We start from the raw sequence: 70,152 nt of genomic DNA on the forward strand, positions 1-70,152 counted from the left end.
CTGAGCCATGCCTGTCGCTAGAGGAAGATTCAATGGAAATTCCCCTTGAGGAACCTAAAATGTTTTCACTTACACAAATCTTAAGTATCAGCTGTACAGGTGAATAAACTGCCTGTTCCTGAAATCATACATGTGTTTATGGGTTCAATTAAATCTGGCCTCAGTGGGTTTCATTTTAGTGTGACTAACATTTCTACATTTACACATCCTTCTCCTATCTTTTCTCCAAAATATCTTCTCCCTCTTTGGCCAGATGCTGCTGAAACTTTCAACACTGAGGTGTAGACTATATACTTTCTCCACTGAAGTTTTAGACTTAGACATATAATAAAGTGGCATTGGCTTAACAAAATTCTATGCATCTGCCAGAATGGTTGCTCACATATTAACAGCTGCCTATCCACACACATGCTCACAGCCTTCTCTAGACACAAGATTATGTGAGATGGCTCAACAGTGCACAACATTGCCTTAGGAGGGGTTACTGGGGTCCAGTACATCTTCAGTGCCTTTAAATGCAATAATTTTTCTTATTCAAAATCATGGCTGTGGAAGGTTTGTATGAACTGCCTCTGTGCACAGACAGCAGGTACACAAAGACAAACTTGAGAGGTGAAGGAAGATGAAGTCGAGAGGCAGATTTGTCAAAGGTCTGCAGAGGCAGAATTTGTCTCTGCAGTAACTATTTGCACAGCAACACACAGCTGCAGAGAGGTACAGGCAGGGCAGCAGGGTCTCCAGCTGTGTTTTTTGTCTTCTCTAGCTGTGGAACCGTTCAGGGAAGTAATAAGGCTGTATACTGGCCCAAATGTTTGTGGTCAAGAATTCGTGTCCTCAAAAAGAAGCAGTGCATAGCCCTGTTTTATGACCATGAGAATGAACAGCGTAATTCATCCAAATTCATTCCCAAAGTAGTTCTGCTGCAGCCTGCAGAGAACTACTCTGGATGTATTTAGCCCATAATCTTCCTCCATCAAGATATGACTATACCCTCCAGTGGGCAATAAAGTGCTTTGGGGCATCTAATTGAAAGTGTGACAGTTTTACACTGTTGGGAAGCAGCAGTTGTGGGTGGCATGTGCTCCACTGGCATCTGAGGGTAAATACAGCAGGATATGTGGCGGTCTACAACTGGGAGCTACATTATGCATGTGCTGGGAACAGCAAGCCAGTGCCACAATGCAATTATAGCTTTAAACCGTGCCCAGTGTGTCTGTTCGGCAGCAGTAGACAGACAGCTCCAAATCATTATTTTTTTTCTGCTTACTTAGCTTCTGGTGATTAGGTTCCTGTTTTGCAATTGTGGTGACTAAACCAATTAAGGTGCAATTTAAAGAAGGAACTCATAAATACTGTACAAAGGTAGTATTGACATAACTAAACTTTATAAAAAAAAAAGAAAGGGGGGGCTGGAGGGAAGAGAGGAGGCTAGGTTTCCAAACTGAGCAATCCATTTTAGAAAACTCTGCTACATGCAGTAACTTCTGCAGTATGAATAAATATGCATAATCAAAAAGGGAGCACAGCTCGCTTCTCTCTATTGCTCATTTGATATACCTCTTCATGTCATATCCACTTTCACATAAACAACACAATAATAAAACATCTGCATTGCTAAATAACACTACTGTGTTCTAATTCCTCTGGAATGACATGAATAAGAACATCCTACTCCTGTTTATTAGAATTTATTGATGACATGAGTGTGTAAAACCAGCAGAAGGCATAATTAATCCTGGTACAGCCCCAAGTTACATGTCCAAACTTGACAAGTTTCACTCTTGACTTGCATTACTTTCCCTTGACGCATGATAACATCAAGGGCTTTGACAAGGTACAGATGTCCTGCTACAGGAGTGGCAGGAAGGCAGTTTTCTCCTTCGTTCCAGCTCCTGCAGACGCAAAGGATGGGTTATGGCTCAGTGAGGAATGATGGGGGAATACGGAGCACTTGGTAAAAAAGAAAATAAGAAAATAAGCATCCCTTTGCTCGAGTTAGCAAACAGCCCACTAATGAAGCTTACAGATGATGTTCAATTGGGAGGACTAGCGAGCCACGTCAGGGCAGAGCAATAATATTGGCAGATTTAGAGAAATTAGAAATAAGAGAAGAAAATAACAAAATTAGATCAATCTTTAGAAAGACAATTTGAAACACAAAGGCAGCTGGAAGGAAAAGCTGAAAGCAAGCTGTAACGTTGAAATAAGTCTAGAGGGAATAATGGATGTGAAAATAAACATTTTTTGCAATGTGATGTGGCTATGAAAACAATGGCATATGTAGAAACCTAGCCACCAGTTCAGTTCACCTTATCTATCCCCAGGGAATTGGTGGAGCCACCATCCTTGGAAGTGTTAAAAAAACAAGTAGATATGGCACTTCATTGTGTGGTTTAGTGGGCATGGTGCTATTCAGCCAAAGGTTGGACTTGATCTTGGAGGTCTTTTCCATCCTTAATGTTTCTATGATTCCATTCCTTTCCCAAGACACAGAATATATGAAACTCTAACAGCTCTGAGCCACACAGTTTGCGATTTGAGGTACATCTTTAAGAGCTGGAGCCTGTGATTTTGGATCCCTGTGACTTCTTTCATGACCTTTGAGGCACTGGCAGGTAACCAGACCTTTAAGGGTGCAGTCCTTGGGCCCTCAAACAAACAAGCTGCTCTCAAAAAGCCCATAATCCCTCATATTCTCTCTCTGTATAATTTTATACACCTTAGTTTTCACTGTGCCCATGGGGACAGAGGGAGGCAGAGGCATGACTGACAGGAGCATGAACAAATCAGCACTGCATGTGTGTGTCTCAGAGTGATGACTACAGTGTTCACTAGAGAAGAGAGGGACAACATCGATTTCTTTGCCTGATGGGCTTGAACCCATAGCACTTAGAAGAGAACCTTACTTACTACAGACAAATGTTCTAGAAGGGAAACTTTACAATTTACCTCCTTTGCTTTTTGTACAAATTGCATCAAATTCTGAACATTGCCATCCCAGAAAGCAAACAACCGTTGGCCAGCTTGGGCGTTTTCTTTTCACCCTTCCTCCATCCTATTCTCCAAAACATTTCTTCTTCCATCCAGGCTTGGAAAGACCAAACCAAGGCTAGTCCTACAGAGCACTTTCCTCTTTGAGGCACCTGGAAACTGCTTTCAAGAGGAAGGAATATGTTAACTCCTAAGCTATTGTGCAATCGAAGTGCCTCTTTGCTGCTCCAATGCTGTGGACTTCACTCAGCACCTTTTTAAAATGCTGCAAGGCTGAACATAGTGGTACTGAGCCATAATTTGGTAAAAGTTATAAAAGCTTATGTTGCTAGTTCTGAGACCTCCTGACTCAAAACTTTGCCATGAATAAGACAGAAATTGTTGCACAGAAATAATGCCAGGAAGTATAAATTTGTATCTTCTTTATGTATATATACAAGTCAGGAGGCCAACCACAACTGAGACTGTGGGTTTGCTCTTGGGCAAGGACTGTCCAAAAGATTTTGGATAACTAGAGGCAATTCAGAGAAAAGCAGAGAGCTGGAGGAGCTGAATTATGAATAAAAATCTTAAAGTACATATCTTCTAAAAACTGTGTTTTTAGAAGGGAAAAATCCCACATGTATATCCCCAGGAGATCTGTCGAAGCACCTATTTTTCCTTTTTTTCTTTTTTTTTTTTTAATGTGTGTACATTCTTTTCCCTCACCTTCTGCAAACAGGTGCAGAGAACAACTTTGAGCATCTTCAATCAAAAGTGAATTTATTTCAGAAGCTTGTGTGATGATTCATATCTGTCTGCCCACAAGCCACTTTATTCATATGGGATTCATATGGGAGATTTCATAAATTTAACAAGGGTGCTTCTCAGAATCTTCCTGTCTCTTATGAAACATTATTTTAATATTTTCCTTTCCAGAGAACTCATCTGCTAAAACTGCAGCACCTATCTTTCCTGCCCTAGACAAAATGTTAGCAAGATTTTGAAGCACACAATTAGAAATGTGAGGATATACTCCTGATAGATATATACACTCCTGATATATATGTTTATATGTATGCCTTAGCAGTTGCCAAGCTCCAGTGACAGCAGGAATGTCTCATCAGAGATCATGCCCCCTCCCCAGGCACTCTGGCCCAGAGGGTGGGAGGCGCTGCCAGTAGAACCAAACAACAAAAAGGATGATGGCTCATCCAGCATGGAGGTGTCACTGAGGTTAATCAGGCCCATGTCCTGCACCAAAAGCACTCCTTAAAGAAAAACAGATGGGTCACTGTCATAGGAGATCCCTTCTGAAGGGAACAGAAGGCCCAGTGTGCAGACCAGGCCCATTCCTTAGGAAGCTGCTGCCTCCCTTGGACCTGGTTAGTGACGTAAAGAGCAAGCCCTGCTTTGGTAGGGCCCTCAGGCCATTATTTATTATGGATTTTCCACATGGGTAGCAATGAAGTTATAACAAGACCAGTGGCAATCGGGAGAGACCTGAGGGGCCTTGGGATGACAACTTAAGGGATCAAGAGCACAAGTAGTATTCTCAAGATCAGTACCTGGCACCAAGCCTGGTGTCACTAGCAGAATTTGGGGTCGGTTAACACAGAACCAGACCTGCTGGTGACAGACAGAGTATGCCTCTCTCAAAGAGGAAAAAGGATCTTTGCACAAGGGTGATAAGGGTTCATTGGAAGAGCTGTAAACTAGATGTGAAGAAAAGGTGGTGAAATGGCCCTGTATATTATGGAGTGTTTTGCTTGTCCAGAGCTTAATGATGGTGATGATAGTATCAACTGTTTGTGGGTAAGAATCAGGAGGAGGGCAAACAAAGCAGATCTCCTGGTGGGAGCTTGTTATAGACCACCCAACCAGGATGAAGACAGACAAAATATTCTATAAGCAGCTGGGAAGAGTCTCACAAACACTACATTACATCACAGCAGAGAGGAATAATCTAGGAAGTGCCTGGAGTGTGTGGAGGAGACCTTCCTGGCATCCTGACAGCCAGGGGAGGACCCACACTGGAACTGTTGTTGGTGAAGAGAGAAGGGCTGGTGGGAGATGTGGTGGGTGAAGGCTGTCCTGGGCTCAGCAACCAAGAAATGAAAGATTTTTCCATTCTCAGAGAAGGAGAGAGGTCAGCACAGCTGTTCCTTAGACTTCTGAAGGACTCAGTTTGGCTGGCTCAGGAACCTGGTTGAGGGAGTCCTTTGGGAGGCAGTCCTGATGGGCAAAGGAGTCCTGGAAGACTGGATAATCTTTAAGAAGAATATCCTAAAGGTAGAGGAGCAGGCCATCCCCGTGTGCCAAAATATAGGCAGGAAAGGAGACTGGCTGAACAGAGCTTTGGCTGGAGCTCAGGAAAATAACAGGAGAGTTTAGGACCATTGGAAGAAGGGGCAGGCAACTCAGGAGGACGACAAAGATGTTAGGTTGTGCAGGGAGAAAATCAGAATGGCCAAACCCAGCTAGAATTTAATCTGTCTACTGCTGTAAAAGATAACAAAAATCTTTTTATAAATACATCAGCAACCAAAGGAGGGCCAAGAAGACTCTCCATATTTTATTGGAGATTGTCCCTCCCTGGCTGGGATGGTTTGACCTTCTGCCCCGCAACAGCCAGCACAGAGACACAATGGGGGTTGACCTGCAAAGGGAGCAGTTAGAGTTACACACCTGAAGACAGCCCTGACATAGAACCACAGAATCACAGAATGGTTTGGGATGGAAGGGACCTTCAAAACCATCTTGTTCCAAACCCTGTGCCATGTACATGTACAAAAGGATGACATGACTGGTTGAAAGTATAGTATAATGTGTCTTTGCTTGGGAAGATTCCCAGAGCAGCAGCACAACAGGATGGACCAGGAGTATTTAGACCCTTAGAAACAGAGTTTCAGTGCAACCTCTATTACTGTCATCAGCAAACTCCTTTCCTGGCAAATTCACTGGTGAAACCTCAATTTTTCTAAATTCTGTAGTTCGCAAGGTTGTGGCAAAAAACCTCTTGTGTTTTTTTGTGATATCTACCATTGCAGTATCTACGTTTTACCAGATAGTCTGCAAAGCCTTTGTGGATTCTCCTGGTTTAATCAGAAGCAGAAATGCATTATGCCTTCACACATCCTATGCACCTGGAATCTATCAGAAAGTGTTTTAGATTCCACACTTCCTGGACTATCCCTAAAGTTCATAAAAATTTTGGCATTTTGGGGGTTGCAAAATACTCACATTTAGCTTCTTAGCCCCTTTTAGCCCCTTCTTAGCCCCTTTTCAGGCAATTTCTGAAATGGAGGAGGACTCGGTAGATTGATATTTTTTTTCACAATTGGTTTCAAGTTCTACATCACTCTTCCATATGTTTTATTTTCAACAAAGAGCTGTTGGTAGGTGTGAGTTAAGTTCCTAGCCCTTGTATAGACTTTTGCAGCAAAGTGAAGACTGATCCAGGAAAAGGATGAACAAATTACCAGACAGTTTCTGTAGAATCTGTAGAATCTATGTCCCTGTCTCCGAGTATCTTTCCAACAGCTCAGTATCCAAGAACCTGCAAGCACCTCTGTTTTCCTCAGAAAAGTACCACACAACCTTGACAGAAGACACTTGAGACTCACCACCTGAGATCCACAATGGCTAAGCAACAACCTCAGGCTTTGCCCTCTCTGACCTGTGATTTTTGCATTGCACCCACACAGCAGTTCAGTCTCAATGGCAAAACCCATCTTTGAGACGCAAAAGAGATGGACACAGATCACCATGGGACTGTGGTGCAGTGATCAGCCTTTCAAAGTGTTTTTCCCAAGTCACAGAAGACCCAAATCTTCAGTCATCCCTTCTTTAGATTTTTCTCTGCTTATCAAGTCATTTACTGTAAAATCAGTCCATTCAGAGTAGAGCTCAGATTTGCCCAATAAAGGCCTTTAATGCCTTTTCTGGACTTGTTCAGATAAAGATCTCTTGGCATCCCTCACTACAAAACGGATTTTACTGCTTCCTTGGTCCCATTCATTGTCTAACTCATTTAAAATAGGAGCTTTCATGGAAAGGGAATCGTTTTTATTTTATGTTTGATTTCGAGCCTAGGAAAACTCATCTTTGCTTGAATCTCTGGCTCTGGTCTTTCGTGATACTAAAGAATTATAAGAAAAAGAAAGGCAAATGTCTTTTTAAGAAAAAATTTCCTGCTCCTCCTGATTCTGAAATCCATAGATCTCACTTTGCATAGCATTTTCATAAACAGAGAAAACTCTCTATAGCAATGAAATAAAATTAAGATACAGTAGTGCCCCTCAGAACACCCATCATACTTTCAAAATAGACCATTCACTTACTGCAAAGGTTATTTCAAGCTAAGAATCCATTTATTTGAATGTATTTCCATTTTAATCAATATCCTTTAGAAATGGTCTCTTTCTTAGTCATGTAAGGTGAATTGATATCATTTTAAGGACATGTATTTCTTTTCTAAATGTTCTTATATGGCAAGGACATAAGTGAGATTGGATTTTCACCTCTGGTAGATATGAGTCAACAGCATTTTCTTTACCTTAGTGCAACAAGAAGATGAGTGCCAGAGGCAAGACTTTCAGAAGAGGAGACATTCCTACAACACCTAAACACTGTGGTGACAATCCCTTATTTCTAGTCCCAAAAGATCTCCTAGCAGTGCCACAAAATCTTCCTTTCCCCCTGAAAGCCTGGGATACCTTTCACCAGAAACAACTGAAAGACTTCCATTAAGTTCAACACACTTTCAGTCAAGGTCTTATCCAAGATGAGTGCTTTCTTTTAATGTGTGATTAGAAGGTAATTACCTTTCATTACATCAAATGTAGCAGAAGATGGGCAAGTAGTTTTTTCTGCTTGGGCTTGTACATTTTTGTAACATTTGTAAAATGCTGACTTATGCACACAGTTACACTCGAAACACAATTACTCATATATAAATCTGCATTTGTGTTTAAATGTCACTGGTAACAAGAACGCTTCTGGTAACAAATTTGTTTATCAAATATACATCAGAAAATGGCACATTAAATAAGAAAATGTTCAATAAAAGATATGCTCAGCATTTTTACAGACAGTCTGGGCCTTGTCCAACAAACCCTGATGGAAAAAGAAACGCTATCATTAATGTCTAAGGATCTGGATTAAACCCATAATGGGAAATTCTCAAATTTTTGCTTTCTTTACACTTTTCAAGTGCAGCTTTTCACTCCAGGATCTGACTGTATGCCTCTATGTACTGAGCTCATAGATTGAAGCCAAGAAAAGGACTCGTGTGCATTTCAAGGGACTAAGAGGAGTCTTCTGTTCAAAAAGTGGTAGCACTGCTGATTTTTTTTTTTTTTTTTACCTGAGAGGCGTCTGTTGTGTTTAGATTTCAGGAGAATTATTGGTTTGATGGCAAGGAATGCTCAAGGATGATCAAATTTATGAAACAACTCATACTAGAGAACAGCAAAGAAGACTGGGGCTCAGCCTGAGGAAAAAGAAAAAAGAGGGGATGTTTTCTACTGGTCTTAAAACCAGGGATGATGACCTGGCAAAGGTAAGCAGAGAAAGATTTAATTTTTCTTTCCAAGGCTAGAATTGAGAAGTAGCAGGTGAGGCTAGCAGATGTCAGGCAGAAAGTAAACAGTAGGAGGAGAGGGTAAACCAGCCTTGGAGATGCTTCTGTCCCCTGAGTGAAAAGGGAACCCAAAGTCTGAGCGTAGTTACTAAAGAAAGGTAATAACATTTGAGAAGCACTGGGACATCCATACGGAATCATCCACACAAAACCTATAGAAGAGCAGTATCTCTCTGAAGTGTCAGTGGGTGGTGGATGAAGATCCTGGAGCATTTCCGCTGGTGTTGGAATTGGGCCCAAAGCACTGTACTTTGAAACTTATCATTTTGTGCTGTAGTTTCTCTGGGTCTGGTTGAAAACCCAGGTGTGAATTCCGGCTTTGCACTCTTTCCCATTTCTGGGTGGCAAATCACTGTCCTTCGGGTTTATTGAGGTATCCATGAAGCCATTCTTTAATACTGGTAACAAAAATAGGAAACAACAGGTGGGTGCAGGGAATTTGGCAGCATGCAAAATCAGCATGACAGGGAGATGATTTTTACCTCTGTTTATAGCACTGGTGAGATTGATATCAGAACACATTTGAAAAGATACTGAAATATTGTCAAGGATGCAGTGAAGAGCCAGCAAAAAATATTAGAGAGTTTAGAGAAATGCCTTGCAGTGAGAGATTTAAGCAGCTCATTCTGTCTAGCATATCAAAGATGTATTTTAGTGTAACCTGAAAGTCAAAACTGAATGATTCAAAATGGTAAAGTCAAAAAGCAGCAGCTTTGTTAGAAGGCCTAACCCTCTGTCTGATGTGACAATGCATCTTAACACAATTACAGTGATTTATTTGTAGCTGGGACAAAGTTACATGGCCCTTTCTTAAATTTGAAGAAGTGTATATATATATATATTTATACATATGTGATGCTTAAGGAATTATAAATATGTAGTATTAGGTTTAAAGGAATCATTATTATTTTATTAAATGTTCAATTTAATGAATTGATGGGGTTGTTGTTTAACCCTAGCCAAAAACTAAGCACCACACAGCTGCTTACTTCCTTCCCTGTGTCCCCAGGAGGATGTGGAGGAGAATCAGAAAACAGTAGAACTCATGGATTGAGATAAGAACAGTCTAATGCTTGACATAAAATAAAATATAATAATAATAATCATCATCATCATAACAACACTAATAATAACAAGAAGAAGAAGAAGAATGAATAAGAAGAAAAGTGGGGAGAGGGTAAGAGAGGAATAAAACCTGAAACAAACAAGTGATGCCCAAGAAAATTCCTCACCACTTGCTGACCGATGCCCAGATCAGCAGTGATCAGCCCCTCCTGGTCAACTTCCCCCAATTTATATACTGGGCATGAGGTCTGTGATATGGAACATCCCTTTGTCCAGCTCTCCTGGCCATGCTGACCCTTGTACCTGTTCATAGGCAGAGTACTGGACATTGAAAAGTCTCCTTGACTGGAGTGAGTACTGCTGAGCAGCAGCTAAACGTCAGTGTGTTATCAACCTTATTCTCAGACTAGATCCAAAACACAGCACTCTACCAGAAACTAAGGAGAAAATTAACTCTATCCCATCCAAATCTAGAATAAGGGGATTTAACATAAAATCAAAAGCAATTTCTGTTTCTTCACAGAAAAAGAAAAAATATCACGTCACATTTGTTAACGGATGTTAGTAAATTATTTTTCATACGATCTTGTAGACAGATAATGTATAGAATTTGGTTTCCAAGACCACAGGAACTGACTGAGCTTTCTTCTCTCACCTGTATCTGTCCTCAGTAAATTCACAAGGATAACAACTGTAAAATTTCTTGAAAAGCTCTATCAATATTATTTAAAGGGATTCAAGACATTCAAAAGCTTTAATGTAACAGTAAGGAAAACATGGCTAATTGTCCTTCTCCATTACTCTCTGAGCCTTGGTCCTCCACAGCACCCCTGTGGTAGTTTGGTGTCTCTCTGGCTCCTCATCATCATCTGCTCATTATTCATTAATCAGCTGCATCTCCACAGGTGGGGACCAGCAGCAAAAGCAGTGCCCTAGTATGAATGGCTCCCACAAAATGAGAATCCTGCTCTCCTCACTGTGAGACAGTGCTGATGACAGAGGGAGCTTCCAGCCACTTTGCTACCATGAATTCACATTGCAGCTTTTTTCTTTTTGGTAGAAAATGAAATGAAAATTAAGCCCACTGACATTCTTCAAACGGCCTGACACAAACCAAGCCAGATAGACAAGTGGTACAGCCATGACAGAGACAGTCTTTCCCAGTCCATGAGCTCCAACCAGATAATAGATCTCAGTTCCACGTGAAACACCATCTTCCCAGCTTAGTGAAATGAGCCCGTGTCTTCTTGCACCTGGATACATAAATATATTTGCTTATTTGAAAGTGTGTTGTATTTAAATGCAAGCTTCAAATAACAGACACATTATGTAGCTGGTTTATAAATAGGAAGGTGGTTTGCACACAAATATAGCAGGACTATTAGAGGTGATCATTAGTTACTAATATAAGCTATTATTTGAACATTAGCATACTGTTATTCATAGCAGAATTCATGATGCATTTAATAAGTAAGTAATAGCTTCCTTAATAAACTTAGGAGCATAAAATTCCCTGTTCTGTAGACTGTCAAAGATGGACAATGACATTAGTGGTTATTAAGATCTGAAATTTTCTAAGAGTTATCCATATTTAGATTAAAAAAAAGAGAGACATGCAGGTATTTTGATCTATTTTAAATAGATTTTCCACTCATATTAAAAACTGTTGAAATTAAATAGACAGAAAAGAAAATTAAAAGAATGGAAGAAAGTGTTAAAACTCTAAAGAAATGCTAAATACGTCCTCCCAAAGAGCAAAAGTAATTAATTCCCGATTACATGTGCCTTAAAGGATTATATATTCATAAACTGACAATTCAGAAAGGACTATCCCATCAAGCTGGCAAACCAATCAGCTATGACAGAAACTCATATTTAAATCCCCCCTTACCCAAATCTACGTGTATCGCTCCACCAGTGAAACTGGGCAGGGGGAGACTGTGAACCTTTCTGATTGCAGCCAGCCACAAAGCCTACTTCCATCTTTCCAATGTCATGATGTCTTCCTGCTCTGTACTTTCTCATCTCTGATTTTGTCAGCATTTACAAAAAAGAGCAAGGAGATGAGGTGGCTTGACAAAGCAGCCAGAAAAAAATACTTTCTCCCCTGATGTTCCTTCCAGGACAAGACCAAGGCCAGTTTTGCTCTTCAATCATAGCTCTCTGTGATTCATATCATTGTGACTTAACTAGGGTTAAATCCACCAGTTAGACCCTTCCAGGGATAGAGGTGTGGGAACACTAAGTTAAACATGGATCACTAAAGCCATGTGAGATGCTGAAATAAGTCCAGGTCAAACTGGAGGCTCTCCGGGGGAGAGAAATCTTTAGAGGTAATTTGGAGATACGTAAACACATGGTATGTTCAACCATAGCCATAGCCCAAGCCACTGACTTCATGGGCATTAGGAAATGTCAGCAAAGTTCATTTGAGACTTTTTTTAAAAAACTCTCCTATGTGACTGTAAATTTTGCAATTTAATTTATTTTCAGTGTTTCCAATTAGATTCCAAATGATTTCAAGTGCAGCAGCTAAAAAGAAAACAAACTCGTTTGGGTTAATGATGACAAATAATGAAATTTAATTGTGATTTAAGATTCCTAATGTTCATTGATTAGTTCATTCAAAACACTCCTTGAATAATCTCTTTTAAAATATAGAGTTTAAATAGTTTTCTTTAGTTTTCTAGGACTGCACTCTAGGTCACTCACCTCCATTAATTTCTATCGGTTTCTGTTTTTCTTTAGATACCCTTTTATAAGACTCTTGCTCATCTATAAGTTATCTTGGTTACACAAAATCCACTGAAACCATGCTGATTTGGAGGGTAAGACTCACTGATGGCAGAGTAGAAAAGAACACCCCTAGGAGTTCACACGGTGTCGTCTCCTGGAACAGCTGGGCAGGGAGGATCACCAAAGAGGCCAGAAAGTCTTGATTGTGCAGGAAAGTGAATTCAGGTAAAACATGAAGCTGGAGGTCAGTTGTGACTTCTGAGTAGCTTCCTATCTTCTGAAATAAATGGATCTATTTGATTCTATTAAAAAAACAAACAAACCATCAGTAAAAAAAAAACAACCAAGAAAAAAATCTTCCCCAGCATACATACACAAAGGGAAATACTTGCAAAGTGAAAATTTGGTTAGTTGCGTGTTCTGTAGGGTTTTGGCTTTTGTTTTGTTTTGGTTTGGTTTATAATTTTTATTTATTTATTTAGCCTCTCATTATTTTTCCTTAGATAAAAATTCAATTCTCATTATGAATTCCAGATTTCCAGTAATTCTTCTGCATTCCTTCCTTGCAGCTTTCACAAGACATATCAAAGGACACCATATATGGAACACAGGGAAAATCAAGCCTGAACAGGCTTTGAAGGAACAAGTTTGGGGCCCACCATCTTTTGTTACTTTAAACTCTGTGCTTTCCAAATCCTGAAGACAAGATTACTTGGCACTCCACAGCTCTTTCCTACTGCATTGCTAAAATGAAATGTTTCAATATTCTTGAAATGAAACATTCTGACGTTATCAAAATGCAAGGGGAAGATTGAAATTATTCATTTGGACTTACTCCCATAAAAAATGTCACTGAAATCAGCACATTTTCACAACAAGTTTTGATTTGGGCAAAGTTGCGTATACTTGGGTTTTTTTCCCTTGGAATATGATTTCATTAAAAACAAATGACCAGCTTTAATTACAACTCACTGAGCTTCTGCTCCAAAAGTCAAAGCTATTAAAACAGCACTTAGTCTGTGTGTACTAGGCAACAGATTGTTACAAGTTGCTATGAAAAACATCTTACTCCCCCTCAGAAGGGTTGGTATTTGATGTCCCTAGGACTGCAAGCCTTTAAGTGGTGTCCACAATTTGTAAGAAAAATTCAAGAATTTAATAAACAATTCAAAGGAAAAAGGTAAAGGGTGAATCTCAACCCTTTGAAGAAAATTACCATTGACTTTTGAGTTTAGTTCTGGAAATGGAAAGCAGACGCTACAAAGCTCTGTCTGCACGGCCCTGGAGCCTGAGCGGAGATCAGAGACAGGACCAATTGAGCCATCCTCCAAACCAGAGTCAATACGGCCACGCCAGAGCAGCCCTCTGTCCAAACTGATTAGGCTGCTGAAAAGCTGGATTTTGTGACTTTGTCCATGCTATTAAATTAAATTTGCCTTAACCCACAGTGTGACACTGAGGCCAGCTGGCATGCAACAGCTCACATCAGTATTGAACCCTCCGCCCCCCTGCAGTGGGTGGCTACATCCCGACTGCCCCTTGGGAGGGACCCCTGGCCCAAAACTAACACCCAAAAAGAGTTCAGAGGTGGTTTGTGGGAGTGCCTGCTTTCCTGAGAGGAAAACGCACCTGCAGTTTATTGGTGCAATTAATCCATAAAGTGGCATTGCCCAACACTGCTTTATTTAGTAATACAAATATGGAAAATTAATCTACCCACCCCAGCCTGTGAGGGGTTTATATTGCTTTTAAAATAGGTTTTTACTACATCACAGTTGTTTTGTGTTTGGCCCTTCAGAGAACTCCCTTTCCCTGGCAAGCTTTGGTGGTGTTCATAGTTGACAAGGACCATGAGTTATAGTCACAGAATCTTTAAGGTTGGAAAAGTCCTCTAAGAGCACAGATTCCAACCATTAACTGCCATATTCACCATTAAACCATGTCTCTGAGCACCACAAATACAGTTTTTTTGAACACTTCCATAAGTGGCGGTTTCACCACTTTCCTGTGCAGCCTGTTCCAATGTTTGACAACATGTTTCCATTAAGAAATTTTTCCTAATATCCAATTTAAACCTCCCCTAGAACAACTTGATGCCATTTCCTCTTCTTCCTTGTTACCTGGGAGAAAAGACAAACCCCTGCACCTGTCTACAAACTCATTAAAGGAAACTATAGAGAGAAATAGTGAACCCAAATCTGGAACAGGATTCTCAAGGAAAAATAGGATCCCCTTTACCTGCCCTCCATGGCGCTGCCTATTGCTGTCAGGGCAAAACCAGCTAAAACCTCCTAAGTTTTGGGGCAACCTCTGAGTCAGAGTTAGGGAGGATGTTAGGCTTAAGTGGTCTCTGCTTGGCTCATGCTATCTCTCTCCTTCCCTGTATCCTTCCCAGTGTGGCAGGTGCAGCCAGGGAGAGCAGGCACCAGTCACCTCACAAGCTCCAGGGATGCACACTTGTAAATCAGTAATATTGTGTCACGGAGCAGAGCTTTGAATAAGGCCCTAATTGTAGCATTTCTGTGGAAGAACCACTAAATGAGTAGCTGGGATGTCAAATAAAGAAGAGGTGATGAACATCAGGAAGTGCCTCTGGAGAAGTGGGTTGAGGAGCATGGCTGGGTGGGTGAAAGGGAAAGAGCTGGGAAAGCAGTTGATAAAAGGAATCTTTGTATGATGCTAAGGAAAATTCTGTGAGAAATTAAAGCCCGCACAAGAATAAAGATTAGTAAAGAGCTCCAGACACTCAGCAGTGCTTCAGTTGGGTGTCTGGAGTCCTTGACAGAAGACGTGATTCATCAGCTCCCACACACACCTTTTTTTAAATATGCATGCTCATTTCAACAAATGTGAAATTTCCAGGAAAAGCAAGAGCACAGCACACCCACACAGCCCTGAACAGCGTGGCGTGGGCACACTGATGCTGTGACGGGGATGCCAGCCAAGCATGATACAACCACTGTGCCATCTTCTGTCCTCCTCCCAAGGGGTGGCCAAGAGAGAACATATCCCCCTTCTTCCTCTCCCTTCCACTGCTTCCCTTGGGAAAGGTCTGTGTTCTCTCTTCTGTGGACTGGGTGATGCATCCCTTGCACATATATAAGGGAAAAGAATAAATATATATATATATCTATCTCCTGCGGGACAGTTAAGATCTGAGGTTTGGTGGATAGATCAGCATGTCTGGACATCCAGAAGGCCTTTGAATAACTATCTAGGAGGGGCTGAGAGCCTGCCACATGCTGCAATGTTGTTCTCTGCTATCCACAGTTTGTTTTTATTAAAAAAAACAAACAAACAAAAAAAAAACAAAAAAAAACAAAAAAAAACCCAAACACAGAAAATGCTTCAGAGCTCATAACCACGGGGGAAGAAAGAGTCACACAAAATCCTGATATGAAAAACATGTGAGATCAGATGTAGTAACACCTGCCTGAATCTTCAACAATCTCATACATCAGCTTCAGCAGGTGAGAACTGGGCACATCCATGATGACAGATAGCTCAAAAAGCTAGTAACAGCAGAAATATAAGTGTTAAAGTTTTTCTCTTTCAGAGTATTTGACCAACACAGATATGACCCCTGAACCCTCTCCTCCCTGTCACACCACTCAAAGTGCCACAATCCCTTAGAAAAAGCCAACTTCTCCATCTTTGTCCCTCATAATCCAGACATAGGAACAGTAATTTAAATAAAATAAAACAAACAAACCAACCCTCTTATACTTAAATAGATAAGTAAATATAGTTAAATGCTCAGCCCCTTTTATACTACCTTATTCATGTTTGTATAAATAATTTAATAAAAACCGCTATCAGAAATAACTGAAGCTGCTCCAGACTTTTCATCTTCTTGAATCTCATGCTGCAAAACTTAGGGATCTTTGACTCAGAATTTATGTCTGACTTGCCACTGAGTACCATCACCTCTGTTGGTAAGAACAGCCTGAGTTATTGCTCTGGCTATGAACTGGACTAGATGACCTCATAGGTCTTTTCCATCCATGCTTCCTGAAACTCTATTAAAGGCCACTGTCAAAACCCCACCTCAGTGTACACTGCCAGGAAGGGAGGGGGCATTTCGGTTTGCAGTCAAAGTACATAACTGGGACATGTAAAATTAAACTTCTATCCTTCCTCCTATCCCAGCTGATATGGGTATGGGTATAGATCAAGAGGAAAAAGTAACATTCCTCAAAATGCTCAAAATAACTTGGTGACTTAGACCCATTTTCCAAATAAAATGAGATACTGAGAAAAGTCAGAGGTATTATTTTCTTTCTCTTGCCAACCTGGTGCACACCAAAAAACTGATAGCTGGATTATTATGTGGGACAAATATTTTCTTTCAATAATAAAAAGAGATAAATTAGAAGAAATAATTGGTTTACACATCTGTGTTGTAAACTCAATATACTCACTGTGTACGAATTGTGTTGAGTGTGGCTGAAAGCTATGGAGTAAGCCCACCCTAATTGCCTCCTTCCTGGATGGGGCACAAAGTCAATACTGCCTTTTTATAAATCTGAGAGGATTAAATACCCTAAATACCTACCTACAGTTAGTCCAATGCAGGGTAATATTGTCATTATAATATAGTATAATACAGGCAGTTATTTTTTCACAGAATGACAGAATCATAGAATGGTTTGGTTTGGAAGGGACCTTAGAGAACATCCAGTTCCAAAGCCCCTGCCATGGGCAGGGACACCTTCTACTAGAGAATCTTCCACCAGGGAACCTTCCAAATTTTTTGTCCAAAATGTATTTGCTGCAACAAATAGGCTTCATGCTCCTGGACCTGAATTTCTCTTTCATACCTTTATGAATAAATTTGGAGAAAGGTCACTTACAGCTTTCTCTACAAGGATAATTTACCAAATCAACTGGGATGTCCAGCTCCCACAGTGAGCGATTCCGTGGACAAAGCTGACCTCTGTCATATGCCAAAAGTGGACATCACTTACCACAGAAGTTGAGGGCAATTCTGGGACTCGACAGTTTTCATGTCAGGATTTCGTAGGCTTGAATTATGGGATTATATAGGTCCTCAAGTCTACTACACTGGGAAACTGAAATTTCTTATAATGAGACAGGTGGATGAGTTAAAAGAAAATAAATTTGGGGGAGAAAAGAAAATTTTTTATCCTTTCTCTCTATGTTTCAAGGGCTTACGCAGAGTTCAGATGTCTCCAGATTATAGCAGGGGCCAGGTGGAAGTTGGGATTTCCATCCTGGAATGCAAGTGTCATCTAGACTTTTTGGTTACAATTCATGTAGATTTATACAGCACACCACTCACTGACACACCATAGATTTCTGAATTCAGGTATAGGCACAGACACTCAAACCCTCACTTAGGCTGAATCCCATCCTTAGGGACCTCTAAGGGGAGATTGCAGGAGAGGCAGGAGGGAGGGAGGAAAGGGAGGAAGGAAGGAAGGGAGGAAAGGGAGGAAAGGGAGGAAAGGGAGGAAAGGGAGGAAGGGAGGGAGGAAGGAAGGAAGGAAGGAAGAGTGGTGGATTTTGCCTTCATGGCGCTTAAATTTTCCTCAAATGTACTTCCTGTGCTTTTTTAGAATCAGAACTTTAAACATACTTTAAAAAATTGGGCAGGTGTTCCCTTATGCCTTAGAGACATCTGATGATTTACATCTGGAAACCTGCAACAAGGCAGCAGCCAGTGTGCACCCATATTTTTGGGGGTTTTACCTATCAAAGCTATACAAGAGTTAAACATTGTTGTGTATTATTTTTAGTTGCCTTGAGAAATGCACAGGAAAAATACCAAAATATAGGACAAGGTGTTGCAAAAATAAACACTTTAAAAAGAACTAAATGAAACTGAAAAACAACCCCGTGCATATGATTACCATTTCAAACAGGGAAAGACTGACCCATTGGATACTCCTGAGAATGTTCCCCCATGGAAAGGTATTCATATTCATATATATCAGCATTTGTAAGATCCAGCACAACATTGGGGTCATTTTGTTTAAAATATACTGTGAACTCAGCAGGATACATCTGCTTTATATTAGTCTTGTGGAAATACTATAAAGGGCTTTGGGGGTTTTTATGGTTTTTTCTGTTTTTACTTGGTGGATAATTGGGATAAAACTGAACTTGTGTAAAAAAGAAAGCAACTCATAGTAGAAATATCTTAGTATCCTAAGATGCCAAAAAGGAAACGGAAGTCTGAAAATTAATTAGGTACTTTTAAGGAAATATTTACTTAAGTACCTCACGATATTTCAATGCTCCCTTTATCATTTTATTGCAGTACGGTGTTGTTGTTTCTATTCTGGCAACATGAAAATTTATATTTTGACACTTAATACAACCACAGCTCAGGTTCCAGATCAACTGATTGTTTTTTGGGACTGAGTCAAGTCTGTTCACCTTGTACTGTCATTAAAGCACGTGCAAAGCCAGGAACCGGTTTAAACTGATCTGATTTGTGGCATCTTTCCTGCAATTTGTCATTCTCCTTGCACAGATGCAAATGGCAAAGGAAGGGAGAATCAGGCCCTCTGTGCTGACAAAGGGCTCTTATCTTCACAATGTTTTGCTAGCTGATCATACTGTTTCCTTGTCCTTTCATTTAAGGGTCATCAAGATAAAAGTGTTTGTTTGAATTCTTTTTTTCTCTTTCTTGTTCCTAAGCCCTGTTATACATAATGTTCCTACTAAGGTCATACTGTGGTTCCCTAAATATGCTTCTTCACAGTTTCATGGGCTGATCTGCTTTTATGGTTTTGCTTAGTTACATAAAGAAATAATGTTAGGTCTTCCAATAGGAAATAGAGGAGTATGACAGCGATCTTAAACATCATTCTCTCTTAACTTCCCCTTCACAGTCTTTCAAGCCAACATAATTTGGGGGGCTGCCCTCCTCTTCTATGCCCTGTCCTCAGGTCCCCAGCCCCAGCTCTGCTTTGAGACAGAGCAGAAAGGATTTATCTGAACAGGGTCTTACAGCCTCAGCATCAGCATCTTGTACAGTCTGACATCAGGAGTTGCTACAGTCATCTGTTTACTTTCTTCTCAACTTAAATAAAACAAGAGGGGGAAAATGTTCGAGTGAGATAGCTCCTGCTTATGAGAGTGATTCATGGGGAATAAAAATAAAAATCTATTTACCTTCAACCACTTGCAATGAATTATAAATACAGAGGTGTCACCCATTTGCATAGAGCACGTACACACAGCTCATTCTTGCTTAATCCTTTTGCTTGAGCTTTTTATTATTTCTTATTATTATGAATTCAAGAACAGGAGGCAATTTCAGCACCTGAACTATTTAGAGAGGAGACTGATTATGTTATTATGGAGAAAACTGGTTTTTATCAATTGATTTGGCAAATTCAGGCTCAGACACTCTCCAGTTCCCTGGTTTCCCATCTTGATTACTGTGACATCCCACTAAGCTTACTTTGATTCATATTTCTGTGGTATCAGCCATTCAAAGCTCAAGCAGCAAAGCACAGAAATGAGCAACCATTAGTTTATCGGCAACATTTCAGTTTCTGGTCCTTGCTTCTTTTATTCCTCGTCTACCACAACTTCTCCAAAGTTTCAGCTTCTTTAAAACTGCTTCTGTTTGTACCCCGGACAACATCGATGCTGAGGAAAAGCTGGGTTCAATTGAATGAAGCGCAAAGTATGATTCTCCTTCTGAGGGCAGAGATTATTTGAAGAGTGTCTCAAGCTAAGAAGGTGAACAAAAAGGCAGTACTGAGGTCCCAGGGCTTCTTTGTAGTAAAATTGAAGACTGCATCTTTGCATGTTTAGAAAGGAGTAGGCTGGGAGTGACCTCTCTGTTTGATCAGCCCTGGTTCACTGGATTCATGACCTGAACATTAGCTGGATGCTGTTGCCTTTGACTGCAGTGATGGCAGACACATGCAACACTAGGATACAGAAGAGAGAAGAGTTTAAAAATAAAAGCAACAACAACAAAACTGCCAAAAACATCATATATGAAAAAATGAGGGAAAAAATGGGAGCAGAAGAAATACAGATGGAGAGTGGCCTGGAAGGTAGAGGGGAACAGCAAAAGGCAGGGACAGTGGGAGTTGTCATTTGACTGAGGCCAAGAGGAGAGATGAGGATATGAAAAGAGACTGCAAGATGCCAATCTGTAAGCAGAGGAATTAGGTGCAAGAGCCATGAAAAGTACCCATTGATCTACAATGAGAGTCATCCACATCAGTAAAGTGGAAGCAGAAGAGGACTAAGTAGATGAAGAGAGAAAGATAGATCAAGAAAATTGAGACCAGAAAAATCACTTTTTGGTTTAGCTCAGGCCAGGAGGTCACTAATGGCTTTGGCCAGGTAGCTTTCAGCAGAGAGAACGAGTTGTGAGCCAGCAGAGAGGTGATCAAAGGCGAAAGCAGGAGGAGCAGAACTCAAGGCAAAATGAGGCATACTTTGGCATTTTGGAGAACAGGGATGGAGGGGCAGGAAGGCAGTGGGGAGGGGGCTTAAAAGGCAAATGGAAGGTGCAGGACAGCAGGGCAGCACTGAGTGATGCTGGTGCAGAGCCATCCTGAGGCATTGCTGCCTTGGAACAGCTCTCTGCTCCTTTGTTTCTTTTCACATCCCCAAGACTCCCTCTCACTGGAAAAAAAAACCAAAAAAAGTCAAACAAACAGAAAAAAAAGAGGAAATTATGACTAGAAAAGCAGGAAAATTAATGGCATCAAGCAGAGTAAAGCACTGTCACGACCCAGAGCTCTGTCCTGTAATAAGTGAGTGGCCCAGATGTCAAAAGGGTTAGGCCATTCCCTGCTGACACAGACAGGCTCCTGAGAGGGAAAAACACTTTGTCCTCATTTACGGCATGCTGGAACGGGAGAGGGGGAGAAGGAAACGAGGTGGAAGATAACTGAGAAGTAAATTGATTTACATTTAAATGTTATGTTTTTATTACTATTTTTTCCCACTCCATGTGAAATCTCATCCTTTAAACTAGACAAACCAGGGTAAACTATTTTTTATAGTGTGAAAAAAAAATGATTGACATTCTGAGGTAATACTTTTTAAATTCCTCCAATTAAACAAAGCGAATTTAATTTTAAGTTTAATTAAAAGGAAATTTAATTAGAAAGAAGATTAAATTTTAATTAAATTTCTCCAAAATCCTTATCCTTGCCTTTACTGCTAATATTTCTCTCGGAACCAAATCCCTTTTTAATATTCTTAAATTCTATTCTAGTAAACTTCCCTTTTATATTAAAATTATATCTGCCTGGATGTACTCGCTACCAGGAAAAAAAAAAAATCATTGCCTCTTTTAAAATACTTGAAGAGTACACCTGAGACATAGAGTAACTCAAGAGCGACCAGTGGAACATTTGGATATGCTCTGAGTGCGACACCACTAAATTAACCCGCCTGCTGCTGAACACTCTGCAGGCAGGGAACCATCTGTGTGTCACCAGACACTCCTTTCCTGCCTGCAGCTCTCTGCTGCTCAGCACACCCATGATGTCTGTACTGCTCAGCATTTCCTGTGCTCTGCTGCTGCATCCAGTTTTCTCCTCTTCTGCAGAGATTTTTTTTGGGTTTTATGCTTGTTTGTTTGCTTTGTTATGTTTGTTATGTTTTATTTGGGTTTTTTTTCATAGAATGGTTTGGGTTGGAAGGGACTTTAATGATCATCCAGTTCCAATCCCCCTGCCATGGGCAGAGATGCCTTCCACTAGACCAGGTTGCTCCAAGCCTCATCCCTCATCCAGCCTGACCTTGGACACTTCCAGGGATGGAGCAGCCACAGCCTCTCTGGGCAGTCTGTGCCAGGGCCTCACCACCTTCACAGGGAAGAATTTCTTCCCAGTATCTAATCTAAACCTGCCCTCTTTCAGTTTGAAGCTGTTCTACTGTGTCCTATCACTAAGGACCCTTTCAAAACTCCCTCTCCAGCTCTCTTGGAGCCCCCTTCTGCACTAGAAGGGGCTCTAAGGTCTCCCTAGAGCCTTCTCTTCTCCAGGCTGAATAGCCCCAGCTCTCTCAACTGCTCTCTTTTCCATCTGCTCTAGTCTGCTAGAGAGGTTTGCCTCAGTCACAGCACCCACAATGCACTGAGTCAAAACTGTCTTTTGCTTTCCCTCTATTCCTGTGACATCAACTCCAGTCTCCACAGCAGACAAAATTGTCTGGTGCCATAATGCTTCGGTAAAGGCTTGCAAATCTCTGTTTGCTGGGTGCTGCCGCAGGAGGCAGCTGGAGCACCAATGTACCCACTTTGCCACCAGACTGTCCCACTGAATCTCCTAGCATGCATCTCCTGTGCACAACCCACTGCTGTGCAACAGCAGGGACCGGACACCCCCCAGCAGACAGACTGGAGGCAGCCATAGCAAGGCAATGCTTGTCCCGAGCCATGCTCTCTCACTTTCGATTTTGTTCTTTTCCCAGCAAAGGCAACCACATCCCATTACAACAACCAGGTGAAAGGTGAGCTGGATGTTCTGGGAAGAGGACAGGCAAGACGGCACTTAGTGTGACTTTCCAGAGCATCCCTGTCAATCACCCCCTGATACTGAGGTGAGGTAAGCTGTCACAGCTTCTGTCCACTCCTGTGACCCCACAGCCCAGCAGTCTGGTGGGTCCAGCACAGGGTGACAGCATGGCAAAGTTGCTGTGAAACTGCATCAGCCTGAGGTTTGTGCTGGGGCCAAAGGGTGGGAGGATGAGGAGGATGCCAGCCAGCACTGGCCCTGGAGCTGTGGTCAGGGTTTCTGTCCCCAGGACCTTCCACATTCATTTTGATTATGTGACCCATCATCCCTGAGAAAAAAACATGTTTATTTTAGCATGTTGTCATGGTGACCACTAGTCTTGCCAACGGATACCAACTTGCAAAGCATCGTTATTTTTGTAGCTATTCTTACAGGTGAAATCTCATCAGCTGTACTCATATGTTATCTGCCTGTCCCAGCATCTCTTCTTTACAAGAGTCAGGATCAGACACCTCAGAAATTCCATAACACGCCATTTACAAAATCCTGACCATAGATGAGGTTTTGTCTACACATCTGCCAACTAGAAAAGTCACACACCCACTTTAAAAAAAATACTGCAAATGTCTATGTCCATGAAACTCAATTTTTCTTCTTTTTTTCAAACAACAACCTGCATAGGATGCTGAGTGACACTGCAGAGTATTCACCAAACTTTTGACAGACCAGTCACAGAAAACATTTTGCAGGATTCATAGAGCTCATTTACTTTTTGAGGGAATCCAAACAAAATGCAACTCCCCTGCTAAAATTAAAGCAGTTTTACATTACAAGGCTATCCAAATAAGATGCAATTTCCCTGCTGATATTAAAGAGGAGTTCCCAGGAGATGCTGTGTGTGAAAGGCCAGTCCCAAATGTCTCACTTGCAGCAGAGCTCTCATAGTCCCATATACCACACTCTGCATCTTTAGAAATCCTTTAATGACTACCTGCCTACTTTGGCCACTTCTCTTCTAGCTGTTGACATTTCTGAGGTCAGTCAGGTTGTTTCTGAACAGCAGTCTTGGGTTTTTTTGGGGATATTTTTTTTTATTAAATACTCTTTCTATGTTCCCTTACCCTAAAGTCATCTATTTTGTCTCTGAGGGCATCGTGCTCACCTTCTGATCTTCATGCTCTCCATGTCTCTCTCCCACACACTGCAAAAGTCAGCAGGAGCTGACCTTTCTCCTCACCAGCTGTCTGACCTGGCTGGCGTTCCTGAACAGCGGAATTATTGCCTTGTGGGGCTTTTCTATTTGTCTTCCCCATCTATCTTAAAAATAAACATGGACCAAATGACAAAAACTCATACACTACCAGTCTGTGCTGCAGGCAGTTACACAGTTACAGTGATTGGAAAACACATGGAGCAGGGATTGATTAAAATATCACGGGCCAATGGCATTATGCATCTTATTTCCTTCACAGATGTAGTCCTAAAAGTATTCTAGGACAGGCTTGAGAACATGGTGATAATCTTTTATTTATAGTGATTAAATTGTTAGCATGATGAAAATTTATATCCTTGTTTCTGAGTGCCACTGCTCATTTCCAAAATCTCTCTTTTGGGTGGAAGATATTTTTATTACTAGCTTCACTTACAGTAGGATCAACACAGATGAGGTCTAATAGGCAATGCTAAGATATAAATAGGAATGCAAACAGGTAAAGAAAATAACATTATCACACTTTTTAAGTGAGAAACTGAGGTATAGAGAAATCAGCTGTGGGTATCAACTACCTGGAAGTGCTCTCTCCAGTTAATTTTTTAAAGAGTTCCACAAAATTCACCTGGAAAATATGTTGTAAAACAGTGAGTTCAATCTTGATTTTCAGAATCCTAGATCATTACCTCAAGAAAAAATAATCCCATTTTAGATGCAAAACAAAGTTCAGAGATAAGACAGAATATTTGTATTGCCAATGGAAATGCTTGGATAAATATGATACCACCTAGATGATGAAATATGACACTGTCTAGATATGTTGGATAAAATCATTACACCATGATTCAAAAATGCAGCAGAAGAAGATAGCAGATGCTTATGCTCATCACTTCATTAGATGTTCTTTCTGAGAACATGGTCTGAGCCATGTTTTTAGCCAGTGGGTTTTGTGACACTGAGCTGGGAACTCTTCAAACATTGGTGCTGTGTTATGGTAAGCTGTGTCTCATGATGTCTTGCTGTTTGAGAAGGTAAGACCTTGAAACAAATCACAAAAATAGACATGAAACTGACAATAAAAGCCCAAGAGCATGGTGGATTTGGACTTTTCCAGGTGATATACCCAATCTGTAGATCAGAATTTGTCTGCAGAAGAGACGGGATACAGGCAGTGCTGGACTGCATGAAGCCAGTGGTCAATTTGATCCAGTATGCCACCTGATAGGGATCAAGGAGGCATCAGAAGAAGCTTCAAGACATTTCTCTCATGAGGGAACTTTCTTGCTTCCCCATAGAAGGTTAAGGTCTTCTCAGTCCTGATGTATAAGGATTTATCTCTGTTCTCTTGCTCCTGTGGAAAGAAAACTGTTCTTTACCATTTATAGAGTATTCTGCAGACTATCTGGTGAGTAAGGAGCTTTCATCACATAGACACAAAAATAGAGAGAGTTTTATGGGGTGTGTTTCATTCCTATTGGGTGCCCACCAGCCATGACTACTGCCCTTTGGGCCACACAATCAACCTCCTCACTCATGAAGATGAATGTCGTATCAGCCCTGCAGTAAGCCATCATCTATTCTTGAGAAACAAAGAGAGTATATAGCATGACCTTCCTTGAAATATTGGATCTATTTACACGGGTTTGCATGGACCACATTACTTATGAGTCACCAAGGGGAAACTGAGCTCCTTGTAGATAAAGCGATCAGTGCAAACCACTGTAAATAAATCTGAAATTTCTATGAAGGTCGCACTGTGTCTGATTTATACTTCAGCACCCTATGAAATAATGTTGACCAGGTAAGTGGTTTTCAATTATTATTATTTTTTTTTTATTCACATAAGAAAAGAGAAAAAAACACCCCTTTTTTGTAGGATAAGGGACTGCTCTATTTTAAAGTGTATCTGGTTAGAGAGATGACACATGCTCAGGAAGTAAGTTATTGTCTGGCATAAGGCTAAATGTTCCTGGACCTGATTCTGCCACCCAAACTAACCAGGATGACTTGAATGGGCATACAGGGCAGAGTCAAACCCAGCAGCAGCCACAGATGATCCTTAGACAGTTTGAAGCACCATTTTCCTGATTAATCTATACCTTTATTTTCATTATTAATCCCAGTATAGGTCAAGCCTGAGTGAAACTTTTGTACCACTAAGGCAGGAGCTATCATTAGCACAGGCATTTGGTCTTGCAAGGCAAGAAATGCTCCAGTGGCCATAGTATGGGAGTGGAAGTCAGGAATGTTGCTTTTGTCATTAATTTGCTTTGTGACCAGTTTGACTTCCCCTTCCACCTTTCATCTGACCTGTCTGTTAAAGCAGGCGAGCCCCTGGTATTGGAAGAGACTAATTGATGCAATTAGGAGCAATAACATGAGGACTCCATTTCAGGTTCAGGGATATTGATAGGCTTTCTACTTGCTGCCCATAATGTCACTGGAAGGTAAAAATGGTATCTAGTAAGTGAATTTGATCACCTTGTATGTCCTTCTGAGCCCCAAAATGCAAGTTTTAGTGTTCTAAATAGGGTAAAATAAAAATAATTTTAGAGCACCTAAGGTTAGCACAGGAAGAAAAATATTTTGAGAACTACAGCAAGGTTGAACTTGCCTGGCCTGTTACTCATTCTCAGAGAAGTAAGTTATACTTAACACAGTAGAAAGTCAAGATTCAGGAAGATTGAGAGGGTCTTCAGAGACACTAAGTAGCCTCGGTGATCACGGCAGATGAACTTCAAATCTGGCAAGAACAATGGTGCTCTCTGGAAAAGGAGAAAATTTGAGTTACTTTGTGACTTCCATAATTTCAGGGAAACATGTTTTCTTTAAAATTTCCAGGAAAATATGCGCAGTGCTCAAACTTCAGCCCAGTTTTTAATGTTCTTAATAAAATGGCCTGAGTTAGAAGCTGATCTGAAGAACAGCCTTCCAGGGAGTCTGGCTACAATAAGGTTTTTCTAAACCAGACTGAGATTCTAAAAACAGATTGGTTAATTTAAACCTGACTGGGACCAGCCTTTTGCCAGCCTCAGCAGTTCTGCCACACCTCAGGACCTTTTATCAAATCTATGCCTCAGCAAATTTAAATGCTAGTTTAACTGCTGTTGTTAGTTAAATGACAGTTAATTACATCCTTGTAGCTCAGATTAATCGCTTTAGCATATGAGTAGCTTACACATTGGACAGGATGTATCAGAAATGTCTCTGGGAAAGCTGAGTCAGAGCAGCAGTTTTCCCTTCACTGTAAAACCACCCTTCTGCCCTACCAAGGGCAAACCTGAGCACCCATCAGCCCTCCAGTGCCATCCTCAGGCACAGGAGGTGTCTCAGCTGGGCTGGTCACTGCCTTCTCAGGGAAAGGATTGAACACAGCCACAGGACTGGCAAAAACACTGGAACAGGTTCCCTGAAGAGGTGATAGATGCCACATCCCTTGAAACCCTCAAGGTTAGGTTGGATGGGGCTCTGAGCAGCCTGGTCTAGATGAAGATGTCCCTGGTCATCGCAGAGGTGTTGGACTAGATGACCTCTAAATGTCCCTTCCAACCCAAACTGTGCTTTGATTCTATAGGATTGGAGACTAAAAAACTGATAAAGTAGAATGATCACATTAAATAGGTGGGGTTTTTTGCTGCTATTATTAACACCATTATGATTGTGTCAGTTCTTCTCACAAGTACCAGGCAGGAAGAAACCCCAAGTTGTCCCGGTCCCTGTGTAAACTCAAATCCACATCCTACAAAACTGCCACTTAAACTTTACAGTTGAATTACATCAAGTGATTGCTATTTAATTTGAGTGTAATGGCTTTAGAGTAATTGCACTGCAAAATCATCTATGCAAAATATTAATTCATCTTTTTATTTATTTCATTTGGCAGTTGGTTTTGCTGCCTTCTCTTCACCTGGATTTATCAGTAGTCTGGCGACCCTCAAAGACCATTTGAGAAGTGGTACAGCCTTGGCAAGGGCTAAATCCTAGCAGAAGACTCTCTGAAACTCACTGTAAAGCTCTCTCATTCTGTTGCTCCACAGACCCTGCTTCACCATCTGCCTCGCGAATGAGATTTTTTGTTGCTGTATTTCACAGGTTTAAAAATATGGTTATTATGATCCATAAACCAGCTTTCACAGAGATTATGAATTAAGTCCCAAATATTGTACCGATGTGCTTTGTGAAATATATCTCCAACGTCAGAGCATTGCTGCTGTTATGACCCATCTGCATAATATTACCTCAGAGTACTTAAAGGCCTCAAGTTTTGTATTTGCTGCAGGGGATGGGGGAAGTTTTGTTTTGCTATCCCTTGTAGCAGCTCGAGAAGTAAAACCTGAAGCCTTAAAGTCAGGTGGGTGAGATAAATTGAAACGGATCTTATTGCTCCCAAACACTCTCCTGGAAACAATGGCATCTTGACATTTTATCAGTCACTCATGCGGTCATTCTCAGCGGTATCAGCCAGAGCTTGAAGGATAGAGCCGTAAAGAAAGGATTGTCAGCCATAAACATTCCTCAAAACCATGAAAGCCACAAATGAAAGCTTAAGTAATGGAGGACGGAATACCCTTGATATTTCAACAATTACCTGCAACAACAGGCTTTGTTCAGAGCCCTGGCCATTTTTTCAAAAGCCTTTAGTTGTCATGGCCAGAATAGGAGAGGGGGAAAAAAAGAAAAAAAAAAAAGAAAAATGGAAAAAAGAAAAAGGAAGAATGAGAAAAAGAGAAGAATCAAAAGCTCTGATGTGAAAAGATAAACTTGAGTGGCTGCATATATGAGGAAGTTTATGGAAATTTTTCATTTTTTTAAAAATCAAGATTTATTGCCAGACAGTAGAATTATTAGGCTTGTAGTGAGATACTTCTTCTTTTTTTTTTCTTTTTTCTCTGAGAGATCATTAGAAAGACATTCATGCTGCTGAGCTGTTACCTCTCTGGTCATTTCGGATGTCAAATTATAGAAGAAAAAAATGACACTTGCAAGCATATGGCAATTTGAAAGAGGTTCAGTAACAGGCAGAAGCAAGAAAGTGGAAAAACAAAAGTGAATTCAACTTCATTACACTTCAGGAAAAATATCATATACATGTGCAGGATTTAAAAAAAAAGAAATCTAGTTTTAAATAGTCTTTGTGCCAATATTTTAGCAATTTAGAGCTCATAGAAACAAAGTAAAATGTAGTGCTTGGTATCCGAGTCGACCCAAACTCTGGAGGCAGCAAACATGAAAGGTTAAATGCTCTAGAAATTGCATTTGTAGAGTTTCTCAACTTAGGAGATTAATAGTTACTCAAATGGATAAATATTAGTAAAGGACCATTAGCAGGGAAAAACACAGCAGTGAATCAGAGCTCCCCAGCTTATCAGATCAATTTTAAACAGGTTTATCTTGGACTTTTCCAGCACCTTAATGAGGAACAAATTGGTTTTTTACCCCTTTTTGTTTCCTGAGATTTTGTTGACTTTTTGTTGTTCAGTATATCCAACCATTAATATAAATGGGTCAGTGGCATAAGAGCGTTAATTTTCCTTGCAGGTTCCTGAATACTGTAATTTTATGAAAGTTCCCTTTTATTACTCTGATCATGGTCACCAAAAGTTTAAGAACAAATGAGTTACTGTTGTTTAATGTTTCTTACAAAGGAAGAAGAGACAAACAATGAATATAAACAAATCCAGAAACAGGAGATTAGCTGTTTTTTTTTTCCTTTTATATATATACATATATATACATAGACAATAATGTAAACAGCTAAGCTGGAGTTTGTACACTGGCATGAGTAAACCTGTGGCCCAAAAGAAAAGAATCATACCCTGTGTTTGCAACAAATATTGAACCAGGCAATTGAATAGGAAAGCTCTGTTTTAACTTTTAGATATCTGGAACGTTTTAAAAAACAAAACAAAATGAAACCAAACCAACCAACCAAAAATCACAAAAACAAACAAACAAACAAACAAACAAACAAAAAGAAAAAAAGGAGAGTGATGGAGAGTGATATCTAAAATACAGTTCTTGCTAAAACAACAGAACACACTCATTATACTTTATTAATGGTAGAGCAGAGAGCACAGCAGGCACTCCCTGTTTTAACTGCTCGCTTGCTCATGTAGAAACCTGAGTTCATTCAAAGTACTCCAGGACATGCCCGTGGTCCCTCACTGCCATTCCAAAAAAACTGCAGGCTCGCATAAATCCTAGTCCATTTCTGACATGGTGATGTGGATTTCTTAAACACCCAAGATTGTCTCAGATGATTCAAAACACCCAGGGGAAAGAAAGTGGAATTAACTTGGAGAGCGAAACATTCTAAGACATGCAGACATCTGCCTCTGGGCGAGGCATCTCGTTGACTATTGACTTCTGTGGGCTTCAAATGACATTTGGCACCTAAATGCTTCTGCAGAGCTGACTACAGGATCTTTTTCCCTGAGGTACCTCTGTCTGGAGTTCCTAACATTGCTCTGCAACCTGAGGGTTGGGTTTTGCTCCTGACCAGTTGAGTAAATCTTGATGATCCATTAGCCACCTTTGCTTTCATTTGGCATTGTATGAGTTTGGTGTATTTAAACCACTGCCTGCAAGGGCTGAATTTCTCTATGCCACTGTAAACGGAGCCCAGATTCCTTTGGACACTGTCAAAGGCTGAGGTAACAGGTTAGTTTCCACAGCCTTCGGATACAGTTTGTCATTTTGGAAGGGTGCTGGCAGATGTTTATGCCCTGAAGTGTCTGTGAGATGGAAAGTAGTTACCTTGTGGACCCGTAAAGTTTCTTATGGAGAAACTTGCCCTCACCTCCATCAGCACTTGTATGTGTCCTGGAGCAGGGACATCATGCAATCCCCTTCTACCCATGGACCTCACAGGCCAGGGACAGCAGCTCATCCTCCTCCCTTAATTTCCTGGCCATATAAACCTGTCAGGATCCGACAAAAGTCTTACTTTACATAAACCATAACTTCTCACCAAAAAATCCTAACGGGTTTTGACATCAGCAGTTCTTTTATACATAATTTTGACGTAGAAGGTCTAACAGGATAATTCAGAAATCTGTTTATACCAATTGCAGCTGACACACAGATGAAGCTGTCTTTATACATTTTTTCTTACAATCAGCACTGTCTGAGGTCTGCAAATTATCTTAGCAAGTTTAGAAGTTTTCTAAACTGGATTTCTTTTGGATTCATATATTCATCCCATTTTCATGACAAAAAAAGTTTATTTTTGTGTGAATACTTCACGCTTTTATAGGGGAAAGAACAGAGTTACCACGAGGTTAAATGTTGCAGTATAGGTCTGAGCAAGTTGAAATACAAAGCAACACTTCTACTTCCTCCAATGAAATATGCATTTCATCTTCCATGAAGACTTGTTTCTTGCTAGTCTCTGTCAGCAGGAGCCATCAACATAACAGTGTTTTGCTGACCTGTGAAAGAGCTTCTGGTAACCACTACTCAAGAGCTCCATTAGGATGGAATCATTTAAGCTGATTCTGTAACAATGTGAAACTTTTGTAAAATGAGGTTAGGAGGTTGATGCATTTTATATAACCAAATGCAACCATTTTGGGCCTGAACTTGTGAGCTGCTGAATAGTCTCAGCTTCCATTAACATCACAGACATGCTCAGCATTTTATGAGATCAATACCAATGAAATCTAAAATCTTAAGATAATGTTTTAGTTACAGTAATAGCAGTGAAAGTGCATAGGAATTTAAAGGCATTTCCAAAATAAAAGAAACAAAACCCATAGCATGTTTACTTGTTACTGATGACAGTTTCTAGTTAATTTTTTTCTTTGTTTTGCTTTGCCCTGCCTTACCTTCCTAGAATACATAGTAAAGCTAATCTAATTAATGACTTAATATATTTTTGACACTGTTCCTCAACCAATGACCAAGCATATCAATTTATTAATAATTACTTGGGAAGTTCTAGTTTTTAATAAGTACAACATAACACAGTCAGCCCATTAAATGCAAATGAAAGGTCCAGTAACAAATGTAGATGCAGATCAGAAATCTAGCCTAAAAAGGATGAAGTCCAGTTCCCTGGGGTTTCTCTCAGGAAAGTTTATAATTTAGTCACACATATAAATATACTGAACACTGTTGCAAACCTTGTTGAGTCCAGTTGCATCTAACAACAGGCAAGTTCCACAGCCATATTCCTCTAATATATACAAATTTTGTCACCTTTTTCAGGCTAAATATATTAATTTCTAGTTTATCCCTATAAAAAAGATCTTGGTGATACCATTAATGCCTATGGCATCTGAACCCATAGAGGTTTTAAGTCTTTTTCTGGAAGATGTTCAAGATCCTCCATTCCTACTGACTACAGAGACCTGAACAGAGTCCACCAGCAGGATCAGAGCTAGGATACCTCCAAAAATTCCATCAGTGCAAGTAGAAACAGCACTGCTAAGAAGCAGGTAAAATTATTGTTTGTGGGAAGTTATAAACCATTTCCCAAAAATATCCTTTCATCTTGAAACTTCTAGTACTTGAACACAGAGATCCCTCCTCTTTCTCAGGCTATTTATCATTTTTAGAGGCTATAAATTATACACACCGAGCACCAATTTTATACACCAACAACCATAACAATGCAGTTGCAAAACAGAACACTCTGAAGGGTATGTTCCCCTTTCAAAAAGGATAAGGAAGAATAATAATGCAATGCATAGGTCTGCAGTAACATTTTCCATTCAAGGATCTCAAACTGTTATAAAGGAGCCATTAACCTCATTAAACACCTGTGAGACAGGAATCTAGCCATTATCTTCACTGCTTTCCATGAAGAGGAAGAGCGGGGAGGGTATCCTAATGTTTGTGCACCTTAAGGGTAAGTTTTACAAATGTTTTCCACTTTTGCTATGACTGGTTCAACTCCATCAGTTTTAAGCAAATTCAGGAGCAATATATTGATTGTTCAGAGCCAAGACAGATTACATGATATACAACATGCTGACAACAATGCTGGATAGATCAGGCTCCTAACACCAACCGACTGACTGTTGTTAGTATTGACATTAAGTTAATTCATTGGGAGGAAAAGTTGTACTACAGAAATCAAAAGCGCACATCACCACCTTCTCTCAAGCCAGGGATTACCTGATGGAGTTTGGGATCTCCCATAGCCTGGAAAGGACCATGATTGTCTCTTACGAGAGCTTGCCACAAACTGGAAGTGGGGAGTCACTCTCAACTCCCTGCCAAGGAGGACAGCCTGAGTGAAGAGCGCTGAGCAGCAAAGCGAGCCCTGGCAGGATGCTGCCTCTCTTTTCCTCCTGGATAGCTCTCAGCAATCAGCGTGTAGCCGAGTTCTGGATCACAAATCAGAGCTAACCTCCCTCTAGCCACTGAAGAGTGACTGACTTGGGATAGATTCAGGCTTTCACTCTTTTCTATCTCGAAAGACTAGAGCTGAGCTTGGCAGCCTGAGCTTTTGTTATATTCAGCAGCGATTCAGTCAGCAGCATATGGAGCACTATTCAACCCACCCAGTCTGAATGTAGAGCTGAATACCACCCTGTTTTACATTGTTGCTGTCAGGTGTCCGTTTTTTCTGATACTGAGATGCCAGAGCTGGCTGTCTCAGTCTTCTCCCTGTGTATTTACTCTGTGTGACATTTTGACTCCTGCTTTTGCTTTATTAACAGTATTTTTTACAAAGTTTGCTGGACAAACAGGCCAAAAGAGGCTCAACTGCTTACTTGGGGTCATCAGCACAGAAACAGAACCTAAATATGCTGTATCTTCTGCCCCCAGATCACCAGGCATCACCTCCACATGTGGAAGAGGTGTTTTCCACCAATAGTTAGTTTATTTTCCAGATAAAGTCTTCCCTGAAATGTCTCTGTGGCTGTCTCCAGGGTCTGGGAGTCTCCATTTGAAAATCACTCAGCTCCATTCTGACAAAGTGACTGGCACATGCAGGTCTTGCTATATTGCTGTATTGCTCTGCCTTTTCTCTTTTTAATACTACATCTAGATTCTTAGGAAATTACAGATGTTATATATTCACCCAGAAATACCTAAACTAATAAGACATTTCTTAGATACCTGAACAATTAAGAAATATTTATTTTCAGACAGTACCCAGGAGGAAATTTCCAATTTTTGCTTTGCTTCATTACCATTATGAAGGTCAGTCTTTGTTCACCCTTGTTACAAAGTACATTTCATGAAGAATGCCAAAATTGCACCTTACGCAAAATGTCTTTTACTTTACTTTTTTCACCAGCTTTTTGTTCGAGAGATGTGTTGAGGATACTTAGGGAGTTGAGGGATGTGAGACATCAGTTCCCCAAACTCCAGCACAGCCATTGCGGTAAGAGCTGAGCATGCCATGAGTCAGAGCATCCCTGAAGAGCTGAACAGGCAAGTGAGACAAAAGATGAGTAAGGAAATGTCCACAGAGGCAGCTGGCCAAAGTTATAGGAGAGGTCAGGGGGAGAATGAAACATGGATAGCAAAGCTCTCATCTTCTGCTAAGTGCTCTTCCCACAAGGTGAGAATGACTTGCTAATTTAGCCTTTCTATTTCAGTACATATCACCACATGAGACTCTCCTCCGTGTTTTCCAGACTAATTATACAGTTTTAAAATTCTTGAGGTTTCATCTGGACTCTCAGAAGCCAGAATGAGATGCAAAACAAAACGAATCATGAGAAGAAAAACCCATTTGCTTTACCCTTTCTGCACTGATGTTCACAGGAAACACAAGTCATCTGATGATCTTCTGAGGAAGGCTAAATCATAGTTTTGCACCATGCTCTTAAAACTAAAATCCTTCTCTCCTTCCCACCCTCCAAGTGCATATAAAACTCAGAAGTGTGTAGTCTTTGCTCTTTGTAAATATGCCTACCTGGAATATGAATTCCAGTTTGAGCACGTCCTTTGCTTGATCTGGAACTCACTTTGCCAAGAGGATGCAAACAAGAACATATAAGTGCTGACAGTTCTCCAATGCCATTTCCACAAATCCCCCTCCAGGGACAGATAAATAATGAAATGACTGAATGGGAAATAACACTACAGCATCTCAGCCTACAGAACCACAGGATATGCACCAGACACACATGGGTGAACGCTGAAATGCTGAGAACATTTAGTAACACAGATAGGACTTTGGGAATCCTCATGCTTGTCTAGGCTAACTGAAGTGTAAATCTGGAGTAAATGGAGCAACAGTGATGCAAACTGTCATAACAGATTGAAAACCAGACTCAGAGTTCCTACCATCTACCTACATGATAGGAAAAATCTTCATCATCTCTGTATCAAGGCATATTTCTTGATATTTCTCTTTTGAGCGCCTCCTCTGCCGTTTTAGTGGCGCTGAAATGCAAAATATTCATCTTACATTTTCCACAGCTGACTCCCGTTCTGCTAATTCAGTTATGCAAGACTTGACCCAAATTATTCCTCTCTTGGTTTGGTGGGGTTTTTTTTTGGTTTTGGGTTTGGCTTTTTTTTTGGTTTTGTTTTTTTTTTAGTACTTTGCTGGTATTGGTAAGCAGTCTTTATGTCCAAGGCTGTCACTAAACTGAGTTTGATCAGGCAAATCTTTACTCCCAAGACCGTGCTGCTGAACTAGAATGGTAGAGTGTACTCTCCGTTAAGTGCATTAAGCAAAACAGCATAACAGCACGCAGCGTTTTATACTTGTAGCCTGCAATTTCCCCTCCTGCCCATATCAGGGAGATCTATCACCCTGCAAGCACAGGATTTTTCCATTCAGTGACTGTTTCCCTTCCTATTCATTGCTAACATGCTATCAACCATTTCAGCCACTGCTAAGAATTGAGCTGATGTTTGCAGAGGAGTATCTAAAATGATTTGAAGACTATCTTCCTGAATGTTAAAATATTTCCTTGAAGTTCTTTATAGAATAGGGCTTTTTCCCCCTTATTTAGCAGGTAGATTTAGTTCCCTCTAACTTTAAGGGGACCATATACCACTAGAAATCCATGTATGAACTCTGTGACTTCTCAGACACATCAGCGTGTCAAAGTTTCAGGAATTAATGCCTGTTATTGAAAAGATTTACTTCAGCTTTCTCTAAGCAAAAGACAACTGAAAGACCTACAGTCTTGTGCTGCAGTCATTAGGCTGTGTCATCCTCCACTCCCTACTTAAAAGCTTCTTGTTGTCTCCTCTTTTCTCAGCCAGAGAGATGCTCTGATTCAAGACAATGACATCAGTGGCCCAATTTTCTACTGTGGGCTTTAGATATAACACATCTCTCTTAGTAACCCAGTACCATTTTTTTTGCTATCAAGCAAGCTTTCTTTCTAATATGATACATGTTGTTCTATGGGAGTTTTTCTGATTTTCGTGAGAGACTGTCCCACTTGGACCCACCTTTAACAACAAGAGGCAGGAAAGGGTCTTAAGCCCCTTAAAACCAGCTTAAAAGGGAAATGCTTTTCATACAGCAGCTCTTCAGTTTTCAAATGGTTCTTGCTCATTGTGCTTTGATCCTATTGATGCTGAATGCTCTCTTGCTATACCTCAGTGTGATATAATGGAAGGAACACCATGTGGTAGTCTGCAGAAAAGTCGATTAAACTAGCAGACATAAAACTGCAAACAGCTTTTACGCGTCACTAATGGACTGGGACCGCTTGGCTTTTATGATAGCTCAGAAAACCTTACACACCTGAGGAGCTGTAAAAATGAGTAACAGTTAAAAACAGGAAGAAATGTAAAGGACAAGGTGCAAAGCTAGATGGCTTTTGGCATGAGCTATTCAACAGTGTCAGACCATGGTCTGTTTACAGGTACAAACAAAATGAGCTCTCCTTCTCATGGGAGAACTGCCTTTATCCCAACCGTACCCTGGAAACTTGGTGATCAACAATTTGACTATTAGCAGAGTCCCTTTCCATCTGTTAAAAAGAGGTAATGACTTTGGTCAACAGGGACATTTAAATTGTAGGTTCAATGTTTGGCTAACTAAGGATAAGATTCGGCACTTGTCTCAGACTTAGCAGAAACACTGGTCATTAAATATTTCCCCACATCATGTTTAGCTCTGGCCAGTGCTGCCTGTCTTTCACTTTCAGACCCTCAAGGCTTTTTGCCTTGTCACCCTGTTGCCACATGTAATGTCTACATGGTGCTGTCCCTCCTTTTAGGGCTCAGGACTCAGAAGGGCAAAAGTTCTGCCAAATTCTTTTCTCCTCTTCTCAACTGGCAGACACATGGGCTAATTCTCCGAGACAAACTTAACAAAGCAGTATCAGAGAAATGACAAATTTCTATAAGTAATGCTGAATACTGCAAATGATATGCCTGAAAAATCACTTGATCATTAAACTAGAGAAGATGCCTTCTGTAAAATAAATAAACCATGAAAAGAGAAGGCAACCTTGCAATTTAATATTCACAAGGTCTGAACTGCTCAGGAAGATCTTGGCCAAATGTGAAGACACTTTGTGTGTCATGCACTTTTGACAGATGCTGTCCCCAAAGAAAAGCTGAAGCCAAGTCTGACACCTGACTCATACCAACAGGGAAGACAGAGAAATCTCCAATGCTGGCTCAACTAGGCAGGAGACAGCAGGGTTTTTTATGGCAAAATCTTTTGACTGTCATAAATTTTCATGCTCTGTACCTCGATACCACAATGAAAGGCGATGGATTAGATCCATTTGTCATTATTAAGACTCTCGCTCCTAGTTGGAGGAAAAAAGTTAACTTGCAGATAGTATAGCTCAATTAAATGGAAACCACACATCCTAAAGAAAACCAACCCTAATTGCAGAGCTTTGACCTAAAATGAATCAGTTTTGGTCTTAACTGACTGAGCACCAAAATGTATATTCTATTATTTTTCATCTTGCTGTGGTAATTAATGTAAGAAATGTTTAATACCAAGTTAACTTTGCCTGTAATGTCCTCAGATTAAAGAAATTGGAAATAGCATCTCTGTCAGACTCGTTGCACAGTGTTCTCATCCCCTGAAGGAAACCCAAGCTCTGCTGATTAAGAAGACTTCAGCTTTTGATCATGAGTTATTGGATATCGACCCATCATTCAGTCAGGGCTGCAGACTGACTGTCCTGAACTGAAAGGCTTGGAATCAGATCACATCCAGGGGGAACAGCTCTCCAAGCAAAACTTCCTTCTCATCTAAATCAAGTCTACAAATAGCAACTCACGTTTGTCAGACATTCATCAAATGTGACATGCTTCATGGAGCCAGGCCACAAAAACACAGGAACCTGTCATAATAACCTCATGCAAGACAGTAGACGGTCCTGATGCTATATGACATGCCAGGGAGCAGATATCATGCTTCCCGAGCAGGTGAATATAAAACTCAATCTTGTAGAAAGAGAAATTGTCACTCATAAATTGGGGGGAGGAAAAAAAAAAAAAAAAGGAGACTATCTGATCCAATTAAAGTGTACATTGATTACTGTCAGGTTGCAGAAATGCCGACACACAAGGATTGATCCTGCTTGAAGATGGTGCAAGCAGCAAGCCCCAAAACTGGGGGCTATAGGTCTTTCCAAAACCACAAGAAGTAGCTGCTAAACCCAGGCACAAAAGTTCTTCAGAGTTAGGTATCTCACTGTATCTCTTAAAAGCACTAATGGTTTGGTCAACGATTATCACTATTTTTGTTATTGTTCAGTACAGAATGCTGCAATTTAGATGCTCCTGCAGCAAAGAGCTGCCTGCAAGTCTCTAGGCTATGCAAGGACCAACTCCACCAAAAACACAGCAGACAAGATATGATAAGCAAGACCAGTCAGTGTCTATTCAAACCCAGCCGTCTTCAACAGGGCAGCAGGACTTCATCAGGGGGCAGCACAAGGGGAAGGTTTTGAAATACAGATGAAAACAACAGCAAAAGAAAGTAAAGTAAAACAAAAATCTTCAAAAAAAGAGAAGCTTTTAACAAAACTGCCTCCTTTTCAAAATCAGGGAGTGAGAGAAAGTAGGCTGTGTGGGTGGTGAGGCCCTGGCACAGAGAAGCTGTGACTGCCCCATCCCTGAAAATGTCCAAAGCCAGGTTGGATGGGGCTTTGGAGCAACCCGGGATAGTGGAAGGTGTCCCTGCCCGTGACGGGGAGGAATGAGAAGGGCTTTAACGTCCTTTCCAACCCAAACCATTTTGTGATTCTATGAAAACTCTTTTGCCCCTTAATGATTTGTTCCTACTGAAAATTTTCCCTTTTTAAAGTGGACATTTCCTCCCTTCACCATTCTTCCTTTATATCCCTTTCTTTCTATTTTCAACCCCCTACTATCCCATTTTTCCATAATGAAAGCAGAGATAAAATAAGGAAAATAAAATTACAGATTAAAACTTCTAACAAATTCTTCACGACAAAAATCTCAAACAAGCAAATATTAATCTGTTTTGGAAATACAAATTAAAATAATAATAATAAAAAAATCTTACTTAAGTAGATTTACTAGAAAAATTGTATAGCCAGTAACAAGTTCATTTATTTTCTTGCACTAAAAGAAAAGAAAGATGGATGGGTTTGGCTCACCCAGTGCGTGGTTCAGAGGCCCATTGTGTCCAGTTGTGTCACATCCAGACACATCCACAACACTCACATGTGGATGTTTATGTGCCATAGACAGTATAAAATGATATCTACATTTATACTACTCAGAGTGTATCCCCTTGGGTTAAATTACATCAATTTTCCTTGAGTCAGTTCATTCACCTTCAAAAAAAGGAAACTAATATGTCTTGTGACCACTTCAAAAATTCCATTTAATCCATTGACAAAATTATAGACAGAAAATATTAAAATACATGGACCTATCGATCTAATGTATTGATACATTTGTGATCACTAGATGAAGTGATGCTATACACCACAGAAATATTCCAACTGACTGGCCAGAAGAAATGTAAAACTCAGCCTTCCCCTGGAAGAAATCATGACTGCTCAACTTTGACTTATGTCCTTTAGCAAAAAATAGATAATTGCTGAAGTAGGTAATATAATCAGCTTATAGCTGATTTTTTCATGTAAAACAATAGATGTCTGTAGTTTGAAGATAGAAATTCTTTCCCTTTTGATGGCCAAGTTCTAAATTACTGTGACAGACATTTCATTGACAACATGTGATGGTCAGAGCTGGGTAACAGTGCCCATCCAGTTTATGTACTGGATGTTGCTGTCTGTGAGCTTGAACTTACAGAAACCTCCCAAAACTGCAAGGCACCTCAGAAAAATCTGCACACAGAACTTCAGATGGGCACACCCCTCTTCCTAACACAGGACATAAGAGATCTTTTATACCATGACAAAAAAGTGATAAAAACGCCCCTCTGGATGGTTGAGAATTTGCAGCTGGAATGAGGTGGTTTATGATTAATGCCCTGTGAGGAGGATGCTGTAAACAAAACATTATTTTGTATTGCAAATAAATGGGTCTGCTAAGTGCTGTCTAAATACCCCCAGGTACCAGTGGCCCACAGCTCTGAGAAAAATGCATTTGCAGAGCACTTAGTGTCAAGAAAGCCCATCTCTTGGTGCCAAAGGGTTAAGAGTCTCTCCAAATCAGAGGATAAACTCATTAAAATGGGCCATTACTGGATAAAGAAGAAGCCCCAAGACTCCTTCCCCATTTCTTTGCCAGGTTAGCAGGAGGAACCAAAGAGCATAATACAGGTTTCAGTGCACATAAAACAATAGTAAGCTCCATAAGGAATGAGGATTTCAAAGTAAATAGAATACTGAAAGTCAGCAGAGGCAAAAGTTAACTTAATATAAAATACTTGACTCTCAGGTAAGGCATTAAGATGCTGTTTTGGCAGCCAGAACTAATAGCAGGCTTGCTGAAAGGGTTTTGGCTTCAGAAAGAAGACAAATACAATCCTAATCCCTTTTTCCTGCCACACGCTGGAGATGAGTGAAACCCAAGGGGGAAATTCTTATTACAGCAAATAGGTGCAAGTCCACAGGAAAAATTAAGTCAACTTGACAATTTACAAATTTCTTTTCAAGCATGAAAGGTGGATGAAAACAGAAGGTTATTTTTAAATCCAAACCACAGTATTTTGTATCTGTTAATACCATTGCCGAAGAATAAGGGACATAGGAAAAGAGTCCATAATGAACATGAGTTTCATTTCACTGGCACAGAGCCAGGACAAAATAACTTTTGTTAGACAAGCAATATTAGAAAATCTAATACCAGGAAAAGAAGCTTTTTCCTTCTTCCCATCAGGGGCAGTGAGACCTGGCAGTTTATCCACAGCTTCTGGGTGAAGATACAAACCAAGGTAAAATCTGCTTATCCTTGACTTTGCTGGGTAAGGAATATACAGCACAATATTCCTCAGTACAAAAAAAAAAAAAAAAAAAAGTTCCTTTACTGTGTGCTTCACGTTCCTTCTGATTTATTCCCCTGCAGACAAAAGAGGATTAGGGATAATCAAAGTTTGCCATCAGCATACCTGTACTATTCCACAAATGAAAGACCTTGAGCTTTGTGGAAAATACCCATACTGTTAGGTGGGCATCTGCTTAACCCTTATGGACCTTTAACATGTCTTTTGAAATGCTCAGGCATGCCAGGACCTAGCAGTATTAAATCTTGCTTTTGTAGGTGGAAAAAATTGCAATCCATGCTCTGTTACAGTGAATTGACCGTACAGATCAAATTATACCCTACCCACTAAATAGAGACAGATATGCTCCTGAATCTTGGGCTCAAATGCTCCCAACTCCCTTCTGGCATCCAGCAAGCTGCACTTCTACTGTTCATTTTGGGCATGGAAAATAAATACCTCCTTCTCCAAATGCATTGTGGTTTGGGTGTACAACACCACAAGCATGACGGAGTCAGTGACAATTGTACCTGGGGCAAAAATAGCTAGTTTGGGGATGAAATGCTGATGGCTAAAATCACATCTTTCCTTAATGTCCCAAAAAGTGGTTCCTTGCCTTTTTCCCCCATTGTAGGTCCAGATGTCCCTTCCTGTTGAGTGAGGAAATCAAAAGAGACCACTCTGTTCAGGTTGCTGTATGAGCTCTAAGCACAAGTGGCTGCCATGAAAGCATTATCGACAAGGAGAAAAGATCTGATGATGAGGAGTAGAGAGATGCTGGGGGAAAAGGAACTGCATCTCAGGCACTGGAAGAAGGAATTTTACCCTCCCCCTGTAGACCATAGAGGAGTCAAAGGGATATGGCAGATGAGATGAGAGAACTGGTTTGGAAATTTGCTCTGTTTCTCACAAGAGGTCATATGGGTGGAGAAACGTGTCCAATCCTAGGGGCAATCTGTGAACCCAAGGCTGAAACCGTGCAGAGAAAATTCCCTGGAGGAAAGAACATCAATTAAAATTCTGAAATGGAAAACATCACAGAGGCTCATAAACAGACAATATTTAAATGTCTGTCAGCAGATACTCTGGATTATACTCTGGATTACCATGTGCTACCTCAGACAGCAAAAGAATGACCAGCCAATAAATACAACAAAAATGCCCAATCACAACAAAATGCTACAGGAAATTTCCACACCAAAAGAGTCCCTCTAGCAGCATTTTTAAATGATTTTTCTCTATGTGACTTATAACTGAATATAATATATATGTACCTTAGCTAGCATGATGGGGTCTAGTGTGATATAGAATAAGTTGATTACATAATTGCTACCATGAATTGCACTGTAATGCTATTAATATACAAAAAGTGTTTGCGGGATTGGGACCTGAGCTCCTACCCCATGAAACTTACCCCAAATCTCTAGTTAATTCTTGTAATACTGCTCTTCTTTGACTGCACCTAATTAGAGGATTGCTTGGTGAGAGATATATATGACTATCTGTATGCATATATAAATATTCATATAAATAAACATATAAGTATCTACAGATGAATATATAAATATCTTCACATGGAGAGATTTGAGCCAATGTTAAAATGCATCTTCTTTCCAGCAATGTCAACAAAATTTTAATAGATGAAGATTTCTGAAAATTTCAGTTGGTTTGGGTTTTAAGACTTTTTGGTACAGATTTATCCTCTATGTTTTATTTATTTAGTTAATTGCTCTAAGTTAGGTCATGGTCACCCTTGTATTTCTCTATAGTTGAAAGAGAGAAGATGAAGATACTCTTAGAGAAGGTGACTCTGACCTTTTTTGGGTTGAATCACCCTCTGGAGGTGCCTATTTCATCCCTGCCTAAGCAGCAAATATAGGATTACTTCTTACTTAGCATGCTGACTTAAAAAATTGAAGTCAAATTTGGTCCCTAGTTCCAAATTCCTTCATCAGCCAAATAAAACAATGTTTCCCCTTATCTGGAGTGCATCAGTAAAAAGGTGTTTGAAGACAGTGAATTAAGCCTTGTTTGTTCAGTGGTTGACCCCATCTTGGGACAGGCATCTGGAACTGGTGACATCAATTCTAGAGATGTCAACCCAACATCACTGGCCTCACATGATTATGTTACAACTCTTTGACAGCTGAAGCCACATGAGGTGCTCCTCTCGCTCCTCTTTTTAATATAAGCATGTTTCCACTCATCTGGGCGAATCTCAGATTTCCTTGAAAAATCATCTCTTAAAATTCAAGCACAGCTAGGATGAAACACAGTGGGGTTTTTTCAATCTCTTACAAGACTGTACCTATCATTTAGGACAGAAAATGACTTAAGCTTGAGCTAGACACCCGGTCTCCATCACAGATAATAGAAAGAGGCAAACATCTTCAGAGGGCAATTAATCCCTGGGGTCGGTCTTGATTTTGGTAAAGTGAAAGTCGTTTTGGGGTGGGTATGAAACGTAGGAATGTCTTGCAACTGTGATAAATAGAAGGAGAGGTGTTATGAGAAGAATGAAGGCAACAGTACAGCTGCTACACATCTGAGCTAGGGGTGTACACACTGGAATTCATCTCATCCAACTTCATCCACTTAAAAGATCATCATCAGGCCCAAGTTAATCTAGGCTCTTTTCTAGTTGATGGAGAGAGCATGACCAGAGGGCCCATCTAGTATCTGCACTACTGGCAGCCAAAACACTCATGGCATGTGCCAGCACTTGCCATCAACTTTAGCACAAACCTTGATAACTAATTGCTCGGTGGCTCACTTTTAGTCAACTTAAGTGAGGTGAGATGGATTCCACACCAGGTATTTCCTATGGAGGCAAATTTGCTTTATTTAAATGTTGAGTTGAGAACAGGACATAGTCCTTCAGAATTCTTTTGTGCTATAGGCTCAGGAAATGCATAGCCTGGAAAAAGAGCATTAGCTCACCTAGTCTAACCACTTGGATATCATCAGCTATTAACTGCCACACAATTATAACTGCACTAAACCTAGTCAAATGCTTTTGCTTAAACTTAACCTGTACTTGGCTACAATTGCTTTTCAGTGTTGGACTGAAGACATCAAAAGTAAGAGAATTTCCCTCATCTCTGTAGTTTGTTCTGAGAGCTAATTGCCTTCCCCACTATAAATGTGCACCTTTTTCCCCCATTTGAATTTGCCTGGCTTCCAGCCACTGACTCTTGTTAAGACTTTATCTTCAAGATTCAAGATCCCTTTACAACCCAGCATATTTCCCTTAGGAGGAAACTTACACATGGTCACAGAGGAAATATATAACAGAGCAAGGAACCAAACCTTACACTCTGAAATCTCAGGATAATGCCCAGATCATCAGCTCATCCATGCTGCTGACAGCACATTGGAGAATGGGGATGGATAATGGTTATTAATGCAGCATGAAGACAGGGTTTTTACAGGTGAGACTGTGAGAAAGGATAGTGTTACCTCTGTCTTGTCCAGTGATACACACTGCATTGGCAGCTGGGGTGCCACAGGAGAGACCTGGTTATACAGGACACAAATGTCTCGGGAACTCAGCAATGTATGGCTCTGGCCTCTCATGAGACAGATGGTTTCCCACATTTCTGCTTCAATCTGTTTCTAACTTAATAGCAAATGTCTGCCTTGATTGTACTCTGACTTTCATGAACCAGACAATGCTCTCTGCAACACCGCAAGTAGCAGGTGCCCCTGAGCCTGACATCCCTCATCCTGTTCCTCCAGCTTCCCCTCCTGGCATCCTGAGGTTATTGTGGCAAAGACACACGAAAGGGCACACAACTTTTATGGAAAGTGGCAAAATTCATATATGAGAAAGCATCTTCTCCCTCCCTGGAGCTTCACCTTGACGTTGTGAACTGAATCTCTGCTCTCTGTCTGCTGCAGCCCCACATAAAAAGAAAATTGTTTCTCATAAATTACTTCAGAAATGCACATTGCATGTTAATTGTAAAATAAACAGTTTAAATTCATTTCATTGAGCATAACATCAGAAAGAAAATGAGCCAACTGCAGTAGATTATTTTTGTTGGATAGGTTTCAATCATCTTTACTGATGCCCTTCATTCTTCTCCTGATTACCATCACTAAAAATCCCCATAGCAAATTTCATCTGAGTATCTAAAAATAGAGATATTTATAACTTAGCTGTTTTTGTCTCACAGTTCTCCTCCCCCTTTCCTCCTTGCATTTCTAATCAGACTTATTTCAGAAATATGTAAAACATTCATGCTAGGACTATGTACGGAGAGGAATGTGGGGATATCACCACCTTCTTTTTTATCTGTACCATAGCTGGCCAAAGGAGTAGGTTCAGCCCATTCCCATTAGCTCTGCCCAAAGTTGTCCCATGAGACTTCTTCTCTCAGCTGCTTATATGAACAGTGCCTATTGACATTCAGATCCAGCCAGGTTAGCAAAGAGTTCCTAATAAGACTGATTAAACAAATCTAGTTTGCTTTCACAAAAAAAAAAAAAAAGCGTGAAGCAGAAAACACAAATAGTCCATCCCACAGGCCAGCCAGAGCAGAAGGCAATATATGGGGCAAGACAGAGAGCAGCATCTTCTTCAGCTAGTTGCACTACATCCAGGAGATGTGTGATCAAGGCATTAGTGCAAATTCTCACTCAGAATAAAAGCACCACAACTCTACTGACTTCACACCAATGAGAAGCCAGCTGATAAGCTGGATGCAAAACCAGCAAGTTTCACAAGTTCAGAGATGGGTGGATGTCACCCTTCCATGCTTGATCTTTTGTTTGACATCCCAAAAATTAAGCAATTCATATTGAAATCAGAAGTCTACCTGTTGAGCCTACATGATCACTTTGTAGGTTCCAAGTCATACCTTAAGGCACAAGATAAATTGAAACTTAGCCCAGTCTTGTTTAAAATTCAGCTCAGGTTCATAGAACTACAAACCTCAGTTAACCCTGTGAACTTGGCTCAGTTTTAGGGTTTGAACAGTCCAGGTCTAAACACATTTAAAACACTTTTTCTTTTTTTCAAAAGCAACCTGGGCAACAACTGAAAGCCTTGGGAAAAGTTCCTCTGCATAGAAAAATAGCTAATGCATCAAGTTATGGTTTCTTAATGGCATTCAATTAACACATCACTGTTGTTAGCTGATTAAAAATTAACTGCGAATACACATTTAACATTTAGTACTTACAAATGTTCCTTGATTTATTAAAATTGTCAGGAGTTAAGGAGTCTTGGGATAAGCAAGGAATATTTTCTTTGCCTATTTTGGTAACTCTGTAATGAAGCAAGCAGCTTTTAACAGGGAATTCAGACTTGAAAACTTTTCTGTAAAGCACATTATTAATCATTCTTCAGATATTAATGCTCACTTTCCTCAGTTCGTGCTGTTTGTGATAGTGTGTATTGACTAGCTGCTGTTGCACTGGAAGAAATCCCCTACTTCAGAATTGCAAAAGAAGGGAATGTTGTTTGGAAATGTGCAGATGAATTTCCTCTCTTATTGTATCTGCCAACAGGAAATCTGCACACTGACTTTTTGGATTGCAGTATGGCAACAAATGCCACCATGGGCCTTTTGCTGCATGTGCCACCACTACATCAACAAGGAAAGAGGTGACACCCCCAGTCTGTAGTTAGGAGCCAGCAGATGGAAAGCCATGCTCAGGAGAAGCACAGCCAATGCTGGACATGAATTGCATCCTCCACACAGAGGGTTTCCAGTGACTGGCAATCCCATCCCACCTCTGATGTGACTTACAGGACCACCTCTGGCAGACCCATTGATGCAGCCAGTCTGTGCTCCCTGTCATCTGACACCGGTGTTGTTCCTTCTATGATCTTTCTAAATTTGGACATGTCAGTACTGATGGTGTGTATACTGGGCTGGCTCCGACTGCACGTGCAGTTGCTGCAATCACATGTTCAAATAGACATTTAAGCCTCTGAAGAAATATTTGTACTCTCAGATGTGGCTAATGTGTTTATTGAACCAGGTCCAGGCAGTGACAGGCACGAGGACACTGCAGAAATAAAAACAATGCAACCAAGAAGCAGCAATAGCAGTGCAAAGAGCTCAACATTTCAGCTAAAAAAAGTCAGGGAAAAGAGAACTTTCCTCCTACCTGAGCACTGATATTTCAGGTCCGCCTGCTTTAGTCCATAATCGTGCCTCTCTGATTAAGTGACATATGGATGCAGATCATGAAAACAAGACTCCTACAATGTGAGCATTTGGTCACCCTGCTCGTGAGATGCTGACAAAAATCTCTTAAACACAGAAGTTGACTTCAAGCACTGTAATTTTCTGTCTTTGCTCTGCCACATTGCTCTACCCCCAGTATAAAACAAATGAGGAAAAAAAATAGAAGAGAAATGAAAAAAAATTAAAAAAAATAAGCTTGGGAGCACTTTTTATCACATTCCCCTCTGACTTGCTCCTGGGGAACACAGCAGTGTTTTTCCTTAGTTCTGTACCTAATGAAACTCTTGTCATGATGCAGGGATTAATCTGATTATTTATTATTTGCATTAAGATGATACCATCTGCCCTTCTCTTTTCTCTTCTTTTCTCTTCTCTTCTTTTCTCTTCTTTTCTCTTCTTTTTTCTTCTTTTTTCTTCTCTTCTCTCTTCTCTTCTCTTCTCTTCTCTTCTCTTCTCTTCTCTTCTCTTCTCTTCTCTTCTCTTCTCTTCTCTTCTCTTCCCTTCTCTTCTCTTTTCTCTTCTCTTCTCTTTTCTCTCCCTCCCTGAATTATCTGTTGTGTAGAGCAAGATGGGCACTGTGTTAAGAAAAGGTGGTTATGCCTGTTTCAACGAAGGAAAGTGAGGTGGGGAGAAATTAGGGATTTAGCTGGAGTTTGCTGAAGCACAGTCAAAAGTATCCTATCCATTTCTATGGGCTATGTATCAGGCCCTAAGCATAAGCCTACTCTGCATAAAACATCACTGTGAGATAGAGATTTAAATTAGCTCCAAAATAGCCGAGCGTCTGCACTGCAGCATCGCCACCTGAAGAGAGGCTAGTTCTGGCTGCTCAAGCAGACAGGTCATCCCAGCTTGGTGCTGGTAAACTGAGGTCCTGCAGCCTCCTCACTCAGAGCTGGCTCAATGTACAGCACTCCAGGCTGTATCGAACACAAATGCCCAGGATAACCTCCCTCAACTAGCACAGGAAGCAGTAAAATGAGAAAATAATGTTTTCAATCACAATATGTACTTTACCACCATCCTGTCTCAAAGTATAGCTGCCATGCTGACAAAACAGGGTTCAGGATGAATGGTAGGTAAGAACATTGCTTTCAGTTTTGCCTGTTCTCTACCATATTTATTGTGGCTCTTACCAGGTCTAAAATTCCAGTTTATGAGAGGGGACCTCATCAATGTCTTTCAGTGTCTGGAGGGAGGTGTCAGAGGATGGACCAGGCTCTGCTCCATGGTGCTCAGCAATAGGACAAGGGACAATAGATGCAAACCGATGCACAGTTTCACCTGAACATGAGGAAGATCGTTAATCTAAGCATCCTTGAAAATCTGTGTTTCACGTGCACTTAAAAATGAAGTGTCTGTGCATATCTGATGCCCTTAACTGTTGAGTATTTTGCTGCCATTACTTACTGACAGTGATGCCTCAAGAAAAATCTAGCACTAATAACCCTTTTGCCCAGTGGGGATGCTGACTTTCACCTGGTCAGAAGCCCATGAGCTGATGACCAGATCCCCACACTCTCCGCAGATACACCCTACTCCACTTAGTAGGCTGGTCTTGTCTTGCCAGTTGCTTACATGAACCACATGCTGCTGTTACCACCATTTGCTGCTTAAGTCTGAGCCTGACATTCTTCAAGGAAACGAAGGGAAAGGGCTTACTCACCCCAGTGCTCTTCATGTGAAAAGTATGACAGAGCTTATAGACCTCAGAGACAAAGAAGGATCTACCCAGGCAACAAGAAAATCCTGTCAGAAAGCAGGCATTTGTCAGGCAGTGAAATAAAAGGCTCATCTCCACACACACACAGAGAAGCCCAGAGCATAATAATGGTGAGGAAGGGGCACCCAAATAATTTCAGGGAAGAAATGAGCCCCTGTCATGCCTCGTCCCAGGGGTGCTCATAAGGAGCATCATCCCACCCTAGTGAGACACAGGAGCTGCTCTCTGGAGCACCTCAGGGACAGAGAGAGGTCAGTACCCAGGGGCACATTATGAGGTGCACGAGAAGAGTGTTTTGGGATAGGATGGAACTTATGTGATATTTGGAAGAAGTAAGAAAACTGAAAAAGGGGGGAAAGGGAGGGCCAAAGTGGTTTGGGAGAGCCAAATAAGCAGAAACTGAAGGAAAAGGGGATAAATCAGTCAGCTGTGTAAATAGGACTGGCTAGTGCTCTTGTGTTTGGGATGGTGTGTGCAAGGTGTCTGTACCACCCTGGAGGGGGGCCGCAGCCTCAGGTCCTCCCAGGACCAGGTGCCAGCAACATGAGGGAGATTGGGATTCCCAGGTAGCTACTGGTCAGACTAAGTGTCTGAGCCCAGCTACTGGTGGATCCACATTTTTCACCCTGACCAGCCAGAGAGGGGACATGAAGGGCTGCGGGTGCTGACTGTGTATGTGCAGTGTCTTTGAGGTGTATGGATCTGGATCCATCTCTGTATAAATACATATGTTTGTGTGCCTGTGCATCTGCAGGGAATACATGCTCTGTCTCCGGACTCGTGGGACCTCTGGTGTGGATCTGTAGCAGTCTCAGCTCTCCCAGGCTGCCAAATTTGGTCTTTCCCTAGCAATATTTTCAATCCACGAAAAATGCAGGTGTGCCATATGCAACAAATTCAGGGATCTCAGTATTCAGAGTCAGACTTTGGAGGTTTGGAGAGGCTACTGTATCATAATGCTCTGTTTGATAAGCTTTACCAGCCAGATCTGAGGAAAGGAAGGAGAAAAGGAGGTACCTTTGGACAGTCCTGCCAGGCAGATGGACAGGGGAGCTTTTCTTTTCAGTTGAATGATCCCAAGCACAATTGCAGGGAACAGTTTATGGTGCAAAAGGAAAGATAATAAGAATCTAATGTGAAGGAAATTTTCAGATTAACAACTGTCTTCTCACTCTCTCCACAGGCTGATATTGCTTGGTGCTTTCATTTTCTGTTACGCTTTACATCCAAGCAGACTGTGATCTCTCTTGATGAAGGCACTGAGACAAAGAGCAGTTGGGTGCCTAAATATCTCTGAATACCTCTATGGACATAGCTCTGAAGACCCTGAGCATTCAAAATTCAAAATGGGGTTAGATTCCTCCAGCTGCAGAACAATAACTTTTATAGCCCTTTTCCCCAGACAGTCTCAAAGCCTAGAGTTTGAGACTATAATGAGAAGTTTAGAGCAATTGAAGTCTCTTATTTCATATTCATCTGAATGAGGACAGCCTGGAACCTGAGATATCTCACTTTTTCGTTTAAATAGCTAGACCTTTTTTATCTATGAAAGGGGCCTTGAGTAAAGTAAGGCCTTGTGCTGAACTTGAAGACATCAGGGATGGTTCAAGTTATACCTATCAGATTCAGAGGCTCAACTTTGCCTAATTCCTGGATCTCACTGGGATTTAGTCAGGAGTTAGCCAACCCACTGTTCAAATTCAGGGGTGCCCAGGGCAGGTTTTCAGGGTAAAAGCATAGAGATCAAGAGATTTATTATTCCCATGGATTAAAAAACTGAAAGGTCATGTGGTTTAGATGACAATTTGAGAGCATCTTTGGCACCAAATTAATTGTTTGAGAGTGTTCCTGAAAAGAATTTATGAGCAACAGAGTAATGGGCTTTGCAGGCACTGTTTGCAATTGGAAAAGGTTTCATCTCACCTAGTTTTTCCCATTCCATCAGGTAGCACTGAACCTGGGCTCCTTCCAGTGACAGAGGTAAGCAAAGAGACTCCTTCTTCTGCAAGCTATGGAACATGAATTATCTTCCTCATGGGTCTGTCTCTCTCTTTCTGCTATAGGAAGGAAATTGGATGTTTGGCTTAAAATAAGAACAGAGAAGAAAAGATGGACCTTGCCTGGCACCACACTCTTTCTTCCCAAAGCCCTGTCCTAACTGGCACTGAGTTTAAACCATAGAAAATGTCAAAATCTTATTCTATAAGTGGAAGACGTTCACTAGCATGATGCAGCTTGTTAATTATGAAACATTAAACATACCAGGCCAGATTTTGATATCTTGACAATGATGGCAATCTTGTATACAAATAGTCCTGCTGTAATAAATTGGACTATTTGTGTAATGGGATCTACCCAAGGCTACGAGTGACTCTGTGAATCCAAATCTGACACCTAATATTTATAATGGCGTTAGATGACTCAGGGCTTCGTAACAAAACAAGGAGTTTTTCAGCCTCTGGCTACCTGCTTTAATCTCACCGCTGTCAACCGTGACAAAAAGTCAGCACCCCATGACAGCTGTTCAGAGACATCCTAATGAGCGGGTGATGTCGGAGGTCCCGGCGGACATCACCCCGGGAAGCAGAGCTGTGCCCCGGCCCCCACGCTGGCAGCCACAGCGGAGCAGCGCTGGCCTCCGGGTCAGGGTCGGAGCATGTCGGGTGGCACAAAGAAACCGGCGCTGCCGCCATCCTGCAGCATCTGCTCCGGGAGAAAGGCATGTCTCGGGACTCCGGGCACAGCGAGGACACAGCACCCCATCAGCATGCACGACCAAAAATAATCCCTCCCCCTGACAACTTTGGCTCACCAGCGAGGCCTAAACCATGTATTCTTCAGGGAGTGCAGCAAACCCAGAGACCATAATTAAAATATGTTAATCTACACTGGGCACTTACCCATGGATAAACACTTCCATTTGGCACAGTTTCCTGCAATCTTCTGAGATTTGTGACTGATCTCAGTACCCCACTCCTTTCCCTTTTGGCATTTTTGGTCTTACTTTTGAGCCAAAAAGAAAGAAATCAATAAAAATAAATAAAATTCAAAGTAAAAGAGAGAGAGAGGGGGAAAATGACACTTTTTTTCCTCATAAGTTTTGTAATTCCAGTTCGCTTTTACTGAGGGTGGGGGAATGCTGTTGCTAAGCTATGTGTTCATTACAGCCAGGGGGAAAAAATGAGGTTGGCTCCCAGTTTTGCTTATGTTGTTAAAAGAGTCTCTGAAGCTGCAGTTCTGGAACAGGTCTCCTCTTTCTTTGAAAGCATGCTGTTTGATAGACTGTCATTTGTCCCCTCCTTTCAGAAGAGCCAGCTGGCAGCTAAGTGCTAAAGCCAGTGACTTGCATGTGTTTTTCTGACATTTAACAAATGGGAACAGCTTGCAAATCTGCATTAACTCACTCTGTCTCACAAATAATCATCGGCTACGCGGTGTAGACATTCGAACATTAGCGCAAACACAAAAGGGAGCGGGAGTCTGTGGGAAAAACAAGTTGGCAAATAAAAGATGTTTCACTAAGGGACAGATAAAGCTTTTTGGTTTAGATGGAGGGTTCGGATATAGCTCCTGAAGATGGGGGGTGGTTGGAGGTATGAGAAGAGCGTGAAGGGAACCAATCCTCTCCCTCTATCCGCAGGGTAAGATATCGGATTTACACCTGAAATTATAGTGTCCTTCCTCACCATTCACAAGTGTTTATCACCAGAGCATTTTCATTCTGCATCTTCCACCTGAGACATTCTGAGGAAAACACAGAAAGTGCACCCAACACTAAGTTGTTTCCTCATCAGCGTTTCTATGTGGGAGCTTACGATGTCCCCAATTTTTTCTCTTTGTAAATTAACATAAGATTTTGCTACTAGCATAATAAATGCTACGGGATTGTTCAGGTAATAAAGGAACATGGATAAACTCAAAACATGATTGGTTCTGAGGCTAAAATATGGCATGCAAAACATTTAATTTCTAGGCTTATGTCTGAGATTTGGACTTTTTACTTGAAAAAGAAATATACACTTAATTCCTTTAGCCTCTCTGAAAACTATAGCTACAGCTTTCAGGGACTGAAAGACAAATCCAACTGTTATTTCATCTTAACCTCTCTTTATTTGCCCCTCGTGGAGACTGAGAAAGGCTCATGCCCAAGTAACAATGCAGACATTTTCCTCTGGTGTAAGAATACCCCTTTTCTTTCTTGGTTCACACTCTTAAATGGGGACAAATGAAGTTCACGTAAAATTATGGGAGAACCTCACATACAGACCATATGAGTTTGTGGTGATTATCTTTCTTTGAAATAACACTCAAGCCAGGACTCCAACACTTAGACCAAAACACCTCTCTTACTGAACCTAAGTCCTGTGCCTGGGAGTCATCACACACTCGTGGCACCTGCAGGTACATCTCTCAAGGCTGTGAGTAGTGAGTCGCAGGGCAGAAGTGATCCCCCTTCTCGAGCAAAAGAAAACCCCCACAACAATGGCAGTTATGATTTCCAGAAAGTATCTGATGGATTTGAGTGCAATTAAAAATCGTTTTGCCTAGTGGAATCAAAATACTTTGCACTATTGGTAGCTGGGAAGGAAGCATGCCTTGGCTGCCTCATCTAGCACACTAACTTTTCCGAAAATGTTGATGTTCAGAAAAAGGGTGACTGCACCTGTATTTCTGACATAATTTAGCCAAGATGATATAAACTATATACTGTACCACTTTGTCCCAGAATTCTCCTACCCCACCCTAGTTGCAGTTTAAAATAGGGATTATATGCAAATTTTTTACTAATCTCATTAATGCCAAGAAAAAGAAGCCTGGGATCAAATCTTGTACCAGCTTTTCCACTAGGAAAAAGTCAGCAGCCTGTAAGACCCTGTGAGGACACAGCCCTTCTGGAACCTGCCTGGTCTGTAGGCAAAGCTTTAGTGTACGCAGGAAATTGTAGACAGTTGAACCCCTCTTCAACTGGAAGCAAAAGCAGTCCCATACTTTCCTGGGTGTGCAAAGACTGTCCCAGAAAGAACAGCAGAGCCATAGGGGCTGGATGGCTGTGCCTCCCCTCACCTGAACATCTACAGACAAGTTTTTTTGGGAGTTAAAGATTCAGGCTTCATTGAGTCACCAATCTGATCTAGTGGGTAGCATTCCTGCTTACGGCAGGGAGAGACTAGATATTCTCTGAGGTCCCTTCCAACCCAAACCATTCTATGATTCTAGGCAAATAAAGAGGTATTATTTGTGCTCAGCTATGTTCCTCCTTTCCCCATTCCCCCCCAAATATATGGTCTACTCGTAAAAAATAATCTGGTCATTCCAATCAGCTACAGGAAGTTCAAGACTGTGACTGATAGATTGTATGCACCATCTCTAATTACTCTGTCATCTGTTTTCTCTCAAGTACTGGGCAATTTCAATGAAGCCTTAAGTAGGGAACTCAAGTCATACTTCCTTGTCACATATGCACTGTACTTTGTTTGCCTCTCTGAAATATAAGCACTGCCACTTTTCCTGTAGGATCCATATTTCTTTTTACTACTTCCCTCTACATTCTTCTCTCTCTCTCAACATTTCGCAAGTTTGTTCCTGAAAAAATATCCATCTGTAAAAAATAAACAGAACAATAAGACCTTGTAGGCATGATGTAAGTGTTGCTTGCATTTTTTGTACTGATACTTACATATTTAATTAAACACAGTCCTGGCAGCTTTGTAATTGTTTAAGAGTATTCTAACAAAAGCCTAACTGCTGAAGTGGGCAGAATTGTGTATTCCTTCATTTTTCTTGCTCTCCTTTAGCACATTCTGTGCAGTGCAGGAGTGAGTGTATGATTTACTATCGTCCTGGAACAATCTCTGCAAAACCTTACTTCTGATTCCCCTCCCCATCTCTGCCTGTTCACACACACATCTACACATTTTGTATCTGGAGTGGTCCCAAGGGAAGATCTGATTCATCTTGTACACCTACCTGAATTCAGTGAAGTTTCACCATCATGGAGGAGTTTGGCCCCTTCCAGCAAAGCTCTGCAGTGGTTACCAAATATATATGAAACAACCCAAAAGGTATTCTCTTCCAGATTATGAAGCAGCAGATCAGGCAGGCAGATGGAGCAGGCAGACAGGAACAGATAGGATTTTCTCTCAGAAAAAGAAATGGCAAATACTTCCATGGATGAGCTCAGAGCAGTGCAGCTTTGGAACAAATATGTGAAAGGAATTTCAGGGGCTTGGAGGAAAGTTGTAACTAAAAAAACCAGATGTTACCAACTGCAAGAAAGACAGAAGTGTTCTCAGCATGCTTGTGCCAGGTGCAGCTCCTTGACCCTCTTGATGCTATAGGATGCAACTGGCCAACAGATACAACCAGTGTGAGACCTCTAAAGATGCTGGGGTGCATCTTCATAAAACACCATGGAACAAAATAAAAACTGCCCAGAAGTTTACTTCTGAGCAACCTTCATGCTAGAAAAAAGTAATTCCCAGAAAACAGCTGGTCAAAATCAGGAAGTGCAGGGTAAAACTCACATTCAAAAGTTTCATACGTCTCATTACCAAAGCCAAACCTTTTGGTGCAAAGATATTATGCAAGAGCAAATCTCAGTGATGAGATCAATGCTAGAGTTATTCCTGAAACTTTGTTTTTGTGAAAATTCCTGCTCACAGCAGCTGCCATAAACTAACGAATGGACTTTGTCCTCCAGGAGAACTTGTCCTGTGCTCAAGGAGCTTTAGATCGGACCCAAAGGTGTTGGTTTGCTGTGATGAAGTTTGCTATGGACAGGCAAAGAAATATGAAGCAACAGACACAGACTGACCTTTCCTAAAGAAAAGTTAGGCCTAGGTAACAAAGTCATTCCCTACTCTCTGGATCATTTAACACTTTATAACATTTTTAGATGCACGTTTCCAACCTTACTGTCATTCATGGTTGTTTGTATAAAGATATCACAGGAATGTTTGGGTTTATTTTTGTTGCTGTTGTTGCATTTTTTTTTTTTGGTTGGTTGGTTGGTTTGGTTTTTGTTGTTGTTGTTGGATAATCAGAGACACCAAGCAAATATTTGGAGAGTATAGAGCTCAATGACACAGAATAGCTCAGAGACAAATCGTTTTGGATACTCTTAGAAAAGACCTAGTGGCATTTTTTTTTAGCGAATAAGAATCAGCCTAACCTTTGCATGTACATTGAGCAACAGTATCGATCCACAAACCTCCAGGGACAGCTTACAGGCAGAAGAGGTCAGGAAGAAATGCTCCCCGTTGCACAGCAGGGTGTTCATCGGGAGGAACCATGGAGAGACATTTGTTATTCATGATTTCCTGGAAAATCTCACTGACCTCTCCAGTGCTACTCTTTGCTGTAAAAAATTTATGTGAGGAATGAAGCCAAACCAAAGCACCAGATTAAACTACTGAGCCTGGGACCGAATGGGAGAGGTTACCCAGCACAAAGAGAACAACATGTTTGAGTTCATGCTATAAAGTCAGACTGAAAGTCCAAAATCTGCAGCCAAATACACTTTTAAATTTCCAGGTAGCCACTGAAATATCATTCTTATAGATGGAAATTCCTCTCCTAGTTCCTTTTGGAAATAGATTGTTGTGTCTGGAAACTAGAATGGGAAAAACAGGGCTGCTGCAATTGAGCTGTCGCTTCTTTGGACCTGGTCCCTATCTCTTCTAGCCTTTCCTCCAGAACATGTAAAAATTTCAAAAAAAATCAAAAAGTAACATGCAGGCATTTATGGCTGTGCAGGCATGTGCTCGCATGTATGTGAAAGAGACAGATGGGGAGAGGATTCCTGACCCAGAAGTGTGATTAAATCCAAAGCAGGTTGATAAAGGATCTACTGTAGTAGGATGTATTAAAAAAGAGAGTTATTGTATCTTCTGAACTGATCAAGGTGATAAAGTAACTGATCACACAGAAGAACTGCTGGAACTGCACCCAATTCTACTCTATGAGTAAACAGAGTCCTGTGGCTCATTCAAGAGGCTATAAATTTAAGCTTAGTATTTCAGGTCTATATCTAAAGAGTGACAGAACCTCATATCTCCTGATTCATCCAGAAAGAATGCATCATCTTTTTGTACCAATCTAATCAGAAACACTTTTGCCACGTCCATTTTTCTTTTTTAAGTCAAAAAAAGGCACAGAAGAGATTTAGTTTCGGGTTTTCTTTTTTTTCCTCCCCTTCCTCCTGGATATGGAAAAAATAAAACCAACCTCGACTTTGCTAAGCTCTGACGCAGATACCCTCATTGCACATCTCACAGCAGAGCAACTCATCCCAACCCTGTGCTTTAAGTACCATCTAGTGGTTACAAACATATTTGCATTTCTGTTGTTGGAAGGTCTTTTAATTCAGATTTCTCATCTTTTAAGAGATTAACTAGTGCTATCATTTTCTGAAATAAAAATAAATACTCTTCCATTTATTATTCTTTCCCTTTTTTGGAAGAAAATCTTCATATCTTTTTACTTACATCATCTCAGTTCCACCGCAATATTTAGCAACTTCAGAGAAAAGAGGGCTCAAGAAAAATCTATGTGTTTTTTTTCCTTTTACAGATAGAAAATAAATGTCAACACATGATCCTGCATTCCCTTTTTATTTTTAAGATTTTCCATTAAGAGTTCAACACATATGTCTCTGAATATGCATTTGAGAATTGCCCTTCAATTTGAGCCATTTATTATTTTTGAAAGTCCTGCTCCCGCTATCTACCTATCTTATAATAATATCTCTCTTTGTGTGTTCCCCTTTCCATATTGCCTGCCATCTGTTACACGATCGCTGAGAGATAAGCCTGGTTCACTTGTTTGATTAGTTATCTTGCTTTCTATGTCAGTGGACATTGGTTAAACATACCCATTGTGTTGCCCTCCTGATATCAGCAAAGTTACACCGTAAACAGAGAAAGGGGACCTCCTCTTTTCCACCAAATCTATGTGACTCTCTTCCAGCACAAGGCTCCAAATGTCCATTAAGTAATCACAGTCAATCCCCTTTAAACAATGGTTTGGGAGAAATTAGATTTTGTCTCATTCTAAAATAGACATTTATGACAGATTAAATGAAAATGTTTAAGACACCTGTCTTCTCCCTGATTCTAAAGGTTGCTCATCGATACAGGTCATGTTCCTTGCCATCGACCTCCAGTGATGGTCAAGCTCCTCATAAAGAGCCTTCAAGAGACTCTCCTCTGCATGACTGGCAGCCCAGGGCAGGAGGGTACCACAGCAGCTAAAAGGGTCTAAAATTAAGAAAGATGAGCTGAGTCCTGGCATGCTTTGCTCTGCTGATATGCCATGAGACCCATCAGTCAGTGAAGCTCCTAGAGTGAGGGGATGGTGCTGTTCCAGGCTCCAGGACTCTGTTCGGCTGTTCTGCTCCAGCAGCTCCTCAGGAGCCACAGGTAGCACTGTAAGGACAGCTCAAACACCAACCTGGGCATAAACATCTCTAGGTGTCTAAATTCAAGTGTTTTATTTACACACAATATCCCACTCAATACTTCAGTCAGCTAAAATTTGGCAAGACAAACTCCACCACAGAAGGTTACTAATTTCACCTTGTAAGTCTAACTGGCAAGTGATGTGAGAAAAATAAAGACAATAAAACATTTATCATTCTCACACTGCCTCAGCACAGGTTATTACCCTCTCTGAGTTTGTCCCCACAAACATTCAATTTGGTGTTTGTCACAAGTGATGGAGCAGGATCCCATAAAGAAGGTCCTGCTGCTGATGGAAAATGTTTCTGCCCCTGGTTCTCAGTCCCAGCTGCTTATGCCCTCTCCCCAACAATGAGATTTTCAGCCATATTTGCATATAACCATAGTCTAACTCTGGAGATACTAAGAATATGTGCATGGAAAGAATTCTTATATGACAGCTTAAAAAGTCAGTTAAGTTCCTAACTGAGAAAAGCATCATTTAACTACTTTCCATTTGACAAAATTTAGAGATTCCCCCTTTTCCTGATAGAATACTGCTCATGCTGCTTGTATCATACATCATAAATTGCTGCCTAATGTTGAGCTGTGAATTTTCATCCTAGAAATTCTGCTGGAGACATTTTGACATAAGCACAAGACTTATTGCTGGGCAGCCAGTAGATCTGACATCTGTGATGACAGATATTCTTTTTTCAAATGAGTATAATGACACCAGAAAGAACAGGATCAAACTTAATGTCCCTGAAGTCTTTTTCTGCGAGTTGCCGATGTACCCACATGCAGATTTCTGAGGAATCCCCATCAGCAGAAGCAGGGGCATCACACAGGGTTATGGGAGCAAGAAGAATGTACACATTTGTTTCATCAGGCAAATGCATCTTGCCTGCAGGGGTGGGGAGGGCAGGAGGGTGGAATGTGGAGACCTGGACTACAGCTAGTGGATAGTTCCTGCTCTTACAGGGGAAGATATGGCACATCTGTGGCCTACAGCACATTTCTGTTACGTTACCCAGAGCAAATAGTTTATTACGTATCATTACCTCCAAACAACAGATAATCAATTTGGATGTGTCCTTATTTACCTGGACAAACACTGGAAGGCTTTGCAATTTAATGGCCTAACTGTTTGTTAGAACAAATAGACCTATTCAATTCTGAGATCACAGTCAATCTGACAGTTTATAGTTGGTTGGTTTCTGCTTTCGAACTGTGAAACCTTGATTTGTTTTCAAGGTGTAAAATTAGCAGTAACATTTTCACATGCTAACGGGTAAGTCCCTTATTGAAACATATGACTGCACTTGCTCGATGCAGAGTGAAAATAACCTTGCTTAAAAACCCAGCACAAAGCCTATGGCCTGCCTGAATTTCACACAAGCCCTGAAGTGATACCAGGTGTGAACTGGCCCAGACATGAGCTGTCTGCTCAAGAGTAAATTTCAACTATTAATTTACAGGCTGGAGGAGGAGGTTTTCCACTCATTATAAAATTATATTATTTGTATACAGCTCTGCAGAGTAGCAATGGAGTGCTTGAACGGAGCATGAGCAGTTAAAACAGTAATTCTCTGAAATTATTAGTCTTGGCAAATCATTCCAAACCCGGGAAAGGGGTGTTAAATCATCTCCCATTGGTTTAGTAATACATTCCACCTTGTAATCACACTAGTGTAAATAAGTATGAGGTTAAAAAATGAAAGAATACCTGAACTCAAACCTCTGCCTGGAGATCTTTGAACTGAAATGAGTGAGAACAGCATACAAGGAAAAGAAAAACGGTGAGAGGAGAAAGTGCATTTTACCACCTTAAAGCATTGGTTATTTTCTCCTGTTTAGTTGGGTGGGCCAAACTAAGTTCTCAGAATCAGAGAGCCAAGATAAATTTTGAAAATATCAAACCAGACTGCAGTGAGAGAGTTGAAGACGGAGAAAGAAAAAGTCTGGCAAATTAAACATCCTGTAAACCTGGCCAGTATGGAACGAGTTGCTGTTTCCAGTACAAACACCACTTTATCCAGCAATATCTCAGCATTAATCTACTTGAGAGACCTACTGGAGTTCAGACTTATAAAAAAGACATCTATTAGGATGCACTGAAATATATACATGGAGTGTATGTGGTAAAGGAGGTACTGTAAAGACACAGTGATGTTCAAAGAGGATGCTTCAAAATTGCACATAGGTGTTCCCAGCACTCTCTGTCCAGAGGACAGCTGCACCTAGATATGCAATTTATCTGCACCTATCTGCATTTTTCATAGTTTTTCTTTAACTTGAAAACTATTTGTTCCCATGAGGAAAGATAATTATACAGGAATACTATTACTCTCCTGCCTTGGTCTTGCCCCTTTTTTTTTGAAAGTCCAATCTCTTTTAATGTCTCCACATAAAAATAAGTTCTATATTCCCCTATTAATTTTAGTAGTTCTTCTCTGTAGCCACTCCATTTTGAATTTGTCTTTTTGTAGCCATTAGTGCCTGTAAGTTACTGTTAGATTTTTTTGTACTTGCCTTTCCTGTAGTTGCATCACTGTAATGATTCACAGACATCACACAACTTCTATGAAGCACAGGTTTTTCCCCTCCCTCAATAATAACTGATGATCTCTCTTTTTAAATCAGAAGTTGCTAAGTTACAATTCCTCCTAAGCTCATGAGTGATACCACAGAACTGGTTCAAAAGGAATCCTACCAGCAAGCTTGACGGAAAGCCCACACTCGACACAATGTTTTTATAAAGTCCATTTACATCTTGGTTATCTCACCCTTGGCCATGCTGAGATGGGTTACTTTCTATTTAATAAATATTCTCTAAAATCATTCCCTTAATTACCACTTGAAACATAGAAATTGTATATTACAATTTTCTGAATTGTGTGTTACTTAATCACCAACCTACAAAGAGCAGATGCCTTACTAGATACATCACAAGGACCTCAAGGCGATGAGGTCAGTGAGAAGTAAAACCACACACAGTGCACAGAACACAACTGCCTCAATAGCTCTAACTCATAGAGGGGTATCCATGGACACAGGGTGCTTCACTGACATACTCAATTCCCAATAATGCCATTAAAACTTCTGTTTAAAGGCTAGACCACCTAATAGTAAAGCTAACACAACTGTCACTTAGATTTTCCCATCAAAGAGCTTCTAAAAACTTAGATTTTTTTTGTTTCCAGCTCTTGACATAAGTGATATTTTTTAATCTTTTACTGCATTTTCAATTGAAGGTTTTCATAAAATGGCAGAAAAAAAGCCACAGTGAATCCTTTTCCTAATTACCATTAACACTAACATTATCATTGTCATTATCTGATGCAGAAGTGAGTTCTTTAGCTTTTTACTAAGGCTTCTTGCCTCTCTATATCTGTGAATGACATAGGACAGGCTTCTATTGGAAGTCCTGAACAGACTCAGAGAAACATTTTTGGATCAGGGTGCTAGGCACATTTACTCAGTGAGTTCCAGGGATCCATCTTTAAAATAACTGTGTCTTTATAGTACTAAAATTCTGCTGTTTCATTACTGACATAGCTTAATTGCTTCACAATCAGGGGAAAAAAATTAGAAATAAGAAGAAGAAAGAAAAAAGAAAAGCAGAAAATACCTGCCTGACTTAACTACTTTAAGCAGCATGGTGCAGAATATAACTTAACAGTCCAGTGAACTGTCAGTGGCAGAAGTAATTGCAAATTGGTGGGATAGTTCTCTATGTGATGGGGATAGGAGTTTTTCATGCCTGTTTTTAATGGGCAAACAGCTCTCAGGGCAGCTTCATATTCTGTCATTAATTTGTAAAGATCCTTTATAACGTAGAAAAGTTAAGATAGCAAAAAAAAAAAAAAAAAAATCCAATTACATGTTTAATGACTTGGCATTTGTGGTAATGCTATCTAGCACAAATTCACCTGTTAGAAAACAGTCTATCTTTTAGTCCCTGGGGTTAATAGAGTGCAAAAGCCTAGTCTTATCTGAGGGTGGGAGAAAAGTAATTTTTTCCTACCAATAAGAAAGAAAAGCAATGACAAAATTGATTATGAATCTTCAACCTGCTTTTTTTGAGCTTAGCACTTCTATTTATTATTAAATACTTTCTAAAAGAAAATAACAGGTTTCTAATTGCTGGTGTCTGACTCTTCCCCAGGATTTTGCAGAGGCACATGGCACTTTTTTCCCTTTGTAGCCAACATGAGCACCCACTGGAGTGAGGCTTATACCCGTATCATGTCACGGGGCTGTAGTGGCAAGGCTGCAGAGCCTGCCCTTGAGATCAAGGCCTGCTTCACTTCCATATGGAAATGGGATCCATAATAAATATGGTTCGATCACTCAATAGATAGATGTAAGGATTTATCCTGGCCTCAGCTGCATGCTCATAACTACACTCAAATCAGCAGTGGATGCTTAAATGGCACTAAGAGCAGAATTTGTTCCACAACAGCAAAGAAATACAGCTTATGCAAACATACATATTCATTTTCATGTCTTCCTTTATCAGTCACTGCTTTATTTGCATCTCACCCTGAATAAAAGGTTAGAGAAGGCATTAGTAATGAACGCTCCCATTTTAAAACATTTAAATAGCCTGCAGTATAAATTGCATATTCTAACTGACTGCTCTGGTGTCAATTTCTGAGTCCAGTGAAAGGAAGAGAGGCAGAATTTGGTGTGTTTATGCAACAACTTCTTTGCTTAATACCAGATTTGTCTGTGTCACAGCTAAACCAGGATTAGCAGCAGAAATACTAAATTATGTTACAATTCATACACTTCATCTAGCCCATGTAAAACATGGAAATACTGTAATGTCAAAGCAGCAAACAAATAAACAAACCAACCAACCAACCAACAAACAAAAAACCCCCCAATTCTCATCAGTCCAGTGTCTAAAACTAGGAGTTTAAAGGTAAGTTCTGTCTAATGCTGGAACACAAGCCCTGCAATCAAGACTTACCACCCCTGGTCCTAACTCAGCTTGCAGTTCGTCTGGCTGGAGATGGCTAATGAAGGCCGAATACTGAGCATCCAGACTAATGAAATCCAGTGACTTCTGTAACGTTGGGTTTTCTGAGCAAGAACCCCCACAACTTGTACATGAACACTTTAGGGTCAATTATGGTTTTTTCCTTAATGTTGGTTGGAGAGGAAAACATTGAACTTCCCAGTTCCCCAGCATCTTTCCTCTGTGGCACAGAAGCTACAAAATCCAACACACCCTGAAAAATCTGGACATGTCTGGTGCTTGAAGAATTAACACTTCCAGCATGCCCTTTAGTGATGTGGAGGTTACAGAAGAAATACATAAATTTCAGCTAAAGGAGGGGATTCACCCCATTTAATATTAGCTTATAAAAGCAAGGTTTAATACAAGTATGTCATCTAGGTTCCCTTTACAAGCTTTTTGAGAAAAGTAGGACTGCAGTGGGAGTACATCCTGACCTCACACAATTATTGAAGGTGAGTGTCGCTGTCTTGCTCTTGAATATTACTGTCTCCTTCCCTTGACTCTAATGCAAGGGGAGACCAGCCCAGACTAGGGAAAATTACATATTCCAACATGGCAATTTAATTTAAAAGAAAATAACAATCTTTTTTTTATGACCTGAATCCTTATTTGTATTTAGATGCTATGAAAATGGAGTCTTCTGTAACTGCATGGATGGATGGATGCATGGATGGACTTAATTTTATCTTTACTGTATGGTCAAAACCTATGTTTGTGGGTTTTACGTTTATGGAGGTTGTTTTGTTTCATTTTGCTGGTTTGTTTTTGGGTTTTTTTGTAAAGTTGTTATTATTGTTGATTCTTATTTGGAACAACCTAAAAGAGATGTTCAGCTACTTTGGGGAAGCATGGGGTGCAGAGTCAAACTTGTTTTCCCTAAGTTAGTTGAAAGTGATGTGCCCTCATTCCCATGGCAAGGAACATTTCCTTTAGCACAGCTGACAAGTTTTTCAAGGTGTTTCTGCACATTCTGTAGGGAAAGCAAATTGTCATCAAAATTGAAAATTCAGAATATGGGGGGGTTTTTTTGTTTTGTTTTTTTTTTTTCCCTGAAGGTCCTTAGGGCTCTTGAAATGCTAAGTAGAAAACTGAGCTCAATGCATATGGAGGAGATTTTCATATTTTAAAAGTCAGACAGAGTGTCAGCCAGCAGACGCAGCGACTCCAAGAATCTTCAAAAAGGCAGAAGCAGGAAAGTTTACTGCTTGTTCGGCGGACACATTATTTTAGCCTGTGTTCTGCAGATTGAGAGGCAGATTGCCTAGGGTCAGAGGGTGACCCTGCCCTGCAGCATGAGTATTTTTCCTTCTTTTTTTTTTTTAAGTGCAAATTTACATTTGGCTGCAACCTGCCTCCTTAATGATGGATCAGCCTTTTGTGCAGGTATAAGCTCTGATTGATGGGGCACGGGGATAGGAGAGGAGAATGGAGAAAACAAGTTTATAAATTTGACATAAGATTTGAATCGCAGCAGGAACTCTGCCAGTCTCCTTAGGCATAAAATTGAACTGGCTGGAGGTATGTACTGCATGTGTGATGTTTCAGCACTTATTGCTTTCATTATATCTTTACTTACTCAGTCAACAGACTACTAAACTTGCAAAATCTAGCAGACTGGGTTTTTTTTGAAAAACAAATTTTATGATGGGGGGCAGGGGAGAAAGAACTGAAAAACCTAAAATTATGTAACTACATGCTAGGACTTGATCTGAGGTAATGGAATACAATTTACTTGATTTCACTGAAGTTTCACTGATTTTCTCTAGGTGATGACCTGACTCAGTATTCTTGTTCAGCTTCCGCTTTTTCTTTTTTTTCCCTTCTGAATTGGCTGTGCTGTCATTTCATGTTTCCTATTATTATTATTCCTTCCCCTTCTTTGTTTTGGGAATTATATGGCTTATTGACTAAACAGCATTAGAAAACTAAAGTTAATGGGCCAAACTCTTCCCTAGTGCAACTTTATTGAGTTCAAGTTATATAGAGATGAATGAGTTCAGGGACTCTTCCAAAGAGAGTTATTGCAGAGGCTCATTCTATAACAAAAGGAAAGTCAGGAGCTTTGCTGTCATTTCAACAACTTCAGTGTTTAAAGAAATCCAGTGCTTCATATTCAGCTGATGTGATGAAACCTGAGCATACTAAGAGCAAAAAGGTAAAATCATACCTTGTTTTAATGGATTAGAACAAATATTTCATCATTATCAAGAATTCATTTAATAATACTCTTGTTCATGTCTACCTATTCCCTGGAGAACTCAAGTTGTAAGGCCAACCAGAGTGCCCATCTTCTCCATAATTTCATTATTCTTGGAGGGATTTTCAAGACACGGAGATGTGGAACATGGGGACATAGGTTAGGAGAGAGTTTGGCAGTGCTGGGTTAATATTTGGACTTGATGATCTCAAAGGTCTTTTCCAACCTAAATGATTCTTTGATTTTTATGTTCTATCAATGACAACTGAGGGCTGGGCTGACTGACTGGTATGACAAATGTCCCAGGAGCAAGTGGAGACTGTGAGGATCTGGTTCCTTAAATTAGCAAAAATGCAGCACTAATCTGTATTGGGCTCAGAAAAAACAGACCTCTATGTCTGTGTCAAAATAAAAAAGGTTGTTTCTAACCAGGAGTTAGCAGGTCTTAGTGGAGCTTGTAAAGTGGAACTTGCTGTGACAGACTGAGCAGCTGGTGCTGGTAACAGCAAAAGATGGGACTGAGTGGGTGAAAAGACACCAGCAAGTCCTGGGTTCATCTGAGCACAAGGAATGATGCTGTTGTTTTTGGACACAAGGATGGGGAAACAAGAACTTAAGAAGGTTTGTTTACTCATAGGGTGACTTAATGAGAATAGGCTGAGCATACACTAGGACTGTACTACTTAGCCATGGAAAAATAGAAAAATATAAAATCAGGTGGAAAGTGAATCTTGTTAGGTAAATATCATTCCACAAACCAAAGCAATTGGTGCTCCAAGTCTTCAATTAGAACTTTACACATTAATTTGTGTTTTCTGGATCAGGATCCACAGAGCCACCTTATGTGAGAGCCCCAGCTCTCTGCAGGGGTATATACTGCTGGCTGAACACTCTCTGTTAGACCTTGGACATCTACTCCCAGCTCCCTATCATCTACATCTGAATTTGTCTGAACACATTACAAGGACAGCTTTGTTCCAAGGCTAGAACTGAGAAGAATCAGTTTTTGGGCCCAAGTGGTAAAACGAGGTTTGAATTTAACTCCAAAAGAACTGTTTCTTACATACACTTAAAATCACTCAGCATCTACAGTATAAGAATCAACGACCTTTTAATGTACTTACAAATAAATGTAAAACATACATTTGGGGAAGGGAAGGGAAGGGAAGGGAAGGGAAGGGAAGGGAAGGGAAGGGAAGGGAAGGGAAGGGAAGGGAAGGGAAGGGAAGGGAAGGGAAGGGAAGGGAAGGGAAGGGAAGGGAAGGGAAGGGAAGGGAAGGGAAGGGAAGGGAAGGGAAGGGAAGGGAAGGGAAGGGAAGGGAAGGGAAGGGATCTTTTCTAAAACTCCATTCTTAGCCACTTTTAAATGAAATACAATAACCATGGCTACCCACCTCTCCATTGTGGTTCTGAAAACCTGACCATCACTATTTGAATAGCAGAAGCTCTCTCTGCTGTACTTCCAGCATGAAAAGTCTTTCTCAGGATATTACTAGAGGGGAAAAAAGGCAGTTGCCAAGTCAGTTTTGTTCCAGTTCATTAGTGACCGAAAGTCATTATCATCTGACAGATGCACTAAGGGTTATGTATACTTCCTAGTTGTCTCAGTCCAGTTTTTACTGGACAGATGTCCACATTCAGGAAAGACAAAATGAGTCTGACAACACAGCTACTTTCAGCAACTTTGCTGAAAGTCTTTACAAGGAACGTGGGACCTGGCTGAACATCTGATCAGTCCCCTTGCCTATTGTGGTAGCCCCTCTAGCAGAAAGTAGATGGTATATGAGGAATCAGCATTGTCCTCTGGAAGATGGCATATTTTTCTTGGTGGGATTGAGAGGTTACATATTTCTCTGTGTCTATCAGTCGAATGTGAACTGCGAGTGACACTTCTGCTTCACAACAAGAAAAATAGCTCCATTCCCTCCAAAGAGAATCGTGTCAGCAGCAGACCTCTCTATTGCTCCCACTGTTTTCTTGACGCTTCACCTCATCAGACTTTTGGGAGCTGACAAACTATCAGACTGAAAACCAGAAGAGGAGTGGGGGAGATTCTAATGCATGAGCAGAGCAATGAAGAGTGTCAATCTCATGCTTGCTATATTTTTTCCAATGACAAGAATGGCATAATAGCAGCAAGTAACTAAACGTAGGTGTAGCTAGCCAGTTACTTATAGTCTTCAGGAGAAAAAAAATAGATTTCTCTTGATATACTTTTTTCCAAAGAACTTGTAAACACTTACATATGCTGAGTTACATTGGTGTTTCAAGATCAAACATTCAGGTAAATGTTAGAGCACTACAGCAACATGTGTCTGGGCTGTCCTGGGGGAGAAAGCCAGGACCTATCCCACTGCATCCACCTGAAAAAAGGGAAGACTTGCAGTGCCACCAGGGCAGGTCCAGACTGGGACATCAGGCACCTCTGTGGGGATGGGACATTAGTCTAAGAGTGGGAATTGGCTTAGTGGAGTCCATGGCTGGGCCAGGCAGGGCTGTTTTGGAGCAGGAGACTGATTTCTATGGCATTGCTGGAACACAGAACTCCTTAAAATGGGGTTGTGGGCCATAAGCAGGAGGAACTGGCCACCAATAAGTCCTCAAAGTCCCTCATGTCTCTCTCAGCTTCCCCAAGCCTAGAAGGGACACATGCCCCTTCTTCTGGTGGCACAATGAAGGTCAGAATTGGCTTCACAACGCAGGTGGAGCACCAGGAATCTTGACACTCTGGTTTGCTTCCAGAACTTGTTCCTGCTATCGACATATATGCAGTTGCCTGTACAGTGTGCCCACCAGTTCACTCCCAGACTCCCTTGTGGGATGTATCTATTAGTCTCTTCAAGGAAGAAACCCAGAGATGCCAGGAGAGTTTGCTTATGGGTGTGCTGCAGATCAGCAACAGGAGAACAGATGCATCTTGTTTGAAACACAACACTTGGAACAATCCTGCCCTACTTCAAGAGGCCAAAACCAGAAACACTGCAACCACCACAAAGTGCCCTCATGATGTGCCCTAGATATCACACTATAAAAAACCTTCCTACAGGCAATAAAACAACCCTTATATCACATGCAATCATATAACCAGAGGATGGTTTGGATTGGAAGGGACCTTAAGGATCCTCTAGTTCCAACCTCCTGCTCCCCTGCCATGGGCAAGGACACCATCCACTAGATCAGGTTGCTCCGTCCAACCTGGCCTTGAACATTTCCATGGATGGGGCATCCAAAACTTCTCTGGGAAACCTGAGCCAGAGCCTCACACAGTGTCTGCTACGACATCAGGCACTTTGAGCTGGAAAACGCACACATAAATAATCATGTATTTTGGCCACAGGAGTGGTCACTGAAGCTTAGGAGAAAGAAGAGAGGGACCACTTGGGATATGGATGGATCACTCTGCAGGGGGCAAATCAAGAGAGGGTAGCTGTGAGTCATATGAACTACTCAACTCAGGGGCAACAGCCCACCGTGGCTGCTTTTTATCGTTTAGTACGGATGTGGCCACAAATGTCAAGTGCCCCAAAGGACATACAGAAGTGGCAGCAGAGAGTAAAACAGGATAATGTCCTTATCTAGCTCTGCATGTGCTCCACAGGGAAGGGCCCCATTCAGCTCTACTTGCTGCAGGTGTGTGGCACTACAGACACCCGTCACCTCCAGCCAGAGCTGTCAGAGCATAGGCAATGGTTCTGGATGTTCATTACCGTCTCTTCCAGGTGCTTCAGGACCCTTCAAGGTGAAAAATACTCTTTCTATCTGCCTTTGTGGCAGTATTTGAGAACCTAGAAATGTAAGGTTATTAATATGAGAAAGTAGTATAAAGTGACATTTCTGATTGAAATAGAATCTTTCTTCAATTTTATTGTCAAAAATGTCTCTCCTAAACATTTTTCTCTTCTTTTGCTTCACCTAATTTGCTTATCTAGTTAGACACACTGGAATCTGAAAAAGCTAGGAGATAAACCACTTCAAAAACTTTTTTTAATGCTGATTTCAGAGGCCTGCTATAATTTTTTTCCCCTTGTATTTTTCCTTTTCTTTTTTTTTTTTTTTTTTAACAAAGCTTCAATAATGACCCAAAAATGCCTGCAGTGGTGAAAAATAGACTGTGACTGATACTACTAATTCCATTGAGAAAAATTCTAA

General features: G+C 40.7%; 1 long non-coding RNA gene across 5 annotated transcripts; it reads right to left on the bottom strand.

Annotated features, from left to right (window-relative positions):
- Nucleotides 1–24,383: 24,383 nt before the first annotated feature.
- LOC125319989 lies at nucleotides 24,384–60,441 on the bottom strand. 5 transcript variants are annotated; one of them, XR_007200953.1, is made up of 4 exons: nucleotides 51,261–55,286; nucleotides 48,751–48,898; nucleotides 26,748–26,856; nucleotides 24,384–25,442 (listed from the first exon to the last, which is right to left on the bottom strand). It is a non-coding gene; the product is annotated as an uncharacterized LOC125319989 (long non-coding RNA). The 5 variants fall into 5 exon arrangements; XR_007200954.1 differs by having other exon boundaries at nucleotides 49,281–55,286; XR_007200955.1 differs by lacking the exons at nucleotides 48,751–48,898; nucleotides 51,261–55,286 and adding an exon at nucleotides 55,305–60,441.
- Between the last annotated feature and the right edge of the window lie 9,711 nt (nucleotides 60,442–70,152).

This window comes from Corvus hawaiiensis, chromosome Z (assembly GCF_020740725.1).
Source record: "Corvus hawaiiensis isolate bCorHaw1 chromosome Z, bCorHaw1.pri.cur, whole genome shotgun sequence".
NCBI lineage: Eukaryota > Metazoa > Chordata > Aves > Passeriformes > Corvidae > Corvus > Corvus hawaiiensis.